Below are 72,089 nucleotides of genomic sequence, written 5' to 3' on the forward strand. Positions count from 1 at the left end.
TCCACATGCGTTTTTTCTGCCAGGGAGATGCAGGAAAAAATCCGGAGCATTTCTGCATCGTGGGCACATAGCCATATAGTCCTGCTGGAAGCCGAGAAATTGGTTGTGTCCAGTGTAGACAATGCTCTGTGAGCGCAGCAGACTACAGACTGATACATTATTGCAAAACCCATAGAGATCTGTCCATCTGCTGCTGATGGATTGTCTGCGCTGGATACAATTGTTTCTTACACTGTAGCAGGATTAGTGATGTATTTGTTTGCTGCCTTTAGATGTAACCAAGGTTCACTGAAAGCAAACACAGATCTTAAAACTACAGATGTATGGAAACTAAATCAAAGTGTTATAAAGTTGCAGCAATGATTAAAGGGATCAACGTTGACAAGTTAGCACTTATCCGCTGGATGACCTGACGCCCATTGGGTGTCCCATCACTGCGACCTGCACCGATCTGCAGAACGTGGAATTGTTTATCCCAGAAAGCGCTCTTTTATCCCTATTAGAGGGTGAAGCGGAAGGTGGGCTCCATTTATCCTTTAAGGAGATCCTGGAAAAAGTTGATTGCAACTCTCAGCAATTCCATAGAGAATGAATGGGCGGTGGTGGAGCAGGTGCACTGCCCCTCCATACAAACGGAGATAAACGTCACCTATTCTGCAGATGGGGTCCAGCTGATAAATAAGTTATCACCTATCCTGCAAACAGGATACTTACTTACATGCATGTATGTATTTTTGCTACTGGGTTTCATTAACAATTACGCACGGTTTGCTTTCTATACTGTATGTGCTGCACTGACTATTAGTGGCTTCAGATTGGGTTAACAGAGAATCTGTCAGAGAGCTCATTCTGAAGGTCTGACAGAAGGGCTTTTAACTCTTTAACTGTCTTTTTCTGAGCTCTTCTCAGCTTTATTACAACCACAGACCACATCGAAGTTGAGGGTACAGGGACAGAAAGAATCTAAACAGCCATACAGTGCAACAATTTTAAAGGATCCTAAATGGAAAAAAAATATTTTTTAGCCCCAAACACATGCATTTAAGTAAAAAAAAAAAATTGGACAACCTCTTTAATCTGTCCTCACTGTGCTCCCCCGTAGTGGTGAATTTATAAAATATCCTTTCTATATCTGCAGGTCATCATGGAATCTTATCCTGCCCCTGATTATCAGATTAGAACTGCACAGAATAAATATTAATGAACAAAAATATAAAACAATGGATTAAGAACCAGGACACCATGTAAACTGAAGGCTGGACGTACACACATGCATCATCTGAGCATTGAGCTTTCTGGATGATTATCATTCATGGCAGGGAAATGTTGCAGGCAGGATTTTCTATTTCTCTCAAATTTATCAGTCTTCCATTTCCCTAGTGTAGAGGTTTAGAGGATGTGTATACTTTTGCAATTAAAAAATGAATCAAATTTACAAATAGTTTAATTTAGAAAATTCTTCCGCTTTGTCTCTATGGTTACAGACTACAAACATTTCTTGTGTAGTCAGATCCTACAGTCATGAACCCCTCCCCTGCTCCTGCCTAATGGCGTAAAGTGATCTGACCCTGCAGTCATCTATTACTTCCTTTCTCTATAACCTACAGAGGAGCGCAGAAGAATAGGCAAGTGAAATGGAGTGATGCCATCCGACTACACAGGGGTCATTGTAGTCTGTAACCATGGAGATCAAAAGGGAGAATTTTCAAAATAATAAACTGCAGGATCAACTACTGTAAAATATAGACACATGGGTGTGCATAGTTGCTGTGTACGTTTTCTTTTACAGCCAACAATGTATCTTTTAAAAGACCGAAAAATCTTTACATGTGCTAATAAAAATTGTAACCTTCTCTGGGAAAACTATAGTTAAATTACATGCAAAGTTTGAAGTTTCTCATTTTTTTGACCAGCACAAGGTCCACAGTTCTGGACTTGGCGTCTACCTGCCCTGGTTATTTGGGGGTCAGCCTCGAGATGGTGATCTGGAGCTGACACTTCACGGCTCAATAGTCACAATTATAACAATAAACGTAAAAAAATAAATAGAATATCTGTTAGTATTCCAGTATTTGGCATTGAAACATCCGCTCAAGATCTGTCAACAGCGAGGTGCACAAATGGTCAGTCACCCTGATGACCGCTCCTCCAGTGACACCACAGCTCCAGGATGGTCATCTCTACATTGTGCCCAAGCTGGAAAGTCCAGAGATGATGGTGGAGCTACCAGGACCGACATCAGGCAGAAGGAATCCACCGGATGCCCCAGGATTGGATGCAACAATCCTCCATCTAATGAGCGGCTCTGCTACTGCTGCAGAGGGGGCAGAGGAGAAGAGCTTTGTCCAGGACATAGGGCCCATCAACGAGCGACTGCTCACAGCCGGCACAGGTAAAATGCTCTGTGTGCCACGACTTGCCATCATACTGCTGAAAATGCTCTGAGAAGATAATCTACAGGAGGAAGAGTACAAAATATACATGAATAACACACAAACATTCTCCTTACTCTGATCCACATTTCTCTATAGAAAGTAATATTATAGTAGTTATATTCTTGTACATAGGGGGCAGTATTATAGTAGTTATATTCTTGTACATAGAGCAGTATTATAGTAGTTATATTCTTGTACATAGAGCAGTATTATAGTAGTTATATTCTTGTACATAGGAACAGTATTAAAGTAGTTATATTCTTGTACATAGGGAGCAGTATTATAGTAGTTATATTCTTGTACATAGGAGCAGTATTATAGTAGTTATATTCTTGTACATAAGGGTCAGTATTATAGTAGTTATATTCCTGTACATAGGGGCAGTATTATAGTAGTTATATTCTTGTACATAGGGGCAGTATTATAGTAGTTATATTCTTGTACATAGGATCAGTATTATAGTAGTTATATTCTTGTACATAGGAGGTAGTATTATAGTAGTTATATTCTTGTACATAGGGGCAGTATTATAGTAGTTATATTCTTGTACATAGGAGCAGTATTATAGTAGTTATATTCTTGTACATAGGGGGCAGTATTATAGTAGTTATATTCTTGTACATAGGAGCAGTATTATAGTAGTTATATTCTTGTACATAGGAGCAGTATTATAGTAGTTATATTCTTGTACATAGGGGGCAGTATTATAGTAGTTATGGTTCTTGTACATAGGAGCAGTATTATAGTAGTTATATTCTTGTACATAGGGGCAGTATTATAGTAGTTATATTCTTGTACATAGGAGCAGTATTATAGTAGTTATATTCTTGTACATAGGGGCAGTATTATAGTAGTTATATTCTTGTACATAGGGGGCAGTATTATAGTAGTTATATTCTTGTACATAGGGGCAGTATTATAGTAGTTATATTCTTGTACATAGGGGGCAGTATTATAGTAGGTATATTCTTGTACATAGGAGTAGTATTATAGTAGGTATATTCTTGTACATAGGAGTAGTATTATAGTAGTTATATTCTTGTACATAGGGGCAGTATTATAGTAGTTATATTCTTGTACATAGGAGTAGTATTATAGTAGTTATATTCTTGTACATAGGGGCAGTATTATAGTAGTTATATTCTTGTACATAGGGAGCAGTATTATAGTAGTCATATTCTTGTATACAGGGGCAGTATTATAGTAGTTATATTCTTGTACATAGGGGCAGTATTATAGTAGATATATTCTTGTACATAGGAGCAGTATTATAGTAGTTATATTCTTGTACATAGGGGGCAGTATTATAGTAGTTATATTCTTGTACACAGGGGCAGTATTATAGTAGTTATAGTCTTGTACATAGGGGGCAGTATTATAGTAGTTATAGTCTTGTACATAGTGGCAGTATTATAGTAGTTATATTCTTGTACATAGGAGCAGTATTATAGTAGTTATATTCTTGTACATAGGGGGCAGTATTATAGTAGTTATATTCTTGTACATAGGGGCAGTATTATAGTAGTTATATTCTTGTACATAGGGGGCAGTATTATAGTAGTTATATTTACTGGTATACATAGTGGGTCACTATTCTCACCTCATCACATCCCGTGCACCGTGGCCGCTCACTTTCACAGTAATGTCTCCCACACCACAGCCGATCGCTTTTCCAGAAATAGATTAGGTTCACCAGGGCTTCTCTGCACTGGCAGCATACAAAGCATGCTGGGTGCCATTGTTTCTTGTACCCTGCCCGGTCGGCATAGATGGCTGGGGCATCAGCGGGCATTAGCTGCTGACAAAACTCGCACAACTGGAGGAGAAAAGCAAAAAATACTTAAATGTTATTTTCTCTTTATTAGCTAAAAATTCTATTTTTTCAATTTTTCGATATGGTCACAACTCTTGGGAGCCAATTTACTAACACATAGAGCAATACAGAAGTGAGAGCTCTTCACTATATGAGAGTATCAGGTGGCGGAGAAGCCGGGTGAGCGCAGTACTCACATAGTCCTTGTCCGCAGGCTCCTCTGCTGCGTTGTCTGTCACCTTTGTAGCACTAGGATCCTTCTCGTCTTGCTTGGCGCTGCATGGTAATGCCACCTCTGCCACCCCCATCACGTTCTCCTTGATTTGCTCTACAAGTGCTTCCATTACTGACTTCTCACCCTCCATCAGACCTTTGCAATATTTTGGGTCATAGTCATGGACTGGCAGCTGCTTTACCAGCTGTAGGCGTCGATAATGTGCCCCTTCTGTGCCAGCCACGGGCTGGAGCTTCTTCGGGATTAATTCCATATAGCGCATGGCCTGGAGAAACACAGATTATAAAGCCATTAGTATATAACTTACGCTCAGTTATAAACTCATCTACTTTTACCAAATAAATCCCCCAACGTGCTAGAAACGGAGAGTGGAGCCTGCAGATTTTGGATTTCTTCCGTTCCCTCTGGTTCCGTGTTTTTTGCCCATTGGTGATATCAGAGCGGAGCTGTGTGCTCTAAACCAATCAGATGCTTTTCTTCTGCCTCTCCCTCCTCCCTCTCACAGCATGAAGTCTCAACAGCAGCTGCATCCCCCTCCTCTCCCTCCTTTAGGGTTAACTTTTCATTTTGCCACAATTTTTGGGTGCGGAACATTTATATAAAGTTGAAGTTGGGGGAAAAAGATGGAGTTACCAAGAAGATCCTGTCTATTACTCCTTGAGTGTGAAACTCTACAGTATACTTAGTTTTGACCACTGCAGCCATGGACATGAAGTATGATGAACATACCAGTTTTTGGTTGAGCCCGGGAGGTGCCCACTCATAGGTGACAGTGAGGAAGGTGGGATCTTTGCGGGAGGTAATGGGGTTGGTGATGATCATACGATTCCTCTTGTAGACTCGCGCCCCCTCGCTGCCTTTCACACGTGCGGTCAGTCCGGAGTACCGGGTATCTGAGAGCAGCTGCCCGATCCGATGATCTTCTTCTACTTCTGTGGGTAGAGAGTGGTCCTCACGGGGGCACTGGCACAGACCACACCATTTCCTGGAACAATGGGATTTTCAGTATGAGATGAGATGACGTGAGGAGAAGAAGAGACTCCTGAAAACAAATCACTTGCAAATATTAATGATACCGCTATCAACAGGTCCCAATGATGTATACAGCTGCCTTGTTATGGGGGGGGGGCTACATCCCTTCCTCTGCCCCACTATCTCATCACAGTGTCAGTCTTCACTGCTACTATAGCATTGTATTCATGAACTAGAAGCTTGTCAAGTGAAAAAAGCTATACACATTTGTTTTTATATATAGTTATTGGAAAATAAAATAATGTAATGTCATAAATACATAACACCGCAAAAAAATCACAAATTATGACGCATAAGCGGGTCTGAAATTGTCACTTTGTGATTAGTCAGAGCGAATCTTGTCAGCAGGCTTTTTCTATATAATGTGAGATCATTAGAATGTAGAGGTAGAGACCCTGATTCCTGTGATGTTTCACTTTCTGGGCTGTGTGTTCTTGTTTCAATGCAATCAGTGTTTTATCAGCAGGAGATTATCACTACAGGACTAGGTGTCTCCTGCCTCCTGGTCCAACCACACCCCTAGCACTGATACAGTGTACACAGGAATCTGCCAATCAGGGGTGTGGGCGGGGTTATACAGGGCTTAGCATTCTGAGCTCTGCAATAACTGCAGAGAAAACAGTGACCCCATCTCTGAGGACACAGCTTTTAATCTTAATTATCTAGACGTCTAAATACAGTACGTCAGGAGAAATACACTATTATTTTTATGAGGACTTTTGAATTTATGTATTTTTCTTTCTTCAGGTGGGACAAGAAACATGGACTTTTGTCATAAGTCTGAATGTTGACTTCTCTTGTATGTGGAGTCGATATTTGTTAATTGATGAATGGCTGTTATTTACATCTTATATCAGCTCCTACAGTTTATTGTACTGTTATCTTAGCACAGGGTCATTGAACAATGCTGTTTGCTAATATGTTAATTACATATTGAACCAGGCCAGCTAGCTTGTTGATTTGCAGAGTAATGGAAGCTAACCTATGCAAATTGATTAAATGCTCAAACAATGAGACATGAGCCCCTGCCCTATGAATGATGAGAAACACCTTTACAAAATGACAGCCGAGAGAGACTCAGAGGCACAGTAACTCTTCAGAACAGCAGCTTGGTAGCATGGCTCCATCCAGAAGGACCACAGATTTGGATTCTACAGGGAACATGGCCCTGGCTGGAAGAATACAGATCTGCTTCATTGACTATCACAGAACCCATGGAAACATTTGGGGAAACCAGGGTGGGACAATGAGGTCACCTGAAACACATGGATATGTTTTGAGCAGCCAGGTTGGGACCCACTGGTCGCCTGGAACCCATATATACGCTTGGAGAAAGCTAGGTTGGGACCCACCGGTCACCTGTAACCCATGTATACACTTGGAGAAAGCCAGGTTGGTACCCACCGGTCACCTGGTTCCATGGATATGTTCGGAGAGGCCAGGGTGGGACTCTCAGGTCACCTGGCCATGTACCTCAATGGACTGTCAGCTTCCTGAGCTTGCCGCTACCACCTCTCTGTGGGTGCCCGCCAAAAAGCGGGGTGCCATTGGTGGGGGTAGTCGGCCCTGGAAGCCTCAAAGTCACAGATGCTTTATCCCCGGCGAGCCAGCGGAGGGGGGAGACTGTGTAATTTGCACCACCTTGGGTATTAGCTGGGACTGTCCTGTGTGTTATTGTCCGTTTGGCGGTCCAATAAAGTATTGTCGCCCTGTGTTGTCTGAGTAGTGTTATGCCCAAGGGAGACCCTGGGTCTCCCCACCATCATAACTGTTGCACCCAGTAAAGTAAGTGATACATCACTGGAATCAGGACTTCAGTTCCTGCATCAAGCTGATGTCAGATTACATGTTAAAAACAATGTGTCAGCAGGTTTTCGCTAAGACTCAAAAGGTCTGAAGGCAGCAAGGCCTCCTGACTTTGTAATCTTTAAACACTTTTGGCTTTGCAGTTCTTAAACAATACATAAAATAATAACGCCATAAAGATGCCTAAAAAATACCAAAGTGTTCAAATAATATCACAATAAGGTGTATAAATAATACCACTATAGAGGACTCAAATAATGCCACCAAACAGAGCAAATATAATACCGCCATATAGTGCATAGATAATACCATTATAGAATGCATAAATAATACTAATATTATTATACCACCAGACAGTGCCTAAATAAAGCCACCACAGACTGCATACAGTAAATAATACCTCTATTAAGGGCTCACGTAAAACTGCTATATAATGCCATCCAGTAATCACACAATGCTATAAATCAGAGCTGAAATAATAACACCATGCCATTATTAAATGATACTGCCATATGGTGCACACATTGTCTTGGGATGGGACATTTACAGCAATAATGCGGTGGTTGGGGGGTCGGCCTCGATCTGCTCTGTGCATGGAAGGTCTGCGATGAATGGACGACACGTTTCCTGGCAGCGATGACTTTTCTAGGCTTCATTATTGTGGCCACATCTCGTCTGCTCTGACACCCACTTATCTTGGGGGGGGGGACACAGAAGCTTTGTGCTCCAGATTCCTGCAGCCCCCCACCACAGAGCAGATACCGGCTCTGACCTTTCCTCTTGTCCAAAAATTCTCGGCTTCAGGCCCAAACACCTATGTTATCCCCCTCACTTTCTGCCAGGGCTGATTAATGCCGGGTTTATGTCCGCTCTGATGTATCAGGAGAGGCGCCTGTGCAGCTTTCCCAATATCCCAGGTAAATCTGCTAAAGCCTATGTAATGGCGGCCTGACGACAGCATGTAGTAATAGGTCTTATATATGTGAGCGCAGCTCTGCACAGCTAAATACAGCAGAACGACTATGTGGTACCCCATATAGCGCTGCTATCTGCCCCAGCAGCCCCATAAATACCCCCGTTATGCTGCACTATTGCCAGTGCTCATCTGCACCAGCCCAAGCCACAAGGATCCCGGGTAAAATACCGTCCATCGACACAAATATCCCATCCTGTTGTCCCTCTTAACAATACTCTACTGCTGGAGTATTGGAAGCACACTCATATTTTTAGGTACTAATAGCACCCCACATTACTAGTGCCCACCTCTGGCCACACACAGCAATAGAGCCTCCTTAATGCAGCATGGAGTAATTGTCCCCTTTATACCACACAGTCTCCGAGTGGCACATAGTAATCGGGCCTCTTAAAATAATACTTAGCCCTATGAAGGATGGACCGCGCTCAGCTGGACACCACTGGCCTCTGCCGTCAGCGTCTGAGCCCTCCGCGGTCTGTGCCCTCCTCCGCGGTCTGAGCCCTCCTCCGCGGTCTGTGCCCTCCTCCGCGGTCTGTGCCCTCCCCCGCGGTCTGTGCCCTCCTCCGCGGTCTGTACCCTCCTCCGCGGTCTGTACCCTCCTCTGCGGTCTGTGCCCTCCTCTGCGGTCTGTGCCCTCCTCTGCGGTCTGTGCCCTCCTCCGTGGTCTGAGCCCTCCTCCGCAGTCTGTGCCCTCCTCCGCGGTCTGCCATAGTGGAACCTCCCGTTGCTACATAGTAAATACACCTGATATAACACGGCTATATCCCCCTCCTGTACAATGACTGATAGCACCTCTCTATACAGCAGCTACACAATATGTGAGGTCACAGCTCACCTCCTCCTCCTCCTGTACAAGGTCTGATAACATCTCTATATATGGCAGCTAACACAGGATCCACCATTCACATTAGGTGATATCACAGGTCACCTCCTCCCCCTCTCTTCACGATGACCTTTACTCATTAGATGCTTGAGTTCAGTAGATAGGGTCACTGGTTGTTTATTGCTGCTATTATACATGTGCATTCCCTGAATAAAAATAAAGTAAAATAAAAGCAAAAAAAAAAAAAAAGTAAAAACACTTTACATTGTTTAAATCAGGTTATTTTCTACTCTACAACTTTCTGATATACTTTGTGTTTTGATTCTTCACCAATTTTCAAGCCCTCTGCTTGCTGTCAGTCAATAAGATCATTTTTGTGATCCCGCACACAGTCGGTTTCGCTCTTGGTACACACAATGCTCTGTGAGCTAAACCCATCAGCAGCTGCACAAATCTCATTGGTAGCTACAATGTATCAGTCTGGCGCTCACAGAGGATTGTCTGCACTGGAGGATACAATTGTATCCGCTCCTCCGATGACAGTCAGACTAGCAGTGTACCAGACTGCAGCTGCACAAGTGTTCTCATTAATGGTGGCAAACAGATCTTTAAAATGGAGGAGAATTGAAATAACAAGTCCGTTAGAAAATTGCAGAAGTATTCATTATGTGGTGATTAATCTTCATTTTCATAAAACGAGAGGACCCCTCCGAGACATTCCAAGACCAAGAGAATTTGTAATGCGTCAACCCCTAGTTACCCAGACGTCGCCCCTTCCATCGTGTTACGGAGCCCGCCGGCTGGTCACAGACCGTCAAACAGGCGCAGACCCAAACCTTCAACAACCTCTCCCGGCCCACACCATATCAAAAGAACGAGAAGCTCGGAGTTAATTGAGGCGTTTCCATGCAGCAATTAGCCGAGTCTGAAGAGCTGGCGGTTTATTTTTCCGACCGCTCGCTCATTAGTTTGTAGTTTTGTGAGTTTATCGCTCGCTTTGCGTCAGTGATCAGCCGAGCGTTCACGAGACCTACAGTACAGACATCTGGCTGAGCACTAAAAGACCAGACAGGATAACAAGTCAATATGTTTCCCTCATTTTCGGAATTACTTATAGCGCCAGATACGCTCCATAAATTGCTTCATTATTGAGCCGCGTGATTGATACAGAATATTCATTTGTCACACCGGTTACTACCCAGAATGTTTCTCTTTGACATGAATAGGAGCTTGTTCTCTCTCCGGCTACAGATGATCATCATTAATAATTCACTAAGAGTCTGCTGAAGTAGCACCCGGATCGCTCGCTTTCATTTGTCATCTCGCCGCGCATTTGTTACAATGTTTGTTTATTTCAGTTTCATTTTGTCTTCGCTTTTATGGCGTCGTCTATCTGTGATTATGTCTCACGCTCGCTGCTTCCACACATCACCGCCTAATGTCGTTTCTTCCCCACGACTTTCCTGACAGCCTTTAAGTAGCCGATAAATATAAAGCTTCATTCTTTACTGCCATTGGGGTTTGCCATGTCCATGCCAGGGCCGAAAAGCTTAGGGGACCCGTGGTGCCTGGTGGTCTGGATAAAACTGTGCTTCATTATGGTGGATGTTGATCGGGGTGATATCTTGTGCCGGTGTCTTTCTCTATATGGTTATACAATGCTGCCGTATAGTGTCTAACTCAGCGTCATACTCTATGGTGCCCAAATAAAAGTGCCATATGGCGGCCAAATAATAATTTGAAACCACTGCCTAAATAGCAATGCAATACTACAACTGTATATATATTTTTGAAGTGTATCAGACAGTAAATAAATACCGCCATACAATGCTCAAATAATACTAACATACAGTCACCAAATAAACAAACTCATGTAAAAAGCTACTCAGTAAGGAGAATGATGTATATAGGCACTAGCTGGCATTTCACTGTGCCCCCATTATACCTTGTGCGATTGCACATATCCCAAAGGCTATCTGCACTTGTCAAGGTGGGGTGGTCCAGGGACCCTGCAGTCACTTGGAGCTCTCAGAGGTAAAAGAGTAAGGGATGTATCACACCGTATCTTGGCAGTGGTGACAAACCTCATGGAAGCTGCCATAGTGAACACGTTGGTTGTCACATGGCTTTACTCGGAAATACATTTTATCATATGACGACAATTTAGGTTTTTGTTTTTTTTCCTTTTACGAAATGCAATGATTACAAATCCAGAAGAAACAGGTCATTAGAAGCCAGACGCGTTTCCTGATTATTTCCGGATCCAATCCATTCTCAGTGTGCAGAAGTTTACTGTCTAATGACTTTACCTCCAGGAGTGCGTCTGGAATCCTGTGCACATCCCCTTACACCTCACACAGGGAGGACCTCTCTCTGCACTCTGCTGTCCCACCGGCATCTGGAAAATAAGAGGACACATCTATAAGATCCATTCAGTTAGCAGGTGTTCACAGTTTTTACAATCAGCCATATGATTGGGCATCATTAGACACATTTAGTTGTAACCACATGGTGCAAGACTTCAAAATTAAGAAAGAAGATGAGAATTTCATATTATTTCAAACTTTTTTAGAGGATCTTGAAAAGTGTCCTTTATCTGCATTTGTTTGCTCCTTTTTACTTTTTTTGATAATGGTTTAATTCCCATGGTAAAAACTACCCTGCACAAGTTGTGGCCTGTCTGCAGACCCCATAGCGGTGCCCTTGAGTTTACCTTCACTTCTTGTATCAAAGACAGTTAATTACAGTGACACCACGTGATCACAGGTGGAATAACAGTGATAGAGGAAGACGGGAATGTTACTCATCTTAAATGTTGCATTCGACCATCACTTTGAGTCTATTTTAAACATGAGAAGATTAAATTGGTGCAAGATAACCAGAAAGGCATGTGCTAATCCACCTCACCTGTCCCCCTTAAGAGCAAGGCACTATTGTCAGACTATATTGTGTTTTGTGGAAGGTATTCGGTCCCTGCAAGAGATCATTCGCATGCAGCCGGCTGGAAGCTCTAGCAGCACGGTCCTGTAGTCCCAGGGGCTTAGGCTGTTTAGCTGAGATATGTCATGTCACATAAATTCATTGCAGCCGTCATCTCTGTCACAGCAGACAGAAATAAGCCTGGCAGCTTCTCCAAGACCTTGCAAGACTTCACCAAACCAGGAAGATAGACACGAATTCCTTTCCCCCCCACCACTTTCAAATTAAAAAAAACCTTCTGCTTGTGCTTAGTGCATTCCTGGCTTATCGCAGAGCTATAACTCGCACTGGAAAATGGACTGAGGGCAGAAGGTGATAACTCTGCGTGCTCAGGTGGCATTTACAAGTGGGAATGTTGCAGATGTAGCAGTGCACTAAGGTACAAGATGCAGGGACCTATAGGGATTAGAGCTTCTTCTTATACAGTGGCTTGTGAAAGTATTCACCCCCTTTGGCTTTTTACCTATTTTGTTACATTACAACCGGTGTTTAAATAGTTTTGTAATCCGATTTGTGTGTGATGCATCAGCACTAAATAGTCTAAGTTGATGAGGTGCGAAAAATATAGGCATAAATTAAATTTATTGAGTCAAATACCTAAAAATTGGCATGTCCATATGTATTCACCCTTTTTGCTATGAAGTGCAAGCAATTCCCTTCATAATTCACATGCTTAGTGACAGGACGTCGTCTGTGTGCAATCTGAGTGTTACATGTCTGTCAGTGTATTCACTTTACCTTTTCTGAAGAGGCTGCAACACCATTAACAAGAGGCACCACTAACCAAACAACACCACGAAGACCAAGGAGATCTCCAAACAACACCACGAAGACCAAGGAGATCTCCAAACAACACCACGAAGACCAAGGAGATCTCCAAACAACACCACGAAGACCAAGGAGATCTCCAAACAACACCACGAAGGCCAAGGAGATCTCCAAAAACACCACGAAGACCAAGGAGATCTCCAAACAACACCACAAAGACCAAGGAGATCTCCAAACAACACCACAAAGACCAAGGAGATCTCCAAACAACACCACAAAGACCAAGGAGATCTCCAAACAACACCACAAAGACCAAGGAGATCTCCAAACAACACCACAAAGACCAAGGAGATCTCCAAACAACACCACAAAGACCAAGGAGATCTCCAAACAACACCACAAAGACCAAGGAGATCTCCAAACAACACCACAAAGACCAAGGAGATCTCCAAACAACACCACGAAGACCAAGGAGATCTCTAAACAACACCACGAAGACCAAGGAGATCTCCAAACAACACCACGAAGACCAAGGAGATCTCCAAACAAGTCAGGGACAAAGTTGTTGAGAAGAACAAGTCAGGGTTGGGTTATAAAAAAATATCCTAATCTCCCGGAGCACCATCAAATACATTATCATCAAATGGAAAGAACATGGTACCACAACAAACCTGCCAAGAGAGGGCCGCCCACCAAAACTCTCAGCCTGGGCAAGGAGGGAATTAATCAGACAGGCAGCACAGAGACCAAAGGTAACCCTGAAGGAGTTGCAGAGTTCCCAAGCAGACTGGATTTTCTGTCCATACGACCACAATAAGCCGTATACTCCATAGAGGTGGCCTTTATGGAAGAGTGGGCAGAAAGAAAGTCTTTACATACATACAAAAATTGTAAGGATCAAAAGACATATGAGAGACTCCCCAAATGTATGGAGGAAGATGCTGTGGTCAGATGAGACCAAAATTGAACTTTTTGGCTATCAAAGTGTCTGCTTCGCCAAACCAACACAGCTCATCACCCCAGGAACACCATCCCCACAGTGAAACATGGTGGTGGCAGCATGATGCTATAGGGATGTCTTTCGGCAGCAGAGACAGGGAAAATGGTCCGAGTCGAGGAAAAGATGGATGGTGCGAAACACAGGGATATTCTTGAGCAAAACCTGTTTCAGACTGTCAGTGATTTGAAAACCAAGTCCAAACAGTCAGCACTCCATTTCCAAGGTGCTGCATGTGGGTAATCAGCCAGACGAAAAGAACAAGCCCTGGTACTCACGTGTTCACTAATGCTTTTTAATGGCAATCCACACGAAACAAGGTGTTTCAGCCTCTCCCAGGCTTTTGTCAATTAACAAAAGCATGGGAGAATAGTTATGTACTATTATAGTTATGGGTGAATAGTTATACACACTGAAGTTTTCAGTTATTTTGTCCTATTTGTTGTTTGCTTCACAAAAAAAAGAAAACCAAATGTTCACAGTTGTCGGCATTTTCTTTACAGGAACTGATGCAAACCCTGAAAAAAAAAAACACCAAGCAAAATTACATACTGGCTGGGAGTATATATCACTCATACATATCCTCCAGTCCCGGCTCAGAAACCGGCGATCCCCCACAGCGCACAGTGCGTGCACTGGGGGAGTCATAAGTCTGCAGTTACACAGAGTGACTGCAGACTTATCGATTTGGACCGGACAACCCCTTTTAAAGGGAGTGTGTCAGCCCAGTCTGTATAAACTTAGCACATAGGTGACAAATTATCAATGTAGCTTTGCAAGAAAACTAGAAGTAAAACACTTTGAAAAGCTACACATTCTTTGCAAAACTTTTGCAACTTTTGGTGTTTTTTACATTAGTTTGAAGCAGCAAAAGTGACAGCTTTTCTTATTCCAGAAATGCTACTCCAATCCCTGACTGGAGTAGCATTTCTGGCGACACATATGGAGACGTATGCCAATGAGAGGATGCACCAAATTCACTAAGTGGAGGCACCATACTCCAGCGAGTCCCACCATTAAAACTGAAGTGCATAGTGCCAGTTTTAATGAATCGGCCCCATAGAAGTGAGGGACACAAGTGAGCACTTTCTGTAAAAAAAAGCTCAGGCAAGTCAGTGCTGTCAGTCACCAGTGAGAGAGGCGGGGACATGCAAAACAACTGGGCGGAACAGTACACTGAGACTCTTGGCTGCACCCAGATTGCACCAAGCACCTAATTATCATATTTGTTAAACTTGAGTCCGACATTACAGGACTATAGGTGGGATTTTTATAGGGGTGATATTCACTACAAGGCTTTGTGCTCAGCCCAGACTGACAGTATAGACTATTGCTTTAAAAAAAGAAAATTCAGGCCACCTACAGCTGCCATTAGGGGGAGCTAATGAGCTTATTGAAGACAGACTTATCATTAACACCATGAGCGACTGCAAAAAGGCCCGTTCATGGTCATCCAGTCTTCGTCCTCTACCGGTGTCCTGTGCCGGGGCTATGGGATCTAATAACCAGGGGAAATTTCTCCTGTTCTCCTATGTGACTTTATCCCCCCACCCCAGCGCGGAGCTGTACTACCAGATCAGTTCAGGCGCTGCTAGAAGTATTTCTAAAAATTGCAGTACCTTTATCACTCTGATGGAACAAATTATTAGAAAATGATCGGGGGCATGCCCCAGCGGCCTCAGAGGACCCCCTAGTTCTGATTGCTGGGTGGGATTACAGAACGCGCCTCCATTGCATCTTTATATTTAATCTCTTCAGAAATTCCTACTTAGAAAATTGGGCAAAATTACAGCATGCGACCCCTGAGAAATGGAGGAGGCTGTAAGGAAATGCCGCGTTCCAGCTCCGCTATGCGAGTGCGGCTGCAATTCCACCGTTATAATAGGATTATCTCCGGCTATAATTTATTTTTTCCCGTTTGATAGGCGTTAAATAGCAGCTGGTATTGTGCTCGGTCATGCTTGAGTATTCTAGGAAATTATATGCCCCCCCACCCCAGCCTAGGCTTGAAGAATTCTTAGATTTCCCTTTCATTGACCTAATGCATATATCAAGTTCAGGATTGTGCCCCCGGCAGTACAACGCCGAACAACAGACCTAGAGTGACAGAGGATATGGCGGCGGATCTAATCATATGAGCTCGCAATTCAAAAATGTTGTCAAAATGATTTCAGAAGCTTCGGGATGTCTGGGAATAGACAAACATGGCTACATTCTCCCGCAAAGAGCACCACAGGGGTCTCCATGGGTGTTTACTAGGGGCAGACTTGCAGTACCACACATAGCCTAGGACAAGAGGGGCGCTGTTTTCTAAGGTGCCTTACAGAGCGCGAGTTCAGGGGTGGGGGGGGTGACAAATATATTTGAAAAATAAACTTCCCAACATTGCATAAAAAATAGTTTTGCAACTTTCTAAGGGCTCCTGGAGACGTCAGCGGATCTCCATTTGGTCTCGGACCGCAATGCACGGACCGGCAGCAGGTTTCCGACAGCTTCATATATTCCTACGAGGCCCGTGGACAACCCAGAGGCAGAAGACAATAAGTTCAAGGTCCTTTAAAAATAAACAATAGATTCAGAGGTCAAAGCCAAGTCTGAGCCATGGCAGCCCCCCCACCCACTAGGAGTTAGGGATCCTGCGGAGCTCAGTGACAGCTGTGATTCTACAATAATGGTATTGGAAGGTTGATTTGTTACAATGTATCAGTGCAGATAAGAGGGGGGGGGGTCAGATTTGTGCTGCTGATGTTTAGTCATAACCTGGACTGGACACATTGTAACAAACTGTCGTCAATATGTAACACTTTATAGCACAATGCATGTGGACGGGATTACAAAATATTTCTGGAATTCTGGTCACTCTCAGATGAAGCAGAACAATTCTGTTGCAGAAATGTGAGTTTCACCCTGTAGTCTACATTCCCACAATATGGATTGATGCACTTTTTCTACTGCGTATTTTTGCGCACAAAAAAAACCTCAACATATTTGCATGAACTGTATGGAAATCTCACGCTTTTTTTGGGGGGAAATTGACCTGCGGTGCACTTTTCAAATCTGTAATATGTCAATTACTTTTGCAGAAAATAGGTTTTATTTGCGTATTTTCCCCATAGACTTGAATGAGACGCTTAGACTCCACAGACAATCAATCAACACATATGAATTTTGGCAGCAGAAACACGGTAAAATTAGACATAGTCCGCACATGACTTTATTGATAAAGTTTCTACAAAGTGAAGTGACAGGAAGTTTCCAAAACAAAGTGGTTTTATTTAAAAGAAAGGTAAAATCCGGTGCCACATGCGATAAATCCTTTTATTCCAAAATTAAAAGTCACAACATGTCCCTAGGAGGGGGAACAACTGGACGCGTTTTGAGGACACAGCCCCTTATTCGTCAGTATACAAATGAATTAAAAAAACAACACATTTATAATAAAAACTGTGACCACCCCTAAACATGTGTGATAGATTAGTATACAAATTAGGATATTAACTCCTACTTAGACAAGATTTGCGTGTAACGAATTCTCATAGAATATTCACATATAAACTTAGGAGAAAAAAAACCAAAAAAACAAAACTCTAAAAAATTACCTCTAAACTTTACCACAAGCCCTTCAGCGGTAATTCTCTCTTGAGAGCTGAAAGTAGTCACCCAAAACATGTTATAAAAAAAATTTACCAGTAGGTGAGTTCATTAGAGCTAGACGCAATTGTAGTGAGCAAGAGGGTTTTGAGGAGGAAACTAAAACCATGTCAGCGAGACTAAAATCTAGGGGATATGAAAAATGGATGATCGATAGGGCTGTATCTATAGCTACATCTAAAGATAGAGAAGGTCTGTTGACACAATCCGAAAAACATAGTTCCAATAAGGTGAAATAGTCATTAACTTTCTCTACGCCATATAGTGATCATTTTTACATTAAACCAATTTTTGTCAAGAATTTACCCATATTATATCAGGATGACAAATTGTCTAATATATTGGAAGCAGGCTGCAGGGTGGTTTCAAGGAGAGGTCCGGATCTCCGCAATATGTTGTCACCCAGCGTATTTTTGGACAATAAATTACAAAGTCCCACCTGGCGGAAATATGTCGGTATGTATAAATGTGGTGAAAATAGATGCTGTATGTGCAAATATGTCGCTATGGGTTCAAGTTTCTCTGATCTACACACGGGTAGGAAATATGACATAGAGTCTTATATAAATTGTAACACCTCCCATGTTGTCTATATGGCAACTTGTGCCAGCTGTTCAGAATATTATATAGGCCGCACTACCAGAGCCCTTAAAGCAAGAATATCAGAACATATTACAGGAGCAAATCCTGCCCCAAAATCCATCAGGTTATCAGGTCTCTCCAAACATTTCAGAGAGGTACATGCGGGCAATATAAGTACATTAAATATTAGAGGCATAGAGAGAGTATCACGTCCCCATCGTGGCGGTAATTGGGAAAAAATGCTCCATAACAAAGAAAAATTATGGATATTGAAATTAAATGCACGGATACCGCAAGGTATGAATTATAGATCAGATCTAATGTTTTTTTTTTAATTAAATTATACATATATGCTTGCATTTATAATATTATATGCATGTTCTGTTCTGTGCATTTATATGGCAAATTTTAATACATATAATTTTATTTTTTTTTTCTCCTAAGTTTATATGTGAATATTCTCTGAGAATTCGTTGCACGCAAATCTTGTCTAAGTAGAAGTTAATATCCTAATTTGTATACTAATCTATCACACATGTTTAGGGGTGGTCACAGTTTTTATTATAAATGTGTTGTTTTTTTTTAATTCATTTGTATACTGACGAATAAGGGGCTGTGTCCTCGAAATGCGTCCAGTTGTTCCCCCTCCTAGGGACACGTCGTGACTTTTAATTTTGGAATAAAAGGATTTAATCGCATGTGGCACCGGATTTTACCTTTCTTATATATCCTTGCAAGTGTATGCTGGACACTAATCCGTGAGCCTGGGATTCCTGTGAGTATTAGGTGATGTGAGCTAATTATCTTTTTTTCAGTTTTATTTAAAAACACGGCCAATCAAAAAGGAGACAAAAACTGCAGCCGAAAAAACATGATAAAAAAAAACAAAGTAGCCAAAATAGGCTGATTGGCGCAGAACTACAGCACAAAAAACTGCACCAAATACTCATTGTGGGAATTCAGCCTTATGCTGCACAGGGTTAAAGCTGCAGCAAATTTGTGGATAATCTCTACTACCTCTGATCTATGCATTAGGGTCATTTACTGACACCCAGGTCACCCCAACAATCTACCAGGGGGACATGACGGGCTTTGATCTCCTTCCTAGGTAATTTGGGAAAATCTGAGAAAATATTATTTGCATAATAATTTGGAACACAGTGTACATCTGAGCCACACTCTTTATACAGCACATCAATAAGCCCCCCCCCCCCTTCATGTGTATGCAGCCGGGGGTCTCCCCTGTAGACCTCAGTACTGTGCAGACCCCTGAATCCCGGCTCTGCAGCCTTATACAATGGGACCTGTGTGCAGGGCAGAGAGGGGGAATAAACCATCTGCATCTGGAATCACTTTCTCATTAATAATGAGGCGGAGAGGATAAACCTCCTCTAACCCTTCCTGGCAGAGGCTCCAACGCCGCATCCGGAAACAAGTACCTGGATCTGCTGCAGATTCCTCCATAATTGAGACATTTCTCTGGAGCTTCCCAGTCTGAGGATCATCAGTGATCACCGGTCTGGGGTGTTTTATACGATTGTCATATATCACAGATACATGAGGAAACGCAGGAGCAGCCGCATTACCCCCCAATAAGCCTGCGCACTTATAATATCTGAGCTTGTCATGATACATGTAGAGCTGGGGTATCTAATCTATGTGTAATAATATATATATAGAGCTGGTGTATCTAAGCCTATCATGAGTGATACTCTCCTGTGTATCAAATCCGATCAGGTGTGACACCGTCTGTTGCCCCAGTGTATCTAATCCCATCCTGTGTGATACCATCTGAGAGAAAGCAGTAACACTCGGTGTTTATTTCCAGCACCATCTGTTTTTGCCGTCCTGGCACCGAGGACACGTTGCCCGATCTTGTTCTGCGGTGTCTGACATGAGTTTTCATGTTCTTTTCTTGCCTGAGGTTTCAGCTCCAGAATCGTCTACATTCAGCTTCACGGCGCAGAGTTATTTTTATAGGGTTCATTTACAGACTGGGTGCGGTTACCTGTCCGGCAGCATCTCGCCCCGCACCACCTTGTCTACATATTTAGCAGCCCGGCACCAAAACACATTGGAGGAAGCCGAACCTAGAAGAGCAGGATGGTTAATAATAATAATAACAACCCATCCACCGGAACTGGCGAGATCAACCGGAGGTCTGAAAGTGTCCAGCAATGAGGACCAGAGACCGAGCAATAACCTGACCGAGCACTGCCAGAAACAACGAGACATAATCATAGAAAAAAATAAGAGTATCTGACCAATAAATCATCAGCAAATGTGAAAACATACCATTATACGCCAGAGCTGCGCTCACTATTCTGCTAGTGCAGTCACTGTGTACATACATTACATTACTGATCCTGAGTTACATCCTGTATTATACTCCAGAGCTGCACTCACTATTCTGCTGATGTAGTCACTGTGTACATACATTACATTACTGATCCTGAGTTACATCCTGTATTATACTCCAGAGCTGCACTCACTATTCTGCTGGTGCAGTCACTGGGTACATACATTACATTACTGATCCTGAGTTACATCCTGTATTATACTCCAGAGCTGAACTCACTATTCTGCTGGTGCAGTCACTGTGTACATACATTACATTACTGATCCTGAGTTACATCCTGTATTATACTCCAGAGCTGCACTCACTATCCTGCTGGTGCAGTCACTATGTACATACATTACATTACTCATCCTGAGTTACATCCTGTATTATACTCCAGAGCTGCACTCACTATTCTGCTGGTGCAGTCACTGTGTACATACATTACATTACTGATCCTGAGTTACATCCTGTATTATACTCCAGAGCTGAACTCACTATTCTGCTGGTGCAGTCACTGTGTACATACATTACATTACTGATCCTGAGTTACATCCTGTATTATACTCCAGAGCTGCACTCACTATTCTGCTGGTGCAGTCACTGTGTACATACATTACATTACTGATCCTGAGTTACATCCTGTATTATACTCCAGAGCTGCACTCACTATTCTGCTGGTGCAGTCACTGTGTACATACATTACATTACTGATCCTGAGTTACATCCTGTATTATACCCCAGAGCTGCACTCACTATTCTGCTGGTGCAGTCACTGTGTACATACATTACATTACTGATCCTGAGTTACATCCTGTATTATACCCCAGAGCTGCACTCACTATTCTGCTGGTGCAGTCACTGTGTACATACATTACATTACTGATCCTGAGTTACATCCTGTATTATACTCCAGAGCTGCACTCACTATTCTGCTGGTGCAGTCACTGTGTACATACATTACATTACTGATCCTGAGTTACATTCTGTATTATACTCCAGAGCTGCACTCACTATTCTGCTGGTGCAGTCACTTTGTACATACATTACATTACTGACCCTGTACTGATCCTGAGTTACATCCTGTATTATACTCCAGAGCTGCACTCACTATTCTGCTGGTGCGGTCACTGTGTACATTCATTACATTACTGATCCGGAGTTACATCCTGTATTATACTCCAGAGCTGCACTCACTATTCTGCTGGTGCAGTCACTGTGTACATACATTACATTACTGATCCTGAGTTACATCCTGTATTATACTCCAGAGCTGCACTCACTATTCTGCTGATGTAGTCACTGTGTACATACATTACATTACTGATCCTGAGTTACATCCTGTATTATACTCCAGAGCTGCACTCACTATTCTGCTGGTGCAGTCACTGGGTACATACATTACTGATCCTGAGTTACATCCTGTATTATACTCCAGAGCTGAACTCACTATTCTGCTGGTGCAGTCACTGTGTACATACAATACATTACTGATCCTGAGTTACATCCTGTATTATACTCCAGAGCTGCACTCACTATCCTGCTGGTGCAGTCACTATGTACATACATTACATTACTCATCCTGAGTTACATCCTGTATTATACTCCAGAGCTGCACTCACTATTCTGCTGGTGCAGTCACTGTGTACATACATTACATTACTGATCCTGAGTTACATCCTGTATTATACTCCAGAGCTGAACTCACTATTCTGCTGGTGCAGTCACTGTGTACATACATTACATTACTGATCCTGAGTTACATCCTGTATTATACTCCAGAGCTGCACTCACTATCCTGCTGGTGCAGTCACTATGTACATACATTACATTACTCATCCTGAGTTACATCCTGTATTATACTCCAGAGCTGCACTCACTATTCTGCTGGTGCAGTCACTGTGTACATACATTACATTACTGATCCTGAGTTACATCCTGTATTATACTCCAGAGCTGCACTCACTATTCTGCTGGTGCAGTCACTGTGTACATACATTACATTACTGATCCTGAGTTACATCCTGTATTATACCCCAGAGCTGCACTCACTATTCTGCTGGTGCAGTCACTGTGTACATACATTACATTACTGATCCTGAGTTACATCCTGTATTATACCCCAGAGCTGCACTCACTATTCTGCTGGTGCAGTCACTGTGTACATACATTACATTACTGATCCTGAGTTACATTCTGTATTATACTCCAGAGCTGCACTCACTATTCTGCTGGTGCAGTCACTTTGTACATACATTACATTACTGACCCTGTACTGATCCTGAGTTACATCCTGTATTATACTCCAGAGCTGCACTCACTATTCTGCTGGTGCGGTCACTGTGTACATTCATTACATTACTGATCCGGAGTTACATCCTGTATTATACTCCAGAGCTGCACTCACTATTCTGCTGGTGCAGTCACTGTGTACATACATTACATTACTGACCCTGTACTGATCCTGAGTTACATCCTGTATTATACTCCAGAGCTGCACTCACTATTCTGCTGGTGCGGTCACTGTGTACATACATTACATTACTGATCCGGAGTTACATCCTGTATTATACTCCAGAGCTGCACTCACTATTCTGCTGGTGCAGTCACTGTGTACATACATTACATTACTGATCCTGAGTTACATCCTGTATTATACTCCAGAGCTGCACTCACTATTCTGCTGGTGCAGTCACTGTGTACATACATTACATTACTGATCCTGAGTTACATCCTGTATTATACTCCAGAACTGCACTCACTATTCTGCTGGTGCAGTCACTGTGCACATACATTACATTACTGATCCTGAGTTACATCCTGTATTATACCCCAGAGCTGCACTCACTATTCTGCTGGTGCAGTCACTGTGTACATACATTACATTACTGATCCTGAGTTACATCCTGTATTATACTCCAGAGCTGCAGTCACTATTCTGCTGGTGCAGTCACTGTGCACATACATTACATTACTGATCCTGAGTTACATCCTGTATTATACCCCAGAGCTGCACTCACTATTCTGCTGGTGCAGTCACTGTGTACATACATTACATTACTGATCCTGAGTTACATCCTGTATTATACTCCAGAGCTGCACTCACTATTCTGCTCGTGCAGTCACTGTGTACATACATTACATTACTGATCCTGAGTTACATTCTGTATTATACCCCAGAGCTGCACTCACTATTCTGCTGGTGCAGTCACTGTGTACATACATTACATTACTGATCCTGAGTTACATCCTGTATTATACTCCAGAGCTGCAGTCACTATTCTGCTGGTGCAGTCACTGTGCACATACATTACATTACTGATCCTGAGTTACATCCTGTATTATACCCCAGAGCTGCACTCACTATTCTGCTGGTGCAGTCACTGTGTACATACATTACATTACTGATCCTGAGTTACATCCTGTATTATACCCCAGAGCTGCACTCACTATTCTGCTGGTGCAGTCACTGTGTACATACATTACATTACTGATCCTGAGTTACATCCTGTATTATACCCCAGAGCTGCACTCACTATTCTGCTGGTGCTGTCACTGTGTACATACATTACATTACTGATCCTGAGTTACATCCTGTATTATACCCCAGAGCTGTACTCACTATTCTGCTGGTGCAGTCACTGTGTAAATACATTACATTACTGATCCTGAGTTACCTCCTGTATTATACTCCAGAGCTGCACTCACTATTCTGCTGGTGCAGTCACTGTACATACATTACATTACTGATCCTGAGTTACATCCTGTATTATACTCCAGAGCTGCACTCAATGTATACATATAATGCATGGTTGATAGTAGAGATGAGCAGGTGAATTCTCAGGACTCCGGTCCAGTAGTCAGGTCAGTGTTCTCAGGCCCTACACCTGCCTCCTACCTGCCAGCATACCTCTGCTATGACATCTTTTGTGCATCATGCTGCAACAATGATGTTGCATCAGGCTGATTAATCAATAGAGTCGGGATGCCGGCAGGTAGGAGTCGGGATGATGGCATGTAGGAGTCGGGATGCCGGCAGGTAGGAGTCGGGATGCCGGCAGGTAGGAGTCGGGATGCCGGCAGGTAGGAGTCGGGATGCCGGCAGGTAGGAGTCGGGATGCCGGCAGGTAGGAGTCGGGATGCCGGCAGGTAGGAGTCGGGATGCCGGCAGGTAGGAGTCGGGATGCCGGCAGCTAGGAGTCGGGATGCCGGCAGCTAGGAGTCGGGATGCCGGCAGCTAGGAGTCGGGATGACGGCAGCTAGGAGTCGGGTGCGGAGCCTGAGAACACGGACCTGACTGCTGGAGCGGAGACTTATTTGCTCTTCTCCAGTTATTACCAGTCCAGGTGTGTGGTGCCCGGAGGTCTGAAGCTGCTGCAGACACTTCTCCCTTTCTGCAGAGCGGTGATTTTCTCTTGCAGTATTATTTATACTTCGGCTGAGAACCTCTTGTGTTGCTGAAGTGTTTGCCTGACACAGAGCAGGCTGCCACCATTCATTTTGATGACACAAGGAGAGAGCACATAAGTAGGGAGCACATAGGAGGGAGCACAGGGGGGTCTGCGCCGCTCATTACTCACCTGTTATTACTGTGGACTTTGGATGAATTGTTTCCCTGTGAATCTTCTGCTGCCTTCATTCTATATTAGCAGCCCCCTGTATACAGAGTCCGTGCTGATCTTACAGGGGGAACATACTAAAAGAGCCCCCCCATAATAAATATCCCCAGGAAATGTAAATTGTTACGTTGTTTCTCTTTTCAGATTGTAAATATTTCTCTTCAGCAGTTACATTGTTATATCTGTTTCTGGGAAAGCTGGCGGCTACTTAAGGGGCAACGTCCCACCTTGTGAGTGGGTGGTCACCCAGCTTTCTGAGGCTCCTGAACGGCAGACCTGTTCTACGTTCATACATGAGCATGACATGTATCATTAGACCTGATACTGGGGCATCTGAGAAAGCCCTGTTTACGCTGGGAGTTGTAGTCCTACAGCAGATAGGAGACGTCGGCTGCTTAGGTTACACTAGAACATTTTGGACTACTCGAATAGCCTGTGAATAGCATCTGGTATGTTCTGCTGGGACTTGTAGTGCTTCTATCTGTGATGCATCATTTCACAATGACTGGGGAGGTGATGTATTCAATTGTGGAATCAGCATGAGACTTGTAGTTCCTCAGCTGGGACCTCACAGTTAGAACCTAGAAGTAAATCTGTGCCGTGTTCTGCTGGTACTTGTAATTCACCAGCACAGGTAGCAGCATTACCATTATCATATGTTGAGTTCTTCTGAGAGTTGTAGTTTCACAAGAGCTGGAAGTATCTGCACTCACCTTCTGGGTCCCAGCGCTGAGCGCCATCTCCTGGGTTGTCAGGGTTGTCAGTCTTCCACCTTCCCCTCCAAGCTCCCAGCACAGACTGATTCACACAACTTCAGCCCGGAGCTAAAACTTCTAGTAAAACTCCGCCGGCCAATCCCAGCCCAGAATCCGCCCCAGAATCCGCCTCGCACCAATGGGGCTCTGGGTTCGGGCTCAGCACTGGGAGTCTTTCCCTTTTTCCCTATGTTTAACCAGAGAACACCCAGACGGTGCGAGTGAGATCCGCCAGACGGTGCGAGTGAGATCCGCCAGACGGTGCGAGTGAGATCCGCCAGCCGGGGCCCGGGGCCAGGAATCCCTGAATCACACCGTCTACGCCGTCCGCCGACCCACAGCGTCCTGCGACATCCGCCGACCCACAGCGTCCTGCGACATCCGCCAACCCACAGCGTCCTGCGACATCCGCCGACCCACAGCGTCCTGCGACATCCGCCGACCCACAGCGTCCTGCGACATCCGCCGACCCACAGCGTCCTGCGACATCCGCCGACCCACAGCGTCCTGCGACATCCGCCGACCCACAGCGTCCTGCGACATCCGCCGACCCACAGAGTCCTGCGACATCCGCCGACCCACAGCGTCCTGCGACATCCGCCGACCCACAGCGTCCTGCGACATCCGCCGACCCACAGCGTCCTGCGACATCCGCCGACCCACAGCGTCCTGCGACATCCGCCGACCCACAGCGTCCTGCGACATCTACACTAAAGCCTAAAGGAATTATAATCTGTGATCAATTGGGAATAACGAAGTACATAACGGGGTGTATCACACAGGATAGGATTAGATACGGGCAGACAGTATCACACAGGATGGGATTAGATACGGGCAGACAGTATCACACAGGATGGGATTACATACGGGCAGACAGTATCACACAGGATGGGATTAGATACGGCGCAGACAGTATCACACAGGAGAGGATTAGATACACGGCTCAGCAGACAGTATCACACAGGATAGGATTAGATACACAGCTCAGCAGACAGTATCACACAAGATAGGATTAGATACACAGCTCAGCAGACAGTATCACACAGGACAGGATTCGATACACGGCTCAGCAGACAGTATCACACAGGAGAGGATTAGATACACGGCTCAGCAGACAGTATCACACTGTATAGGATTAGATACACAGCTCAGCAGACAGTATCACACAGGATAGGAATAGATAAGGGCAGACAGTATCACACGTGATAGGATTAGATACACAGCTCAGGAGACAGTATCACACAGGATAGAATTAGATACGGGCAGACAGTATCACACGTGATAGGATTAGATACACGGCTCAGCAGATAGTATCACACAGGATAGGATTAGATACACAGCTCAGCAGACAGTATCACACAGGATAGGATTAGATACACAGCTCAGCAGACAGTATCACACAGGATAGGATTAGATACACAGCTCAGCAGACAGTATCACACAGCATAGGATTAGATACACGGCTCAGCAGACAGTATCACACAGGGTAGGATTAGATATACAGCTCAGCAGTATCACACAGCAAAGGATTAGATACACGGCTCAGCAGACAGTATCACACAGGATGGGATTAGATACACAGCTCAGCAGACAGTATCACACAGGATAGGATTAGATACACAGCTCAGCAGACAGTATCACACAGGATAGGATTAGATACACAGCTCAGCAGACAGTATCACACAGGATAGGATTAGATACACGGCTCAGCAGACAGTATCACACAGGGTAGGATTAGATATACAGCTCAGCAGTATCACACAGCAAAGGATTAGATACACGGCTCAGCAGACAGTATCACACAGGATGGGATTAGATACACAGCTCAGCAGACAGTATCACACAGGATAGGATTAGATACACAGCTCAGCAGTATCACACAGGATAGGATTAGATACACAGCTCAGCAGACAGTATCACACAGGGTAGTATTAGATACACGGCTCAGCAGACAGTATCACACAGGATAGGATTAGATACACGGCTCAGCAGACAGTATCACACAGGATAGGATTAGATGCACAGCTCAGCAGACAGTATCACACAGGATAGGATTAGATACACAGCTCAGCAGTAAGTATCACACAGGATAGGATTAGATACACAGCTCAGGAGACAGTATCACACAGGATAGAATTAGATACGGGCAGACAGTATCACACGTGATAGGATTAGATACACGGCTCAGCAGATAGTATCACACAGGATAGGATTAGATACACAGCTCAGCAGACAGTATCACACAGGATAGGATTAGATACACAGCTCAGCAGACAGTATCACACATGATAGGATTAGATACACAGCTCAGCAGTAAGTATCACACAGGATAGGATTAGATACACAGCTCAGCAGACAGTATCACACAGGATAGGATTAGATACACGGCTCAGCAGATAGTATCACACAGGATAGGATTAGATACACGGCTCAGCAGTAAGTATCACACAGGATAGGATTAGATACACGGCTCAGCAGACAGTATCACACAGGATAGGATTAGATACACGGCTCAGCAGATAGTATCACACAGGATAGGATTAGATACACGGCTCAGCAGATAGTATCACACAGGATAGGATTAGATACACAGCTCAGCAGACAGTATCACACAGGATGGGATTAGATACACGGCTCAGCAGACAGTATCACACAGGATAGGATTAGATACACAGCTCAGCAGACAGTATCACACAGGATAGGATTAGATACACAGCTCAGCAGACAGTATCACACAGGATAGGATTAGATACACAGCTCAGCAGATAGTATCACACAGGATAGGATTAGATACACGGCTCAGCAGATAGTATCACACAGGATAGGATTAGATACACAGCTCAGCAGACAGTATCACACAGGCTAGGATTAGGTACAACATCTCAACTCTCCACTTAGGCCATGGCCCCACTATCAGTATTTGGTCAGTATTCGGTCAGTATTTGGTCAGTATTCGGTCAGTATTTTTTCTCAGGAGTGGGAGTCAAAACCAGGTGAGGAACAATCAGAGAAAATGTATAATAGAAACAAGTCACCAATTCTGCATTTATCACCCACTCCTGATTTTGTCTCCCACTCCTGAGAAAAAATACTGACCGAATACTGACCAAATACTGATAGTGGGGCCGTTGCCTATTGCATATTGTGTTCTCTTTGTCTTTAGTCGTATGTTTCTGGGAAAGCTGGGTATTCGGGAATATGGCGCCATCACATCCCGACCTCTCAAACCTTGAATGAAACATCTCTCAGCACTTGCAGTGATGAGGAAGAGGAGGATGGATCACTAGTTAGATGTGACGTTCAGGACTGTAGGAAAGCTGGGTGGTGGTGTGCTGGGTCTATACCTGTTGGCATATGTTGGAGTGATCTCTTTGCTGTAGAGGAGATGCCAATCACACGGGAGGTCCAGAGTGTGAGATCTGGGTTGTATTCACACTGGAGGCTTCATCTTTGGCTCCTGTAGACATTGTAGAGTGATACATTGTATCGATTTTCACACCTTTAACTGGAATTTTGTAGTTTATCATCATCCACTCCACTAGTGCCAGGTGCACCAGGAGGGGTCTACAAGGGGCCGAGGCTCTAGGACCTTTACCCCCTAAGGGGTTAATCCACACGCTGGAGCCTTTATCCAGAACTTTGCAGACTGCTCCCAGAATCTTTCCTCCATTACTTTCCACCTCTCGTCTCCAGTTACAACCACAAGGGCGAGATGCAGCGCTGCCAAATCCGAGAGCAAAGTCCAAGACCGAAAACAAGCGAGCAGTGATCGCCCGGCGGCGTGTCACGGGTCGCTGTGTTAGTGTCTGGTGCCCATAGCCGTGCCCAGGAATACAAAGACACGTGCAAAGGGCAGAACAGTCAATGGAGCCATTCCTGGCAAAGCTCAAATAGGGGCTGTGGTTCTGCGTATCTGTGTGATTGGCACCAAGTATTATTTACGTGCTGTACGGCACTATTATGTGGTCACTGTATGGCAGTAATATATGGCCGCTGTATGGCAGTAATATATGGGCACTGTATGGCAGTAATATTTGGGCATTGTATGGCAGTAATATATGGGCACTGTATGGCAGTAATATATGGGCATTGTATGGCAGTAATATATGGGCACTGTATGGCAGTAATATATGGGCACTGTATGGCAGTAATATATGGGCAGCCTTAATTTATACATTGCAGACATTATCCTGTAGGACTCTGTATGAGAACACACCTTGCCCCAAAGCCTACTGCATTATGTAAGCACAATATGGTGCTATTATGTGGGTCTGATATGATATTGCAACATGTGCAGGGGAAGGCGGTATTATTTGAGCATTGCATGGTAATGTTATACATATATGACACTAATAAGCAGGCAATGTAACATGTGTACTATATGGTGCTGGTATTTGGCACTATATGATACTATAATGTAGACACTAAGTGGGGCAGTTATGTGAGTATTGTATGGCAGGATTATATGGGGTACTCGGTGCCGGACCGGTCGTTGCTAGGGGAGATGTCACAGTGACGGTGACCCGGTCCGTGACTCAGGGCTGTTAATCCAAAGGAAAATATTATTTACAGGGGATTTATAGTTTTTATATACAGTTCGTGACGCCACCTGTGGTATGCGGCTATATGGAGCCGCCGCTGCGGAGCAGATCCTCTGGAGCTGGTGTGAATGCTGCAGAGTTGGTTCAGCTCTCCACAGGTAGAGCTTAGCTCCAGGACAGTGTAGATGTTGCGGATGTTGTAGATAATGCTGGGCAGTATGGCGCAGATAATGATCACAGAGACAGTAAGGTGCAGTCCTCAGGGTTTACTCACGGTTTCTTAGACTTCCAGTTACCAGTACTAGAGTAACTTCCCACGGCGTCCTGTGCTTACTCAGGGAGGGGTTCAGCAAACTCCCAGGTCTCTCCGGAGTACGTAACAGGACCCCCTTCTGTGTGTTCCCTCTGGCCGTCTCCCTGCACCTCACACCTACTGTCCCAATTCAATGCCCACGGGCCTTGCCGGGCGACGTCTTCTATGTCCCCTGGGTCCTCTATGGCTACCTTCTTGGTGAGACAGATGTGGCTTGTGGCTGCAGTACCTGAAATACTGCAGCCTCCGGTTTCCTAGTTCAGGCTTAAGAACTCTGCTAGTTTAGGGACCGGTCCCCTATGTGCGACCTGACCCCTTAACCTCCTGGTAGATTCGGGCGTACGGGTGGCCTCCAGCAGTACCCGTACCTCTGGGGTCCCTTCCACGTTCCTGGAGCCTTTCTCCTGCTCCTCTCTCTCTCTTCAGTCTTGGGCCTCTCTGGATAGGCCCTCCTCCTGAGCAGAGCTCCTACAGAGCTCCTGCTCCCTCTACTTCTCCTCTCAGACTCTCTATACTCCCAAGATGGCTTCTCTCTTTATACGATCCTTAACAAGTGCTCCCCTGAACTTCTTCCTCTACCCACACCCACTACATGGTTCCCCCTACTTTGGTTCCCCCCACTCCAACCAGGGACAGGGCTCAGCAGGAAGCGACGCATCTTGCCCCTCCTGCTGGTTTGGAGTAGTGTAGTGTTGGATGCAGGTGTTAGGGTCCCGGGCTGTATTCCTTCCTTACCTGAGAGTGAGATACCACACCTCTGGGTGAGATGCAGTACCTCTGTGGCGACTGAACCCTCAGGGGCGCCACACTCCCCCCTGGTAAAACACAGCACGTCCGCGGGCTGGAACAGAGTAAAAGCACATTTTAGACATGCAAAATTTTTAGAATGCATTCACATATAAGATAATAACCAAAATTTTTTTTCCCTTTATGGGAGGCACACTTCCTTAAACGTTACTGGTTTCTATTAGCATATCAAACATTATAAAAGCATTTTCAATAACATTCTTCTTCACATATAAAACATTTTTATCACTCTTCAAGTAAGTTCAGCAAACTGCAGTGAGATCTGTAACCAGGTGTCCATTTCACTGGATAAGGTGCAACGTGAACAACATGAGGGACCCGTCCGAAAACCCTCAACGTAGGCCCTGGGCGTGGCTGCAGGGCATAGCTGATCCAGGTGTTGGACCACGTCTTCGGCCACGCCAAACGGGTTTTTGTTCTGAGGTCAGACTTGTTGCATAAAACCAATAAGGGGCACATTAAGAAGTGCAACTATTTACAGTTTTAAAAGTTTTTGGCTGCTCACAGTCCTCAGCCTGTCAGTCTTTGGTACCCTTACCGGGTAATTAAGTAAACACATAGAACTTTTTAAACTTGCAGTGTCTCCGCTATACCCTTCCGGGTAACTATATACAGTCTTTAAACTTTTTATTTCAATTAAACAGTTCAACAGTGGTGCTCCCTCGGGGGGAACTCCAGGTTTCTGCAGGCTGACCCAGCCGGGTCATCAGCTTCGTACTGCAGGGGGCATGTCCCTCCTCTCTTTCACCACTCTGTATACCTGGAGGGCATACCAACCGTGCTCTCCCTTGTGGCAGGTAAAGGTGACACGGTCACCGGGGTAAAGGTCTCGGCCGGGATGCCCCTGTTGGAGATGGGGCTCGACGTCCTGGCGATTGACAAAGACGTCCCGATCAGTCTGCGGCTCTCTGATGAAGCCCCACCCGGCGTCCAGGTCGAACTTTACCACTATCCCCTCCAGACGGGGACTGGGTGTGGTTGATCTTGCCTTGCGGGCACGGGTTTTGGCCGCCATGTTCCGTGTCTCCATATGCTCCCACCGCACCTGCCGGTCGTGACGCTCCTTCTCCAGCTGCAGGAGCTCCCGTCTGCAGTACTCCTCCCTCCTGAGGGCCTGGGTCTCCCACGGGAACCCCATGAGGTCCCCCTCCTGGTTGTCCCACCGAAACTCCTCTCCTCCTTGGCAGGTAAGCGGGGGTTTAGGCGTGGACGTCAGGGGGAGTCCCTGCTGGTCTTCAAATTTGGCGGACCAGTCGTAGACGGGGCTTCCGTACACCCACTCGGGTGCGGGGGCAGGTGGCTCCGGTAGGGGGCCCAGGAGCAGGTCGGCGGAGCAGGCGCCTGGGATCGGAGGTTCCGCCAGGGGACCCAGGAGCAGGTCAGCACTCTCAGCGCCCGGGACAGGGAGTCTCCTCTTACCTGCTCCCGTGGCTGCGCTTGTGCCGTTCTCTGCCTCCTGGCTCTGTTCAGGCTCCTCCGGGGCTGGGGCGCTGCTGGTGGAACGCAGCGCTGGCTGCTGCTGGATCACGATCTTCCCCAGCAGCTCCTCCTTCCAGCTGGCGAAGGCATCCTGCTGAGCCCTCTCCATCCTCCGGCCTAGCTCCTGGATCTCCGCATGGAGGAACTCGGTATCCTCCAGGGACAACTTCGCCATTGCCTCCTCCAGGGTGAGAGGCGCTTCTGGTTGCATCAGGCCATGGACGGGAGCTTGCTCCGGACTCTCCTCCATGTTGCCTGCCGGGTGCGGTCTGTCTAGACTGCTGGAGACTCCGCCCTGTCTCCCAAGTTTCTTCTCTCCTCTCCCCTTTTGGGGGCGGTTCCATGGCAGCTCGCTGTCGGCCACACCTAGGGGCGGCACCCCCAGCTTGATGGACACATCTACATACATGGTCACTGCTACTCGGGGCGGGCCCCGCTTTTGGCGCCATTCTGGAACCCGGCCCACGATGGGAGGTGGTTTCTTGTTGTCTTTTGCCTCGCACATAATGGCGCCCGTTCTTCTGGGGCGGGTGCCACATTCAGTATAGAACACAGTCTCTAGATGCACAATACCTGGTGATAACGGGTGGGTTCATAACTTGTTCGTGACGCCAAACATGATGCGCCCCCCTGGGCCGTGGGGTACTCGGTGCCGGGCCGGTTGTTGCTAGGGGAGATGTCAGTGGTGGTGACCCGGTCCGTGACCCAGGGCTGTCAATCCAAAGGGAAATATTATTTACAGGGTATTTATAGTTTTTATGTACAGCACGTGACGCCACCTGTGGTATGCGGCTAAAGGGAGCCGTCGCTGCGGAGCAGGTCCTGTGGAGCTGGTGTGACTGCAGCAGTTGGTTTAGCTCTCCACAGGTAGAGCTTAGCTCCAGGGTAGTGTAGATGTTGCTGTTATGGTGTAGTACAGAGGATGGCGCAGATAATGATCACAGAGACAGTAAGGTGCAGTCCTCAGAGTTTACTCACGGTTACTAGTACTAGAGTAACTTCCCACGGCGTCCTGTGCTTACTCAGGGAGGGGTTCAGCAAACTCCCAGGTCTCTCCGGAGTACGTAACAGGACCCCCTTCTGTGTGTTCCCTCTGACCATCTCCCTGCACCTCACACCTACTGTCCCAATCCAGTGACCGCGGACCTTGTCGGGCGACGTCTTCTCTGTCCCCTGGGTCCTCTATGGCTACCTTCTTGGTGAGACAGATGTGGCTTGTGGCTGCAGTACCTGAAATACTGCAGCCTCCGGTTTCCTAGTTGAGGCTTAAGAACTCTGCTAGTTTAGGGTCCGGTCCCCTCTGTGCGACCTGACCCCTCCACCGCCTGGTAGATCGAGGCGTACGGGTGGCCTCCAGCACTGCCCGCACCCCTGGGGTCCCTTCCACGTTCCTGGAGCCTTTACTGCTCCTCTCTCTCTTCAGTCTTGGGCCTCTCTGACTAGGCCCTCCTCCTGAGCAGAGCTCCTACAGAGCTCTTGCTCCCTCTACTTTTCCTCTCAGACTGCACACAGCTCCCAAGATGGCTTCTCTCTATATACTATCCCTAACATGTGCTCCCCTGAACTTCTTCCTCCACCCACACCCACTACATGGTTCCCCCTACTTTGGTTCCCCCCACTCCAGCCAGGGACAGGGCTCAGTAGGGAAGCGACGCATCTTGCCCCTCCTGCTTGTCTGGAGTAGTATAGTGTTGGATGCAGGTGTTACAGGGTCCCGGCTGTACTCCTTCCTTACCTGAGAGTGAGATACCACACCTGTGGGTGAGATGCAATACCTCTGTGGCGACTGTACCCTCAGGGGCGCCACAATAGGATAGTACGGTAATGTTGGTACGGCATGATACTAATAAGCAGGTAATGTATTATGGCCACTGTAGGGTCCAGGTAATGTCTATAATGTAGACACAAGTGCTGCACTTATGTGAGTACAGTATGGTGGTATTATGTGGACACTAAATAGCAGTGGTATATGAGCACTGTATATTACTGATCCTATTACTGTACGGCACTTTTATGTTACTCTATGGTACTAATATGTGGGTACTGTTATATTAGTAATGTGTGAACTGTTATGTGGTCACTGAGTGGTACGATTACATTACACTGCGTAGCAGTATTAATTGGACACAGTGTGGCGGTATTATGTGGGCTGCATTATTTCAGTATTTATTTATCGAGGGTTTGTCGTGGACAGGGGCAGCAGACAGCAGCTTGTATTCGGAGTGGGATGAGTGTGTAAGCGGCACTTTTGGGAATTGCCCTTTGTGCATTTGTCTATTACCAGGGTTTCCTGCTCCTGTGCAGTTTTCCTCATGTTTGGTTTGTGGATCTCGTGTTGTTTAATCTTGTTTAGGGCGATAGTATTTCACATCTGACGGGGTATAAACAGGCGTGCGTGCGTGCGTGTGCGGCGAGCGCGTACCGTCAGCTCCAGCAAGATTCAACAGCTCCCACATGTTTACACACAGCCGCGTTTCATCTCCCCGGATTGTCTCGTTCCGCCACTTCTGCAAATCAAGGCGATCCGGTCCTGGAGCGACATCACGCGAGCCGGAGCTGCGGCTGATTAAAGGAAAAATCAGAAATGGATTCAATTCATCAATTGTTACACAACGCCCTGTCCGTCATAGAGAAATGTCTGACGTGGTTGTCACTCACTTTTTTCAGACTCCTGAATGACAAATCATCACTGGTCACAAAAGAATAAAAATGTAAAAGACGTCGCCAGATAGTGATGATCTGTGCAACAAAAATATAAATCGGTCACAAAAGCAAAACTGGGTGACAAAATGCAATTCCGAGTCACAAAATGATATTACGTCAGACAACGGAGATCACAAGAATATAAGAACAAAATGTCATTGTGATAAAATGTCAGAATTCTATGTCACAAAATAAATGCAATTGGCCGCAAACTATTTTGTGACAAAATACATTTCTGTGTCACAAACGACGCTATAGTGTGACAATAGAGTGTCACAAAATATTATTGTTAAGTCTCAAAATAGCAACAAAAAAAGATACAACTGGTCACAAAATGCAAAGCTGTGTAACAAACATGAACCTGTGCTTCAAAAAATAAATTGGTCGTGACTAGAGATGAGTGAACCCGAACTTTAATGTCCGATGCTGAACTCCGAGCAGAGACGTCTCCCGGATGTCCGGGGAGAGAGAGAGATTTTCCAGCTCCAAAGTTCTGGTCTCTGTTGATTTCTATGGGGTTTTGGTTCAGGTTCAAGTTCGGATACAGTTCGTCGAACCCTACGAGACAGAACTTCTACGGGTCCGCTCATCCCTAGTCGTGACAAAATGCTATTCTGTGTCACAAAATGTTTTTTTTTTGCATCAAAATTTGGAAGAATGACAGAGATGTGAGATGGTAAGTGCCTGTCCCTCACACATTGACTGGTGCTGCCACTTACTCTGGTGCATTTGTTACCTAAACCGTGCCCCCCCATGTCCATGGCGATTAGCTGATGCCAGCGGTCACCTGGATTCTCCATCACTAATTGCTTCTCACCAGTTCACATTAATTTGCTCTTAATGGAGGGAATTCATCACCGATTCCGAGTGCAGCGGCTCCAGGGCTGCGGTGACTCCACTTTTCCACCTGCCCCTTCCCCAGAGGTACAAGGAGGGGGGCGATGAATGATTTATAAATAGGGCGAGACAGAGCCGGCAGTATTGAGGGCTGAGAGACGGGCGGCCATTAATCAGTCCCACCTGGATGACTGTACCATGCCCCTTATGTGTCTGCGGCCTGATGTAATGCTCTGCACGGCTGTGGAAAATGTACTGGTGTTCATTGCTGTGGTGAGGGTGCAATGCTCTGCAGAGTAAACTGTGTAGAAGATCAACTGCAAATACTACCCAAAGTTCAAATATTATACAATCAGCAAGGATAATAAATGAGTGGGGAGGGAAGGGGTTAAAGAAAAAGTAGTCAGGGGATATAAGATGAACATAGCATTAAATGAGGAATGAAAGGGAAAGCATACCAAGATAGTGGGGCACCAGGAACCACCCCTGACGCGCCTCAGAGGAAGCTGATGCAAAACGCGCGTCAGGGGTAGTTCCTGGTGCCCCACTATCTTGGTATGCTTTCCCTTTCATTCCTCATTTAATGCTATGTTAATCTTATATCCCCTGACTACCTGATATGCACTAATATATATTTGTGTGACCTGACCCCATTAGTTTATAGCGTGTTAAGTCTCTTTGTTTACATTATTAATTAATTTGTAATGACTTGATTTAACACACGGGATCAGTGAATTATTGTATAGATCCACTTCTTCGGTCCTTAGTCCATGCTATGTACACATGTGCTGTATTTATATGTTGCATTATCTTTTGCGACAGGCTGTCATCCACATAGGTTTGCAGGGGGAATATACTATATATCCTTGATTTATTTATGGGAGTTATGAGGTAGCTATTGATCCTATATATTTTTCACCTCTGGCTGTCAATGTGCGAGTGCACCTTTCTGCTTGTATACTCACCTTTTATCCTGTTTTTAATATTTTTATGTGTATGTTTATCTGATGACATAAAGTATTCCTTTTTTCGTTATTATGGCTGATTACTCCATATTTTTTGTAGGATTTGTATGTTATTTTGGAGTGCCTTCTATTTTTTTCCCCCTTGATCGGTTGTTTTTAAAAACTTGCTTGATTTTTTTTTTTGCGCTAATATTCTCCATTTCTCCCACCTCCTTGGAAGGATTTTTTTTCGTCCGCCTGAAATTTTAGACACTAATTTTGCAACATTTTAGTAGAACATGCGACTTTTATGGTTACAAAAAAAAAAAAAATGTCAAAAGAAGTTGAAGTCAAAAATGAAAAGCATTTCTTTTTTTTGGTGCAAAATTCAAGAATCACGTTCACGTGCGATAGTTTGAAGAATTGGGGGCAAAATGAATACTGCCAGGCAAACAAAAAAAAAAACAACTGCAAATGATGAATTGAGCTCAATGAGGGGATTTTATTTTTTTACTTATTTTAACCCTTTCTCAGATCTCAAAAGAATCCAGCCAAATGGTGACCAGGGAATTCTAAACGATGGGATTTATGAATCACTTTGCTTTTCTCTACATGGATACATTTTATTTTTCCAGGGTTCTTCGCCCAGGATATGGCGGGCAGACATGAGAGCGGGGAGGAACCTGCTGGATATTTTGCTAAGTCCCTCTATTATTGGGTTGAAGTGAATGAAAGTGAATGAACATTTTTTGGGACAGGACTGGGAGCAGAGACATAACTAACATCAGACACAGAAACTTCCAGCAGCTCCTCAGGGACCGATCACTACCTGGCATCTCGCCATAGACGCTGCCAGTCGGGAGAAACGCCCTGTGCTGGTTCTGGTCCGTATTTCTCCAGCAGATGCACAATATGTGCTCTGGTCCTTCCACCCATCGCTCCACACATTGCTACACCCAGACTGTGACATTGCTGCCTCCTCCGGGCAGTGACGCTGGGTTCTGGTTGGCAGCAGTGCTGCCTAATTATACTAACATTCCTCCAAGCCTCGGAATTTGGGAATTTAGCTGAAAGTCCAAAATAAATGTTTTTCCTGCAGAGACGGCGCAGAAACTATTTCTCCAAATTGAAGCCATAGACAACACTTGTGAAGACCCCGCAGGGGCGCCATGCGGGCACAGCTCATACCATGCTCTTATATGGGGCAGTGTCCATGAGGATCGCACACCAGTGGTGGCCGAGAGCCTGATGCAGGGTGCAGGCAGGAACGGCACAAGTTTCCAAGAATTTTATCTTTGAATCTGGTAAAAATTCTTGAAGATTTCTAATTTTTCCGGATTTTCCTAAATAATTCTTCACAGATGTGCGGCCGGAGGTCAGACGGGAATATTATCATATAAGGTGTGAAGGCTTCAAATATTTATCATTTCATCAACGGGAAGTAAGAACAGCAGTGACTCAGATCACATCCAAAGGCTGACCGGGGGGCCGCGTGCAAACCGGGGGCCGCGTGCTAGAAAGCTCTACAGCGAAACGCAGCTGACAATCATCCTGTAAAGACCGACAGTTCTAATGTTTGAGTGCAGCTCTGGAGAATAATACAGGAGGTAATTCAGAATCAGTAATGTAATGTATGTACACAGTGACTGCACCAGCAGAATAGTGAGTGCAGCTCTGGAGTATAATACCGGAGGTCACTCAGGATCAGTAATGTAATGTATGTACACAGTGACTGCACCAGTAGAATAGTGAGTGCAGCTCTGGAGTATAATACAAGATGTAACTCAGGATCAGTAATGTAATGTATGTACACAGTGACTGCACCAGCAGAATAGTGAGTGCAGCTCTGGAGTATAATACAGGATGTAACTCAGGATCAGTAATGTAATGTATGTAGACAGTGACTGCACCAGCAGAATAGTGAGTGCAGTTCTGGAGTATAATACAGGATGTAACTCAGGATCAGTAATGTATGTACACAGTGACTGCACCAGTAGAGTAGTGAGTGCAGCTCTGGAGAAAAATACAGGAGGTAACTCAGAATCAGTAATGTAATGTATGTACACAGTGACTGCACCAACAGAATAGTGAGTGCAGATCTGGAGTATAATACAGGATATAACTCAGGATCTGTAATGTAATGTATGTACACAGTGACTGCACCAGCAGAATAGTGAGTGCAGCTCTGGAGTATAATACAGGATGTGACTCAGGATCAGTAATGTAATGTATATACACAGTGACTGCACCAGCAGAATAGTGAGTGCAGCTCTGGAGTATAATACAGGATATTATACTCCAGAGCTGGCTACGTCGATGGTGCCGTCAACTGGCTACGTCGATGGTGCCGTCAACAAGGATTTGGATTTCTGGATCACGGAATGAATTACCTATACGATGGACTACTTGCTAGAGATGGGGTGCACCTTACAAAGACTGGAAAACATGTATTTGGAAGTCGCCTTGCTACACTCATCAGGAGAGCTTTAAACTAGAACAATGTGGGAAGGGAAGCAAAAGGCCAGAAAAAGCCATACAGCTGACAAATACTATTGAGATCTCTGCTACTGGAAGTGGAAAGGAAGAACAAAGACAAAACAATTTAAATAATAAAAATATGGGAGGAAGAGAAACCAATCACAAACTAAAATGTTTTTATACAAATGCACAAAGCATGGGCAACAAACAAGGAGAATTGGAACTACTAATGCAGGAAAAGAAATATGATGTCATTGGAATCACTGAAACTTGGTGGGACGATACACATGATTGGAATAAAAGGCTAAAAGGATACAACTTATTTGCAAGAAACAGATTTGATAAACGAGGAGGAGGTGTCGCATTGTATGTTAGAAAAGCGTATATCTGCACAGAGATTGAAGCTTCAGAGACTGGGAGTTCTGTGGAAACTGTTTGGGTAAGAATACAAGGAGAGAACAACGGAAAGGACACCATTGTAGGCATTTACTACAGGCCACCTGGGCAAGCTGAAGATATGGATGAACTCTTTATGTATCAAATGGCCAAGTTCTCCAAAAAATATGACGTAGTGGTCATGGGAGATTTCAACTATCCAGACATTTGTTGGGAATCACTCTCAAGTAAAACTAACAGGTCAAGCAAATTCTTATCCTCTCTTGCTGACAACTTTATCTTCCAAAAGGTAGGGGAGAAAACAAGGGGATCTGCTACTTTGGATCTAATCCTTATAAACAGGGATGAAATGGTTGAGGAGGTAAAGGTGGCTGGGACCCTAGGAGGCAGCGATCATGCTATTATAGAATTTTCGATAACTAGAGGAGGAAGACATGTGAAGACTCAGACTTCAAGGTTAGATTTTAGAAAGGCAGATTTTAAGAGACTCAGAAAGAGAATAGGAGGGATCCAATGGCTGGATGTCCTTAAGGACAAAAATGTCCAGGAAGGATGGGAAATTTTTAAAACTGAGATTCTCAAAGCACAATCGTTAACAATCCCGAAAAGTAGGAAGAATGGGAAGCATTTAAGGAAACCAGGATGGATGAACACAGAACTTAAACACATGCTAAAAAGAAAGAAAGAAATGTTTATTAAATGGAAAGAGGGAGGCATATCTAAAGAAGATTATAATGCAGTCTGCAGATCCTGTAGGGCACGTATCAGGTTAGCTAAAGCTGACAATGAATTAAGGCTTGCAAGAGATGTCAAAAGCAACAAAAAAGGATTTTGGGGGTATGTCAAAAGTAAAAGAAAAGTCAAAGATGCTATAGGATTTTTACAGGATGAAAATGGAGAAATGGTAAGAGAGGATGTTGAGAAGGCCGAACTTTTTAATTCCTATTTTGCATCTGTTTTCTCTCAGAAAGAAAATGTATCATCAACTGATCTTCACTGTCGTTTTAAAGGAATAGAAGAATCCAAGTTATCTGTAAACAGAAAGATTGTGAGGGAATATTTAGCTAACATAAATGAGTTCAACTCTCCAGGTCCAGATGAATTACACCCCAGAGTACTGAAGGAGATCGTAGAAGAAATTTTAGAACCACTCTCCATAATCTTTGAAAATTCTTGGAGAACAGGAGAAGTCCCAGAAGACTGGAGAAGAGCAAATGTTGTTCCTATCTTCAAAAAGGGGAAGAAGGTGGACCCAGGGAACTATAGGCCGGTGAGTCTGACTTCTATACCAGGAAAGATCTTTGAACAAATTATTAAACAACATGTAGGTAAGTACATGGATAAGAATGAAGTGATTAACCAGAGTCAGCATGGGTTTGTAACTAACAAGTCATGTCAGACTAACTTAATTTCCTTCTATGACAGAATCACTGACTGAGTGGATCAGGGAAATGCTGTAGATATAGTATATCTTGACTTCAGCAAAGCATTTGACAAAGTATCTCACACCATCCTTATTGAAAAAATGACCAAGTATGCAATGGACCAGGCAACTGTTAGGTGGATTCATAACTGGCTTAGTGATCGGACTCAAAGGGTGGTTGTAAATGGCTTCACATCCAGCTGGATGAATGTCTCAAGTGGGGTACCACAGGGCTCCGTCCTGGGACCTGTATTGTTCAACATCTTTATCAATGATTTAGATGAAGGAATTGAGGGTAAACTGATTAAATTTGCTGATGACACAAAGCTATGAGGGATAGCTAATACTAGGGAAGAGAGAGAGAGGATTCAAAAAGACCTAAATAAACTGGAGCAGTGGGCAGCAACCAACAGAATGGTTTTTAACAGGGAAAAATGCAAAGTACTACATCTGGGCAATAAAAATGAAAAAAGCATATACAGAATGGGAGGAATAGAGCTAAGCAACAGTACATGTGAAAAAGACTTAGGTATACTAATAGATCATAGACTGAACATGAGTCAACAGTGTGATGCAGCAGCAAAAAAGGCAAATACAATTCTGGGATGTATTAACAGAAGCATACAGTCTAGATCACGTGAAGTCATTATCGGTCTTTACTCCTCTTTGGTCAGACCTCATCTGGAATACTGTGTACAGTTTTGGGCACCACATTTTAAAAAAGACATAGACAAACTGGAGCAAGTTCAGAGAAGAGCGACCAGAATGGTGACTGGTCTGCAAACCATGTCCTATGAGGAACGGTTGCAGGATTTGGGAATGTTTAGCTTGCAAAAAAGAAGACTGAGAGGAGACTTAATAGCTGTCTACAAATATGTCAAGGGCTGTCACATTGTAGAAGGATCATCTTTATTCCCATTTGCACAAGGAAAGACTAGAAGCAACGGGATGAAACTAAATGGGAGGAGACACAGATTAGATATTAGAAAAAACTTTTTGACAGTGAGGGTGATCAATGAGTGGAACAGGCGGCCACGAGAGGTGGTGAGTTCCCCTTCAATGGACGTCTTCAAACAGAGGCTGGACAGACATCTGTCTGAGATGATTTAGTGAATCCTGCTTTGAGCAGGGGGTTGGACCAGATGACCCAGGAGGTCCCTTCCAACTCTACATTCTATGATTCTATGATTCTATGATTTTATATAACTCAGGATCAGTAATGTAATGTATGTACACAGTGACTGCACCAGCAGAATAGTGAGTGCAGCTCTGGAGTATAATAAAAGATGTAACTCAGGATCAGTAATGTAATGTATGTACACAGTGACTGCACCAGCAGAATAGTGAGTGCAGCTCTGGAGTATAATACAAGATGTAACTCAGGATCAGTAATGTAATGTATGTACACAGTGACTGCACCAGCAGAATAGTGAGTGCAGCTCTGGAGTATAATATAGGATGTAACTCAGGATCAGTAATGTAATGTATGTACACAGTGACTGCATCAGCAGAATAGTGAGTGCAGCTCTGGAGTATAATACAGGATGTAACTCAGGATCAGTAATGTAATGTATGTACACAGTGACTTCACCAGCAGAATAGTGAGTGTAGCTCTGGAGTATAATACAGGATGTAACTCAGGATCAGTAATGTAATGTATGTACACAGTGACTGCACCAGCAGAATAGTGAGTGCAGCTCTGGAGTATAATACAGGAGGTAACTCAGGATCAGTAATGTAATGTATGTACACAGTGACTGCACCAGCAGAATAGTGAGCGCAGCTCTGGAGTATAATACAGGATGTAACTCAGGATCAGTAATGTAATGTATGTACACAGTGACTGCACCGGCAGAATAGTGAGTGCAGCTCTGGAGTATAATACAGGATGTAATTCAGGATCAGTAATGTAATGTATGTACACAGTGACTGCACCAGCAGAATAGTGAGTGCAGCTCTGGAGTATAATACAGGATGTAACTCAGGATCAGTAATGTAATGTATGTACACATTGACTGCACCAGCAGAATAGTGAGTGCAGCTCTGGGGTATAATACAGGAGGTAACTCAGGATCAGTAATGTAATGTATGTACACAGTGACTGCACCAGCAGAATAGTGAGTGCAGCTCTGGAGTATAATACAGGAGGTAACTCAGGATCAGTACAGGATCAGCAATGTAATGTGTGTACACAGTGACTGCAGCAGCAGAATAGTGAGTGCAGCTCTGGAGTATAATACAGGATGTAACTCAGGATCAGTAATGTAATGTATGTACACAGTGACTCCACCAGCAGAATAGTGAGTTCAGCTCTGGAGAATAATACAGGAGGTAACTCAGGATCAGTAATGTAATGTATGTACACAGAGACTGCACCAGCAGAATAGTGAGTGCAGCTCTGGAGGATAATACAGGATGTAACTCAGGATCAGTAATGTAATGTATGTACATAGTGACTGCACCAGCAGAATAGTGAGTGCAGCTCTGGAGTATAATACAGGATGTAACTCAGGATCAGTAATGTAATGTATGTACACAGTGACTACACCAGCAGAATAGTGAGTGCAGCTCTGGAGAATAATACAGGATGTAACTCAGGATCAGTACAGGATAAGTAATGTATGTACACAGTGACTACACCAGCAGAATAGTGAGTGCAGCTCTGGAGTATAATACAGGAAGTAACTCAGAATCAGTACAGGATCAGTAATGTAATGCATGTACACAGTAACTGCACCAGCAGAATAGTGAGTGCAGCTCTGGAGTATAATACAGGATGTAACTCAGGATCAGTACAGGATAAGTAATGTATGTACACAGTGACTACACCAGCAGAATAGTGAGTGCAGCTCTGGAGTATAATACAGGAAGTAACTCAGGATCAGTACAGGATAAGTAATGTAATGTATGTACACAGTGACTGCACCAGCAGAATAGTGAGTGCAGCTCTGGAGGATAATACAGGATGTAATCCAGGATCAGTACAGGATCAGTAATGTAATGTATGTACACTGTGACTGCACCAGCAGAATAGTGAGTGCAGCTCTGGAGTATAATACAGGATGTAACTCAGGATCAGTAATGTAATGTATGTACACTGTGACTGCACCAGCAGAATAGTGAGTGCAGCTCTGGAGTATAATACAGGATGTAACTCAGGATCAGTACAGGATAAGTAATGTAATGTATGTACACAGTGACTGCACCAGCAGAATAGTGAGTGCAGCTCTGGTGTATAATACAGGATGTAACTCAGGATCAATACATGATCAGTAATGTAATGTATGTACACAGTGACTGCACCAGCAGAATAGTGAGTGCAGCTCTGGAGTATAATTCAGGATGTAACTCAGGATCAGTAATGTATGTACACAGTGACTCCACCAGCAGAATAGTGAGTGCAGCTGTGGAGTATAATACAGGATGTAACTCAGGATCAGTAATGTAATGTATGTACACAGTGACTGCACCAGCAGAATAGTGAGTGCAGCTCTGGAGTATAATACAGGATACAACTCAGGATCAGTAATGTAATGTTTGTACACAGTGACTCCACCAGCAGAATAGTGAGTGCAGCTGTGGAGTATAATACAGGATGTAACTCAGGATCAGTAATGTAATGTATGTACACAGTGACTGCACCAGCAGAATAGTGAGTGCCGCTCTGGAGTATAATACAGGATGTAACTCAGGATCAGTAATGTAATGTTTGTACACAGTGACTCCACCAGCAGAATAGTGAGTGCAGCTCTGGAGTATAATTCAGGATGTAACTCAGGATCAGTAATGTATGTACACAGTGACTCCACCAGCAGAATAGTGAGTGCAGCTCTGGAGTATAATACAGGATGTAACTCAGGATCAGTAATGTAATGTATGTACACAGTGACTGCACCAGCAGAATAGTGAGTGCCGCTCTGGAGTATAATACAGGATACAACTCAGGATCAGTACAGAATCAGTAATGTAATGTATGTACACAGTGACTGCACCAGCAGAATAGTGAGTGCAGCTGTGGAGTATAATACAGGATGTAACTCAGGATCAGTAATGTAATGTATGTACACAGTGACTGCAACAGCAGAATAGTGAGTGCAGCTCTGGAGTATAATACAGGATGTAACTCAGGATCAGTAATGTAATGTATGTACACAGCGACAGCAACAGCAGAATAGTGAGTGCAGCTCTGGAGTATAATACTAGATGTAACTAAGGATCAGTGATGTAATGTATGGACACAAGGACTGCACCAGCAGAATAGTGAGCGCAGCTCTGGAGTATAATACAGGAGTTAACTCAGGATCAGTAATGTAATGTATGTACACAGTGACTGCACCAGCAGAATAGTGAGTGCAGCTCTGGAGTATAATACAGGATGTAACTCAGGATGAGTACAGGATCAGTAATGTAATGTATGAACACAGCTACAGCACCAGCAGAATAGTGAGTGCAGCTCTGGAGTATAATACTGGATGTAACTAACGATCAGCAATGTAATGTGTGTACACAGTGACTGCACCAGCAGAATAGTGAGTGCAGCTCTGGAGTATAATACAGGATGTAACTCAGGATCAGTAATGTAATGTATGTACACAGTGACTGCACCAGCAGAATTTTGAGTGCAGCTCTGGAGTATAATACAGGATGTAACTCAGGATCAGTACAGGATCAGTAATGTAATGTATGTACACAGTGACTGCACCAGCAGAATAGTGAGTGCAGCTCTGGAGTATAATACAGGATGTAACTCAGGATCAGTAATGTATGTACACAGTGACTCCACCAGCAGAATAGTGAGTTCAGCTCTGGAGAATAATACAGCAGGTAACTCAGGATCAGTAATGTAATGTATGTACACAGAGACTGCACCAGCAGAATAGTGAGTGCAGCTCTGGAGGATAATACAGGATGTAACTCAGGATCAGTAATGTAATGTATGTACATAGTGACTGCACCAGCAGAATAGTGAGTGCAGCTCTGGAGTATAATACAGGATGTAACTCAGGATCAGTAATGTAATGTATGTACACAGTGACTGCACCAGCAGAATAGTGAGCGCAGCTCTGGAGTATAATACAGGATATAACTCAGGATCAGTACAGAATCAGTAATGTAATGTATGTACACAGTGACTGCACCAGCAGAATAGTGAGTGCAGCTCTGGGGTATAATATAGGATTTAACTCAGGATCAGTAATGTAATGTATGTACACAGTGACTGCACCAGCAGAATAGTGAGTGCAGCTCTGGGGTATAATACAGGATGTAACTCAGGATTAGTACAGGATCAGAAATGTAATGTATGTACACAGTGACTGCACCAGCAGAATAGTGAGTGCAGCTCTGGAGTATAATACAGGATGTAACTCAGGATCAGTACAGGATCAGTAATGTAATGTATGTACACAGTGACTGCACCAGCAGAATAGTGAGTGCAGCTCTGGAGTGTAATACAGGATGTAACTCAGGATCAGTAATGTAATGTATGTACACAGTGACTACACCAGCAGAATAGTGAGTGCAGCTCTGGAGTAAAATACAGGATGTAACTCAGGATCAGTACTGCATAAGTAATGTAATGTATGTACACAGTGACTGCACCAGCAGAATAGTGAGTGCAGCTCTGGAGGATAATACAGGATGTAATCCAGGATCAGTACAGGATCAGTAATGTAATGTATGTACACTGTGACTGCACCAGCAGAATAGTGAGTGCAGCTCTGGAGTATAATACAGGATGTAACTCAGGATCAGTAATGCAATGTATGTACACATTGACTGCACCAGCAGAATAGTGAGTGCAGCTCTGGGGTATAATACAGGAGGTAACTCAGGATCAGTAATGTAATGTATGTACACAGTGACTGCACCAGCAGAATAGTGAGTGCAGCTCTGGAGTATAATACAGGAGGTAACTCAGGATCAGTACAGGATCAGCAATGTAATGTGTGTACACAGTGACTGCAGCAGCAGAATAGTGAGTGCAGCTCTGGAGTATAATACAGGATGTAACTCAGGATCAGTAATGTAATGTATGTACACAGTGACTCCACCAGCAGAATAGTGAGTTCAGCTCTGGAGAATAATACAGGAGGTAACTCAGGATCAGTAATGTAATGTATGTACACAGAGACTGCACCAGCAGAATAGTGAGTGCAGCTCTGGAGGATAATACAGGATGTAACTCCGGATCAGTAATGTAATGTATGTACATAGTGACTGCACCAGCAGAATAGTGAGTGCAGCTCTGGAGTATAATACAGGATGTAACTCAGGATCAGTAATGTAATGTATGTACACAGTGACTACACCAGCAGAATAGTGAGTGCAGCTCTGGAGAATAATACAGGATGTAACTCAGGATCAGTACAGGATAAGTAATGTATGTACACAGTGACTACACCAGCAGAATAGTGAGTGCAGCTCTGGAGTATAATACAGGAAGTAACTCAGAATCAGTACAGGATCAGTAATGTAATGCATGTACACAGTAACTGCACCAGCAGAATAGTGAGTGCAGCTCTGGAGTATAATACAGGATGTAACTCAGGATCAGTACAGGATAAGTAATGTATGTACACAGTGACTACACCAGCAGAATAGTGAGTGCAGCTCTGGAGTATAATACAGGAAGTAACTCAGGATCAGTACAGGATAAGTAATGTAATGTATGTACACAGTGACTGCACCAGCAGAATAGTGAGTGCAGCTCTGGAGGATAATACAGGATGTAATCCAGGATCAGTACAGGATCAGTAATGTAATGTATGTACACTGTGACTGCACCAGCAGAATAGTGAGTGCAGCTCTGGAGTATAATACAGGATGTAATTCAGGATCAGTAATGTAATGTATGTACACTGTGACTGCACCAGCAGAATAGTGAGTGCAGCTCTGGAGTATAATACAGGATGTAACTCAGGATCAGTACAGGATAAGTAATGTAATGTATGTACACAGTGACTGCACCAGCAGAATAGTGAGTGCAGCTCTGGTGTATAATACAGGATGTAACTCAGGATCAATACATGATCAGTAATGTAATGTATGTACACAGTGACTGCACCAGCAGAATAGTGAGTGCAGCTCTGGAGTATAATTCAGGATGTAACTCAGGATCAGTAATGTATGTGCACAGTGACTCCACCAGCAGAATAGTGAGTGCAGCTGTGGAGTATAATACAGGATGTAACTCAGGATCAGTAATGTAATGTATGTACACAGTGACTCCACCAGCAGAATAGTGAGTGCAGCTCTGGAGTATAATACAGGATGTAACTCAGGATCAGTAATGTAATGTATGTACACAGTGACTGCACCAGCAGAATAGTGAGTGCCGCTCTGGAGTATAATACAGGATACAACTCAGGATCAGTACAGAATCAGTAATGTAATGTATATACACAGTGACTGCACCAGCAGAATAGTGAGTGCAGCTGTGGAGTATAATACAGGATGTAACTCAGGATCAGTAATGTAATGTATGTACACAGTGACTGCAACAGCAGAATAGTGAGTGCAGCTCTGGAGTATAATACAGGATGTAACTCAGGATCAGTAATGTAATGTATGTACACAGCGACAGCAACAGCAGAATAGTGAGTGCAGCTCTGGAGTATAATACTAGATGTAACTAAGGATCAGTGATGTAATGTATGGACACAAGGACTGCACCAGCAGAATAGTGAGAGCAGCTCTGGAGTATAATACAGGAGTTAACTCAGGATCAGTAATGTAATGTATGTACACAGTGACTGCACCAGCAGAATAGTGAGTGCAGCTCTGGAGTATAATACAGGATGTAACTCAGGATGAGTACAGGATCAGTAATGTAATGTATGAACACAGCTACAGCACCAGCAGAATAGTGAGTGCAGCTCTGGAGTATAATACTGGATGTAACTAACGATCAGCAATGTAATGTGTGTACACAGTGACTGCACCAGCAGAATAGTGAGTGCAGCTCTGGAGTATAATACAGGATGTAACTCAGGATCAGTAATGTAATGTATGTACACAGTGACTGCACCAGCAGAATTTTGAGTGCAGCTCTGGAGTATAATACAGGATGTAACTCAGGATCAGTACAGGATCAGTAATGTAATGTATGTACACAGTGACTGCACCAGCAGAATAGTGAGTGCAGCTCTGGAGTATAATACAGGATGTAACTCAGGATCAGTAATGTATGTACACAGTGACTCCACCAGCAGAATAGTGAGTTCAGCTCTGGAGAATAATACAGCAGGTAACTCAGGATCAGTAATGTAATGTATGTACACAGAGACTGCACCAGCAGAATAGTGAGTGCAGCTCTGGAGGATAATACAGGATGTAACTCAGGATCAGTAATGTAATGTATGTACATAGTGACTGCACCAGCAGAATAGTGAGTGCAGCTCTGGAGTATAATACAGGATGTAACTCAGGATCAGTAATGTAATGTATGTACACAGTGACTGCACCAGCAGAATAGTGAGCGCAGCTCTGGAGTATAATACAGGATATAACTCAGGATCAGTACAGAATCAGTAATGTAATGTATGTACACAGTGACTGCACCAGCAGAATAGTGAGTGCAGCTCTGGGGTATAATATAGGATTTAACTCAGGATCAGTAATGTAATGTATGTACACAGTGACTGCACCAGCAGAATAGTGAGTGCAGCTCTGGGGTATAATACAGGATGTAACTCAGGATTAGTACAGGATCAGAAATGTAATGTATGTACACAGTGACTGCACCAGCAGAATAGTGAGTGCAGCTCTGGAGTATAATACAGGATGTAACTCAGGATCAGTACAGGATCAGTAATGTAATGTATGTACACAGTGACTGCACCAGCAGAATAGTGAGTGCAGCTCTGGAGTGTAATACTAGATGTAACTAAGGATCAGTGATGTAATGTATGGACACAAGGACTGCACCAGCAGAATAGTGAGAGCAGCTCTGGAGTATAATACAGGAGTTAACTCAGGATCAGTAATGTAATGTATGTACACAGTGACTGCACCAGCAGAATAGTGAGTGCAGCTCTGGAGTATAATACAGGATGTAACTCAGGATGAGTACAGGATCAGTAATGTAATGTATGAACACAGCTACAGCACCAGCAGAATAGTGAGTGCAGCTCTGGAGTATAATACTGGATGTAACTAACGATCAGCAATGTAATGTGTGTACACAGTGACTGCACCAGCAGAATAGTGAGTGCAGCTCTGGAGTATAATACAGGATGTAACTCAGGATCAGTAATGTAATGTATGTACACAGTGACTGCACCAGCAGAATTTTGAGTGCAGCTCTGGAGTATAATACAGGATGTAACTCAGGATCAGTACAGGATCAGTAATGTAATGTATGTACACAGTGACTGCACCAGCAGAATAGTGAGTGCAGCTCTGGAGTATAATACAGGATGTAACTCAGGATCAGTAATGTATGTACACAGTGACTCCACCAGCAGAATAGTGAGTTCAGCTCTGGAGAATAATACAGCAGGTAACTCAGGATCAGTAATGTAATGTATGTACACAGAGACTGCACCAGCAGAATAGTGAGTGCAGCTCTGGAGGATAATACAGGATGTAACTCAGGATCAGTAATGTAATGTATGTACATAGTGACTGCACCAGCAGAATAGTGAGTGCAGCTCTGGAGTATAATACAGGATGTAACTCAGGATCAGTAATGTAATGTATGTACACAGTGACTGCACCAGCAGAATAGTGAGCGCAGCTCTGGAGTATAATACAGGATATAACTCAGGATCAGTACAGAATCAGTAATGTAATGTATGTACACAGTGACTGCACCAGCAGAATAGTGAGTGCAGCTCTGGGGTATAATATAGGATTTAACTCAGGATCAGTAATGTAATGTATGTACACAGTGACTGCACCAGCAGAATAGTGAGTGCAGCTCTGGGGTATAATACAGGATGTAACTCAGGATTAGTACAGGATCAGAAATGTAATGTATGTACACAGTGACTGCACCAGCAGAATAGTGAGTGCAGCTCTGGAGTATAATACAGGATGTAACTCAGGATCAGTACAGGATCAGTAATGTAATGTATGTACACAGTGACTGCACCAGCAGAATAGTGAGTGCAGCTCTGGAGTGTAATACAGGATGTAACTCAGGATCAGTAATGTAATGTATGTACACAGTGACTACACCAGCAGAATAGTGAGTGCAGCTCTGGAGTAAAATACAGGATGTAACTCAGGATCAGTACTGCATAAGTAATGTAATGTATGTACACAGTGACTGCACCAGCAGAATAGTGAGTGCAGCTCTGGAGGATAATACAGGATGTAATCCAGGATCAGTACAGGATCAGTAATGTAATGTATGTACACTGTGACTGCACCAGCAGAATAGTGAGTGCAGCTCTGGAGTATAATACAGGATGTAACTCAGGATCAGTAATGTAATGTATGTACACAGTGACTGCACCGGCAGAATAGTGAGTGCAGCTCTGGAGTATAATACAGGATGTAACTCAGGATCAGTAATGTAATGTATGTACACTGTGACTGCACCAGCAGAATAGTGAGTGCAGCTCTGGTGTATAATACAGGAGGTAACTCAGGATCAGTAATGTAATGTATGTACACAGTGACTGCACCAGCAGAATAGTGAGTGCAGCTCTGGAGTATAATACAGGATGTAACTCAGGATCAGTAATGTAATGTATGTACACAGTGACTGCACCAGCAGAATAGTGAATGCAGCTCTGGAGTATAATACAGGATGTAACTCAGGATCAGTAATGTATGTACACAGTGACTCCACCAGCAGAATAGTGAGTGCAGCTGTGGAGTATAATACAGGATGTAACTCAGGATCAGTAATGTAATGTATGTACACAGTGACTGCACCAGCAGAATAGTGAGTGCAGCTCTGGAGTATAATACAGGATACAACTCAGGATCAGTAATGTAATGTATGTACACAGTGACTGCACCAGCAGAATAGTGAGTGCAGCTCTGGAGTATAATACTAGATGTAACTCAGGATCAGTAATGTAATGTATGTACACAGTCACTGCACCAGCAGAATAGTGAGTGCAGCTCTGGAGTATAATACAGGATACAACTCAGGATCAGTACAGAATCAGTAATGTAATGTATGTACACAGTGACTGCACCAGCAGAATAGTGAGTGCAGCTGTGGAGTATAATACAGGATGTAACTCGGGATCAGTAATGTAATGTATGTACACAGTGACTGCACCAGCAGAATAGTGAGTGCAGCTCTGGAGTATAATACAGGATGTAACTCAGGATCAGTAATGTAATGTATGTACACAGTGACTGCACCAGCAGAATAGTGAGCGCAGCTCTGGAGTATAATACAGGATGTAACTCAGGATCAGTAATGTAATGTATGTACACAGTGACTGCAACAGCAGAATAGTGAGTGCAGCTCTGGAGTATAATACAGGATGTAACTCAGGATCAATAATGTAATGTATGTACACAGTGTCTGCACCAGCAGAATAGTGAGTGCAGCTCTGGGGTATAATACAGGATGTAACTCAGGATTAGTACAGGATCAGAAATGTAATGTATGTACACAGTGACTGCACCAGCAGAATAGTGAGTGCAGCTCTGGAGTATAATACAGGATGTAACTCAGGATCAGTACAGGATCAGTAATGTAATGTATGTACACAGTGACTGCACCAGCAGAATAGTGAGTGCAGCTCTGGAGCGTAATACAGGATGTAACTCAGGATCAGTACAGGATAAGTAATGTATGTACACAGTGACTACACCAGCAGAATAGTGAGTGCAGCTCTGGAGTAAAATACAGGATGTAACTCAGGATCAGTACTGCATAAGTAATGTAATGTATGTACACAGTGACTGCACCAGCAGAATAGTGAGTGCAGCTCTGGAGGATAATACAGGATGTAATCCAGGATCAGTACAGGATCAGTAATGTAATGTATGTACACTGTGACTGCACCAGCAGAATAGTGAGTGCAGCTCTGGAGTATAATACAGGATGTAACTCAGGATCAGTAATGTAATGTATGTACACAGTGACTGCACCGGCAGAATAGTGAGTGCAGCTCTGGAGTATAATACAGGATGTAACTCAGGATCAGTAATGTAATGTATGTTCACTGTGACTGCACTAGCAGAATAGTGAGTGCAGCTCTGGAGTATAATACAGGATGTAACTCAGGATCAGTACAGGATAAGTAATGTAATGTATGTACACAGTGACTGCACCAGCAGAATAGTGAGTGCAGCTCTGGTGTATAATACAGGAGGTAACTCAGGATCAGTAATGTAATGTATGTACACAGTGACTGCACCAGCAGAATAGTGAGCGCAGCTCTGGAGTATAATACAGGATGTAACTCAGGATCAGTAATGTAATGTATGTACACAGTGACTGCAACAGCAGAATAGTGAGTGCAGCTCTGGAGTATAATACAGGATGTAACTCAGGATCAATAATGTAATGTATGTACACAGTGACTGCACCAGCAGAATAGTGAGTGCAGCTCTGGGGTATAATACAGGATGTAACTCAGGATTAGTACAGGATCAGAAATGTAATGTATGTACACAGTGACTGCACCAGCAGAATAGTGAGTGCAGCTCTGGAGTATAATACAGGATGTAACTCAGGATCAGTAATGTAATGTATGTACACTGTGACTGCACCAGCAGAATAGTGAGTACAGCTCTGGAGTGTAATACAGGATGTAACTCAGGATCAGAACAGGATCAGTAATGTAATGTATGTACACAGTGACTGCACCAGCAGAATAGTGAGTGCAGCTCTGGAGGATAACACAGGATGTAATCCAGGATCAGTACAGGATCAGTAATGTAATGTATGTACACTGTGACTGCACCAGCAGAATAGTGAGTGCAGCTCTGGAGTATAATACAGGATGTAACTCAGGATCAGTAATGTAATGTATGTACACAGTGACTGCACCGGCAGAATAGTGAGTGCAGCTCTGGAGTATAATACAGGATGTAACTCAGGATCAGTAATGTAATGTATGTACACTGTGACTGCACCAGCAGAATAGTGAGTGCAGCTCTGGAGGATAATACAGGATGTAACTCAGGATCAGTAATGTACTGTATGTACACAGTGACTGCACCAGCAGAATAGTGAGTGCAGCTCTGGAGTATAATACAGGATGTAACTCAGGATCAGTACAGGATAAGTAATGTAATGTATGTACACAGTGACTGCACCAGCAGAATAGTGAGTGCAGCTCTGGTGTATAATACAGGAGGTAACTCAGGATCAGTAATGTAATGTATGTACACAGTGACTGCACCAGCAGAATAGTGAGTGCAGCTCTGGAGTATAAGGCCAAGGCCTCACTATCAGTGTTTTTTCTCAGGAGCCAAAACCAGATGAGGAACATTCAGAGAAAAGGTAGAATAGAAACAAGTCACCAATTCTGCATTGATCACCCACTCCGGGTTTTGGCTCCCACTCCTGAGAAAAAATACTGACTGAATACTGATAGTGGGGCGGTGGCCAAATACAGAGTTTCTTTCTGCTCTCGGTTACATGAGGAGCAGACTTGTTGCTGTCAGCTCTTTCTTAGTTTTGTGCTTTAGATGTGAAATATGAATCAATGATCCAAGAACTGCACAGACAGAATCCTGCCTCCTCCTCCGCCCTCTGGTGCTGTGAGTTATCTGAGTATATTGGAATCTTCCTTCATCATGAACGTGTGAACTCTCAAACCTGAACATTTTCCAGATCAAATGTATGTGAATTTCCATGTGTTATTTATTAACTCATTTACATGGACTTGAAATACGAGACAATTAAAGGTACAGAGGAGAAGATTACTCATGTCTTTCCTTGTAGGGTAATCTGCACCAAAAACACAACCTACAGCTCGCCCAGTGGGGGAACTACAATCATAAGCATAACCTCCAAGCTTCTGCCCTGGATTATAGTACCACTGATTTTTGCAGCAGAGGCACTACAAGTCCCAGCACTCAATTACCTGCATCTATCTTCCTGGGAAGGAAAGTTTTGTAGGAGTGCAAGTAATGCAGAGAATTAAGGGGTTAATAATAAAAACATGAGGGCAATGCAACAGGACAGAATTTAAGAATGAGGTCTGTGCTCATTTGTGTCTGTCTGCCCCCTAGAGGCCCAGATGTAAACTGCACACAGACACCCCCTGGTCTCTTTGCCTCTGTCCTTTCACAGGTGGAAGGGTATAAAGGGCAATTTCCTATTGAACCGGAAATCAAGGAGAAGGATTTGTACCAAGAACTTTTTGTAACGTCCTTATAGTTTTCTATAAACTCAGATAAGGTCTTATGTAGGATCTGACAGAAAATGAATATTCTATGTGAGCTGAGCACATCAACAGCACAAATCTCTGTTCTGTTCTGTCCTGGAGACTTTGTTACAATGTATCAGTGCAGGTAAAATGTATCAATGTGTTTAGCTGACAGAGGATGGTCTAGGCTGGATACATTAGTAGCAGATAGATATGAGAACAGGAGAGGTTTCATCCTCTGAATAAATTGTAATATATTACATGTTTTATGTTTTCCTGACAGCAAGCAGAGTTATCGAAAACGATGAGGAATTTAAACGTATGATGGAAAGTTGCAGAACATTTCCCTCCCTTCCGCCTGCTGCAGTCAGGGCTGTACGCTGGTGTTTGGGGGGCCTCACGGCACATTGGTCCTGGTGGGCTGCGGACGGTACGGGGGTCCAGGTGGTGATGACACCTGCACCCTCAGCCCGTTTTGTGACAGTATGGATGGTAATAATGTGTGCATAGTGAGTGTCGACAGCGCTCTTACCGTGTAATTATTCAGCGACACTTCGTGTGATTGATATATAAAAGCTTATTTTTAGCTGCGTGTTCCACATTCTGTTCCTCCTCCTTTTATCACACATCTGAATCCGAATGTCGACACATTTTCTGCATTCTCATTGTGTTCCTTCTTCTAGAGAGATAATCTCAGGGAGAGATTTGTACAGAACGGACAAGTGTCTGCGGGTGGTCCTATCAATGGGGTTTATGATACCTACCAGGCTTCTTGGGGGTCTAATAAAAATATGGATGTAAGCTGTGACCACACAGCATTTAATCTTAGTTATCCAGATGTAAATTCAATAGGCCAGGAGAAATACGCTATTATCTTTATGCTGACTTTTGAATTTATGTATCTTTCTTTGGTTGGTCAAGAAGCACAGAATATTATTTGTATCAGCCTGAATGTTGGCACTTGAGTTAATATTTACTGCAACTTATTGTCTCTTATCTCTGGAGGACAGGGACTCAGGGTCATGGAACAATGATGTTTGCTAATATGCTGATTACATATTATACTAGGCCAGCTAGTTTGTTGACCTGCAGAGCAATGGAGGACAAACTATGCAAATTGATTAAAAGCTCAAACAATGAGAGTTAAACTCATCTCACTTCACACTGACCTGTAGATTATGTCTCAAAGGACAGTCGTGAACTATATAAGGGGGATATGCCTCTGTATCAAGGAATCCTTTAGAAAGCCACAGCCAGGAACACTCTAAGTGACAGCTCTACAGGACCCCATGGCTCCATCAAGAGGGACACAGATTTGGATTCTACAGGATGCCAGCTTAAGGGACCATGGCCCTGGCTGGTGGAATACAGATCTGATCCATTGACTATCACAGAACTCATTGAGATGTTTGGGGAAACCAGTGTGAGACCCTCTGGTCAACTGGTCCCATGGAGATGTTGGGGTAGCCAGGTTGGGACCTTCCAGTCACCTGGCCACGTACCTCAATGGACTGTCAGTTTCCTAAGATTGTCGTTATCTCCTCTCTGTGGGCGCCCGCCAAAAGCGGGGTGCTACTGGTGGGGGTAGTCGACCCTGGAAGCCCCTTTAGAGTCACAGCTGCTCTAATCCTGGCAACTGAGCGGAAGGGTGAGACTCTCTAATTTTTCACCATCTTGAGTATTTGCAGGGACTGTTCTTTATTTTTATTGTCTGTTGGTGGTTCAATAAAGTATTGCCACACTGTTTTACTCTCACCCTGTGTTGTCTGAGTAGTATTATGCCCACGGGAGACCCCCGTGTCTCCAGATAAGCCTTACTTTTCCTTTTCATCCCCCATCACTCCAACGATGCCGTTCCAGTGGTCTACGCCAATGACAAAAGTGATGATGTCCTGTCCATCAGTCACCGGACTGCTGCAGTCAATCACCAGGCTGCTGCAGACAACCACTGGCCTCAGTAGTGATATTTATATGCATGTCACATGACCACTCAGGTCAATGATTGACTGTAGCAGTCCGGTGACTGATTGACAAGTCATCATCACTTCTGGTATCAGGTGGTTGAATGTTTCCTCTATTGAGCAGCAAAGTAATAACAACGTTTCAAAAAATCCCCCAAAAGATTTTCAAAGCCAGAGTTGTGATCTCACAATTGTACAGCAAAATTAAGTGATACAGTGTAGCAGAATCAGCGTACCCCTAAAGTTACTCCTGTAACTTACATCTGCACTAAGACAATGTCTAAAACAGTTCCATAAATTAGAAACCTACACACTGATTATTTTTACAAATGAAATTTTGCTAAACAAAAAAAAAAAAAGTTATTTAGATGAGATATAAATTGTCTTAAATGATAATAAAAGCAAGCTATGAAATATTAACCATAACAGTGAATAGATCTTTCTGCCTCCTGGGGTCAGTATCAGCAATTACACTGATATTGTGCAGAGGATGATGAAGAACGTGGAATGTTGAATCAGCGATACTATGTTACATTATTGGCTCTTGGAATAATATCGCCGAAAGCTGATCAGCCCTATCAGATCAGCCCTATCAGATCAGCCCTATCAGATCACCCCTATCAGATCACTCCTATCAGATGACTCCTATAAGGCTCTTGCTTTTCAGTTATTGCAAAAGTACAACTCCCATCATTGTAGTGCGATTTATTTCAGGTGTGGTTCTGCTGCTCGACCACATTTATTACATGGATCACCATGGCCAGTCTGTCCCCGGCTCCCCCAATCCCCAGCTTACAGCTCATATACAGGGTTGTACACTCTGGTCGGGAGATATGTGGTCAGTCCGGGCATTGCCAGTTATGAACTGTGAAATTCCTCCATCTGAACCCAGCCTAGGAAAAAAATGTTTAGGATGGACCCGACATTTTATTTTCTTTTTCATTCTGGTCCTTTTAACAAAAAGGGGTAAATTTATGATCTGGAGAGGGACTGATTGGGGGGGGATGTCAGGAGATGGTCAGCGTTCCGCTCTAAAAGTGAAGGAAGGAGCGGCTCAGGCAGTGAGGGGTTAAACACGTCTTCTTTGTGCTCGTGCTCTGATCTCTCGCCCTGTGGCGATGGCTTGGCCTCTGCTAATGGACTCCATTTATGATCTCCCGCTATAAGAGATTCCTCCTGGTACCAGGAGCCTTTTACAGACTGAGAGTCGGAGCATTATTGCTCCAATGTTATGACAGGCACGATGGGCGTCCGGGGGCAGCCACTGTGCCATCTTCACTCTGATCTTGGCTCCATATGGATACTGGATATAGTGGCTTTTATTGATCTGTCACAGCAGAGTCACCAACAGGGACAGCGCTGCTACATCATTAAAGGGTCAGCTACGTGTAATTGAGCATGGAATTAAAATACCACAGGGAGAATGGTTTCCTATCACAACTCTGCCATCATTTTTAGACTTTTTACTTTAGTTGATTTATTTCTACTTTTGACTCCTGAATCAGTTTTCTTTTCCATCCTGACAATGGATTCATGCATTTTACCTTCGTGTATACAATGTAACAAACCCTCAGCACAGGAGAGATTTGTGCAGCTGCTTCATACCAATAACCAATAATAGGGGTTCTCATGACTGTAGGCATGCTACTATGTTTAACTCACATAGGATTGTCTATACTGGCCTGTTACACTGTAACAAACCCCCAAATAATTAATAAAAATATATTTTATTACATCAAGAATATAAAAACAGCTTCTTGGCCGAATAAAAAGTACATATAAAACAGGGGAAGAAAGACAGGAAAAAATCCCAGGGAAACGTATCCAAACTGGGTATCTTTTGTTGGTATAAATTTTGCAATAATATAACAGCAAGGTGGATCAACCATAAAATACATACAAAAACATATAGGTCATGTGGCCCTAAATAGTGATGAGCGAGCACTAAAATGCTTTGTTGCTCGTTGCTCGGGTCGAGCACATTGGAATACTCGGGTGCGCGATCCGAGCAACGAGCTCAATGCAAGCTGGTACTCAACAGCTGCCCTGTGGTGCTCACAAATCCTTTCCATCATCTGCAGGTTTGAGTTCCAACGCGTGGGGACATCGCACACCAGTCGGTGAGCTGGAAGCTGCAAACGCTGCTGAAGCACGGCAAGGGCAGCGGAAGCTGTAGCTGACTTTCTAAAATGGGCACACACGTGGCGTACTTTGACAAGCATATCAGGCAGATCCAGGTAGATTTTGAGAAACAGCTGAACCACTAGGCTGAGCATATGTGCCAGGCACGGTACATGTGTGAGCTCGCCTCACTTCAGAGCCGCCACCAGGTTCCGGCCATTCTGACACACAACCATGCCTGGCTGTGGGGTCAGCGGTGTCAGCCACAGATCTGCCTGCTCTTTCAGAGCTTCCACAACTCTTCAGTGGTGTGCGGTTTGCCACCTAAGCATATTAGCTTCACCACAGCCTGTTGCTGCTTGGGTAAGGCAGTGCTGCAATGCTTCCAGCTTACAATTAATGTGGTCATTTCAGACATGGAGGATGAAGAGGAAGAGGAGGAGGTGCAGGAGCTGTTGTTACACCAGGTGTGAGTGTAACACACAGGGGAAAGGGAAAGGTAGCCCAGACACTAGGGAAAGGGGTGACCTCCTAATCTGGACTAGCATCACCCTGTCTCCCCCTAACATCCCTATATTGCCTCCGCAGCTTTCGCCGATCACGTGCTTCACCCTACTATCCCTGGTGTAAGGCTATAGCTGGGGAAGGAAAGAGATGAGCACTAGTCAACCTCCCCTAGAACTCTAAAGAGAAAAGTGGAAGACAACACAGGGGAATTACAACTTAGCTTTAGAAGAAACTCCAACAGGGCACACGGCCTCAAGACTCCAAAGAGGACGTGATGCTACTTCAGCCAAGTTCCAAGTAGGAATGAATATAACCAGCGACGCCCACCTGGAGAGACCAGGTGTATATACACCCAGGCCAGAGGGAAGTAGTTGTTGGGTCCTAAAGACAGCCTCCTATCTAGGAAGCTGTCTGCAATGCCAAACATGGAGACCTCCTACAAGCCACTGCAGGGCAACTGTCTGTCACCTCCAACACACCCGTGACAGCTGTAGAATGTGGGGGCAACCTTGATGGACCCAGGGCCCGCAATCCTCGGCGACGGGAAGACGTGTTCCATCCCAAGGTCTGACTGGGTCCAGGTTCCGTCTCTACGAGCCTAAAAGGCAACATTTCGAGCGCGAAATGTGTGAATTTTAGTAGTGTGGCCTGTGTGGCGTTGGCTGCGTGTTTGCGCTTGTGTTCCAAGGACTGGGGTATGGACAACTGAATGCTGCGCTGGGACAAGGACGTGGACATGCTTCCTGATGCTCCTACTTGAGAGTGTTCAACGACAGGTGCAGGGCAGGAGGCATCTTCGCATGCAGCATGGACAGGGGATTGGCGTGCACACACAACAGCGGAAGAAGCAATGGTGCCACCCTCAGACACAGTTTCTGGACCCTGGGGATTGGTCCTCTTAGTCGAGTGCTTGCTGCCATGGTGGTGGTGGTCAGGCTGGTTGTTTTGTCACCCCTGCTGATGCTGGCCTGGCAGGTGGTGCAAATGGCCTTTTTGGGGTTATCTGCAGAGTCTTTAAAAAACCACCAGACTCGGGGAAACCTAACAGTTGTACTGGTAACTTCCATCGTGTTGGTGTACCGGGGATGCTCTGGGGCATTGGGGCAGAGAGATTTGGTATTATAATTTTCATTTACTCACACTTTCCATTGTGGTACACTTTGTAGTAATTAGCCCATAGATACATATCAATAGATTTTCTAAGGGCACTATATTATTTAGGGCCACATGACCTATATGTTTTTGTATGTATTTTATGGTTGATCCACTTTGCTGTTATATTATTGTAAAATTGATACCAACAAAAGATACCCACTTTGGATACGTTTCCCTGTGATTTTTTTCCTGTCTTTGTCCCCCGTTTTATATACACTTTTTATTCGGCCAAGAGACTGTTTTTATAGTCTTGATGTAATAAAATATATTATTATTAGTTATTTGGGTGTTCTTGCTATGCTTTGTTGTTATTTATTGTTGTTGGGAATAACGCCCATCTCCATGGATATAGTTTGCTTTGGTGACCTTGATCTTCTTTAGTGTTGCTTGATACTGTAACAAACCCTCAGCACAGGAGAGATTTGTGCAGCTGCTTGGTTAGACTGAGCTGTTACACTGTAACAGTTCTTCAGCTGTGTGAGCAGGACTAGGCTAGGACAGTTTTTGAGCCTGTAAATGCAAATATTCCATTAAGTGACGTTATGTTCTTTACTTACTTGCAGCAAATAAAGGGAATATTTTCAGAGTCAATTCCACATATAGCCACTAGGTGGCAGCTCAGTAACAGGATTTGGCTGGTGCTCTCCTACCAGGGCTTTCTATCACCCAGGACAGGCTCCTGCTCTGCTCCAATGTTCCAGCCACATCCAGATATTTGTTACTTTGCTCACATTAAATCACTGCTGGCTGGATGATGGCGCAGCGGAGCCGGTGATGTGTTCTCTGTGCATGTTCAATTCATAAGCTGCATCTGAAATGACTGCAATATGGCCTAATACAGAGGATTCATGGGATCATGTCTGCAATAAGGAGAGCGCGGTGTTTACTCTGCACAAAGATGCGCTGTAACAGCCCTGTAATAATGATGTGTGCGGGACGAGCCGATACCAGCGCGATGCAGCAGAGCTGAGCGAGTTCTTTGGTATAAGACAATGTATGATGGAGTGCGATAAGTGTATCACTAATAAAGATCTGCCCCAGAAATCATTATCCTGCACCCCGAGTGTCAGCGTTATTATCCTCTACCCAGAGTGTCAGTGTCATTATCCTGTACCCCGAGTGTCAGCGTTATTATCCTCTACCCAGAGTGTCAGTGTCATTATCCTGTACCCCGAGTGTCAGCGTCATTATCCTGTACCCCGAGTGTCAGTGTCATTATCCTGTACCCCGAGTGTCAGTGTCATTATCCTGTACCCCGAGTGTCAGCGTCAGTATCCTGTACCCCGAGTGTCAGTGTCATTATCCTGTACCCCGAGTGTCAGCGTCAGTATCCTGTACCCCGAGTGTCAGTGTCATTATCCTGTACCCCAAGTGTCATTGTCATTATCCTGTACCCCGAGTGTCAGTGTCATTATCCTGTACCCCGAGTGTCAGCGTCATTATCCTGTACTCTGAATGTCAGTGTCATTATTCTGTACCCCGAGTGCCAGCGTCATTATCCTGTACCCCGAGTGTCAGTGTCATTATCGTGTACCCCGAGTGTCAGCGTCATTATCCTGTACCCCCAGTGTCAGTGTCATTATTCTGTACCCCCAGTGTCAGTGTCATTATCCTGTACCCGAGTGTCAGTATCATTATCCTGTACCCCGAGTATCAGTATCATTATCCTGTACCCCGAGTGTCAGTGTCATTATCCTGTACCCCGAGTGCCAGCATCATTATCCTGTACCCTGAGTGTCAGCGTCATTATCCTGTACCCCGAGTGTCAGTGTCATTATCCTGTACCCCGAGTGTCAGCGTCATTATCCTGCACCCCGAGTGTCATTATCCTGTACCCCGAGTATCAGCGTCATTATCCTGCACCCCGAGTGTCATTATCCTGTACCCCGAGTATCAGTGTCATTATCCTGTACCCTGAGTGTCATTATCCTGTACCCCCAGTGTCATCCTCATTATCCTGTACCCTGAGTGTCATTATCCCGTACCCCGAGTGTCAGCGTTATTATCCTGTACCCCGAGTGTCAGCGTCATTATCATGTACCCCGAGTGTCAGCGTCATTATCCTGTACCTAGAGTGTCAGTGTCATTATCCTGCACCCCGAGTGTCATTATCCTGTACCCCGAGTGTCAGTGTCATTATCCTGTACCCTGAGTGTCATTATCCTGTACCCCGAGTGTCAGTGTCATTATCCTGTACCCTGAGTGTCATTATCCTGTACCCCGAGTGTCGGTGTCATTATCCTGTACCCAGAGTGTCATTATCCTGTACCCCGAGTGTCAGTGTCATTATCCTGTACCCTGAGTGTCATTATCCTGTACCCTGAGTGTCATTATCCTGTACCCCGAGTGTCAGTGTCATTATCCTGTACCCTGAGTGTCATTATCCTGTACCCCGAGTGTCGGTGTCATTATCCTGTACCCAGAGTGTCATTATCCTGTACCCCGAGTGTCAGTGTCATTATCCTGTACCCTGAGTGTCATTATCCTGTACCCCGAGTGTCGGTGTCATTATCCTGTACCCAGAGTGTCAGTATCATTATCCTGTACCCCGAGTGTCGGTGTCATTATCGTGTACCCCGAGTGTCAGTGTCATTATCCTGTACCCGAGTGTCAGTGTCATTATCCTGTACCCCGAGTGTCATTATCCTGTACCCCGAGTGTCAGTGTCATTATCCTGTACCCTGAGTGTCATTATCCTGTACCCCGAGTGTCGGTGTCATTATCCTGTACCCAGAGTGTCAGTATCATTATCCTGTACCCAGAGTGTCAGTATCATTATCCTGTACCCCGAGTGTCGGTGTCATTATCCTGTACCCCGAGTGTCAGTGTCATTATCCTGTACCCGAGTGTCAGTGTCATTATCCTGTACCCCGAGTGTCAGTGTCATTATCCTGTACCCGAGTGTCAGTGTCATTATCCTGCACCCTGAGTGTCATTATCCTGTACCCTGAGTGTCAGTGTCATTATCCTGTACCCCGAGTGCCAGAGTCATTATCCTGCACCCCTAGTGTCAGTGTCATTATCCTGCACCCCGAGTGTCAGCGTTATTATCCTGCACCACGAGTGTCATTATCCTGTACCCCGAGTGTCAGTGTCATTATCCTTCACCCTGAGTGTCATTATACTGTACCCCTAGTGTCAGTGTCATTATCCTGCACCCCGAATGTCAGCGTCATTGTCTTGTACCCCAAGTGTCAGTGTTATTATCCTGTACCCCGAGTGTCAGCGTCATTGTCCTGTACCCCAAGTGTCAGTGTTATTATCCTGTACCCCGAGTGTCAGCGTCATTGTCCTGTACCCCAAGTTTCAGCATCATTATCCTGTACCTCGAGTGTCAGTGTCATTACCTGTACCCCGACTGTCATTGTCATTATCATGTACCCCGAATGTCAGCGTCATTATTCTGTACCCCGAGTGTCAGCGTCATTGTCTTGTACCCCGAGTGTCAGTGTCATTATCCTGTACCCCGAGTGTCAGTGTCATTATCATGTACCCCGAGTGTCAGTGTCATTATTCTGGACCCCTAGGGTCAGTATTCTGTACCCCGAGTGTCGGTGTCATTATCCTGTACCCCGAGTGTCAGTGTCATTATTCTGCACCCCGAGTGCCAGTGTCACTATCCTACACCCCGATTGTCAGTGTCATTATCCTGCACCCCGAGTGTCAGTGTCATTATCCTGTACCCCGAGTGTCAGTGTCATTATCCTGTACCCCGAGTGTCAGCGTCTTTATCCAGCACCCCGAGTGTCAGCATCTTTATTCAGCACCCCGAGTGTCAGCGTCATTATTCTGGACACCTAATGTCAGTGTCATTATCCTGTACCCCGAGTGTCAGCGTCATTATCCTGCACCCCTAGTGTCAGTGTCATTATCCTGCACCCCGAGTGTCAGTGTCATTATCCTGTACCCCGAGTGTCAGTGTCATTATCCTGTACCCCGAGAGTCAACGTCATTATCCTGTACCCCGAGTGCCAGTGTCATTATCCTGCACCCCGAGTGTCAGCGTCATTATCCTGTACCCCGAGTGTCAGTGTCATTATCCTGCACCCCGAGTGTCAGCGTCATTATCCTGTACCCCTAGTCTCAGCGTCATTATCCTGCACCACAAGTGTCATTATCCTGTACCCCGAGTATCAGTGTCTTTATCCTGCACCCTGAGTGTCATTATACTGTACCCCTAGTGTCAGTGTCATTATCCTGTACCCAGAGTGTCAGTGTCATTATCCTGTACCCAGAGTGTCAGCGTCATTACCTGTACCCCGAGTGTCAATGTTATTATCCTGTACCCCGAGTGTCAGCGTCATTACCTGTACCCCGAGTGTCAGTGACATTATCCTGTACCCCGAGTGTCAGAGTCATTATCCTGCACCCCGAGTGTCATTGTCATTATCATGTACCCCGAGTGTCAGCGTCATTATTCTGTACCCCGAGTGTCAGCGTCATTGTCTTGTACCCCGAGTGTCAGTGTCATTATCCTGTACCCCGAGTGTCAGCATCATTATTCTGCACCCCGAGTGCCAGTGTCACTATCCTACACCCCGATTGTCAGTGTCATTATCCTGCACCCAGAGTGTCAGTGTCATTATCCTGTACCCCGAGTGTCAGTGTCATTATCCTGTACCCCGAGTGTCAGCGTCATTACCTGTACCCCGAGTGTCAGTGACATTATCCTGTACGCCGAGTGTCATTGTCATTATCATGTACACTGAGTGTCAGCGTCATTATCCTGTACGTCGAGTGTCAGTGACATTATCCTGTACCCCGAGTGTCAGAGTCATTATCCTGCACCCCGAGTGTAATTGTCATTATCATGTACCCCGAGTGTCAGCGTCATTATTCTGTACCCAGAGTGTCAGCGTCATTGTCTTGTACCCCGAGTGTCAGTGTCATTATCCTGTACCCCGAGTGTCAGCATCATTATTCTGCACCCCGAGTGCCAGTGTCACTATCCTACACCCCGATTGTCAGTGTCGTTATCCTGCACCCCGAGTGTCAGTGTCATTATCCTGTACCCTGAGTGTCAGTGTCATTATCCTGTACCCCGAGTGTCAGCGTCTTTATCCAGCACCCCGAGTGTCAGCATCTTTATTCAGCACCCCGAGTGTCAGCGTCATTATCCTGTACCCCGAGTATCAGTGTCATTATCCTGCACCCCGAGTGCCAGTGTTATTATCCTACACACCAAGTGCCAGTGTAACTATCCTGCACCCCGAGTGTCAGTGTCATTATCCTGCACCCCGAGTGTCAGTGTCATTATCCTGTACCCAGAATGTCAACGTCATTATCCTGAACCCCGAGTGTCAGCATCATTGTCCTGTACCCCGAGTGTCAGCGTCATTATCCTGTACCCCGAGTGTCAGCGTCATTATCCTGTACCCAGAGTGTCATTATCCTGTACCCAGAGTGTCATTATCCTGTACCCCGAGTGTCAGCGTCATTATCCTGTACCCCGAGTATCAGTGTCATTATCCTGCACGCTGAGTGTCATTATCCTGTACCCAGAGTGTCAGTGTCATTATCCTGTACCCCCGAGTGTCAGTGTCATTATCCTGTACCCCGAGTGTCAACGTCATTATCCTGCACCCCGAGTGCCAGCGTCATTATCCTGCACCCCTAGTGTCAGTGTCATTATCCTGCACCCCGAGTGTCAGTGTCATTATCCTGTACCCCGAGTGTCAACGTCATTATCCTGTACCCCGAGTGCCAGTGTCGTTATCCTGCACCCCGAGTGTCAGCGTCCTTATCCTGTACCCCGAATGTCAGTGTCATTATTCTATACCCCTAGTGTCAGCGTCATTATCCTGCACCCCGAGTGTCATTATCCTGTACCCCGAGTGTCATTATCCTGTACCCCGAGTGTCAGCGTCATTATCCTGCACCACGAGTGTCAGTGTCATTATACTGTACCCCTAGTGTCAGTGTCATTATCCTGCACCCTGAGTGTCATTATCCTGTACCCCGAGTGTAAGTGTCATTATCCTGTACCCCTAGTGTCAGTGTCATTATCCTGCACCCTGAGTGTCATTATACTGTGCCCCTAGTGTCAGTGTCATTATCCTGTACCCAGAGTGTCAGCGTTATTATCCTGTACCCCGAATGTCAGCGTCATTGTCCTGTACCCCAAGTGTCAGCATCATTATCCTGTACCCCGACTGTCATTGTCATTATCATGTACCCCGAGTGTCAGCGTCATTATTCTGTACCCCGAGTGTCAGCGTCATTGTCTTGTACCCCGAGTGTCAGTGTCATTATCCTGTACCCCGAGTGTCAGTGTCATTATTCTGGACCCCTAGGGTCAGTATTCTGTACCCGGAGTGTCAGCATCATTATTCTGCACCCCGAGTGCCAGTGTCACTATCCTACACCCCGATTGTCAGTGTCATTATCCTGCACCCCGAGTGTCAGTGTCATTATCCTGCACCCCGAGTGTCAGCGTCTTTATCCAGCACCCCGAGTGTCAGCATCTTTATTCAGCACCCCGAGTGTCAGCGTCATTATTCTGGACCCCTAATGTCAGCGTCATTATCCTGCACCCCTAGTGTCAATGTCATTATCCTGCACCCCAAGTGTCAGTGTCATTATCCTGTACCCCGAGTGCCAGTGTCATTATCCTGTACCCCGAGTGTCAGTGTCATTATCCTGCACCCCGAGTGTCAGCGTCATTATCCTGTACAGCGAGTGTCAGCGTCATTATCCTGCACCCCGAGTGTCATTATCCTGTACCCCGAGTGTCAGCGTCATTATCCTGCACCACAAGTGTCATTATCCTGTACCCCGAGTATCAGTGTCATTATCCTGCACCCTGAGTGTCATTATACTGTACCCCTAGTGTCAGTGTCATTATCCTGTACCCAGAGTGTCAGCGTTATTATCCTGTACCCCGAATGTCAGCGTCATTGTCTTGTACCCCAAGTGTCAGTGTTATTATCCTGTACCCCGAGTGTCAGCGTCATTACCTGTACCCGACTGTCATTGTCATTATCATGTACCCTGAGTGTCAGCGTCATTATCCTGCACCCCGAGTGTCAGCGTCATTATCCTGTACCCCTAGTGTCAGCGTCATTATCCTGCACCCCGAGTGTCATTATCCTGTACCCCGAGTATCAGTGTCATTATCCTGCACCCTGAGTGTCATTATCCTGTACCCAGAGTGTCATTATACTGTACCCCGAGTGTCAGCGTTATTATCCTGTACCCGGAGTGTCAGCGTCATTATCCTGTACCCCGAGTGTCAGTGACATTATCCTGTACCCCGAGTGTCAGAGTCATTATCCTGCACCCCGAGTGTCATTGTCATTATCATGTACCCCGAGTGTCAGCGTCATTATTCTGTACCCCGAGTGTCAGCGTCATTGTCTTGTACCCCGAGTGTCAGTGTCATTATCCTGTACCCCGAGTGTCAGTGTCATTATTCTGTACCCGGAGTGTCAGCGTCATTATCCTGCACCCCGAGTGTCAGTGTCATTATCCAGCACCCCGAGTGTCAGCATCTTTATTCAGCACCCCGAGTGTCAGTGTCATTCTTCTGGACCCCTAATGTCAGTGTCATTATCCTGCACCCCGAGTGTCAGTGTCATTATCCTGTACCCCGAGTATCAGTGTCATTATCCTGCACCCCGAGTGCCAGTGTTATTATCCTACACCCCAAGTGCCAGTGTAACTATCCTGAACCCCGAGTGTCAGTGTCATTATCCTGCACCCCGAGTGTCAGTGTCATTATCCTGTACCCAGAATGTCAACGTAATTATCCTGAACCCCGAGTGTCAGCATCATTGTCCTGTACCCTGAGTGTCAGCGTAATTATCCTGTACCCAGAGTGTCATTATCCTGTACCCCGAGTGTCAGCGTCATTATCCTGTACCCCGAGTATCAGTGTCATTATCCTGCACCCTGAGTGTCATTATCCTGTACCCAGAGTGTCAGTGTCATTATCCTGTACCCCGAGTGTCAACGTCATTATCCTGCACCCCATGTCTCAGTGTCATTATCCTGTACCCCGAGTGCCAGCGTCATTATCCTGCACCTCTAGTGTCAGTGTCATTATCCTGCACCCCGAGTGTCAGTGTCATTATCCTGCACCCCGAGTGTCAACGTCATTATCCTGTACCCCGAGTGCCAGTGTCGTTATCCTGCACCCCGAGTGTCAGCGTCATTATCCTGTACCCAGAGTGTCAGCGTTATTATCCTGTACCCCGAATGTCAGTGTCATTATCCTGCACCCCGAGTGTCAGCGTCATTATTCTGTACCCCGAGTGTCAGTGTCATTATCCTGTACCCAGAGTGTCAGCGTTATTATCCTGTACCCCGAATGTCAGCGTCATTGTCTTGTACCCCAAGTGTCAGTGTTATTATCCTGTACCCCGAGTGTCAGCATCATTGTCCTGTACCCCAAGTGTCAGCATCATTATCCTGTACCTCGAGTGTCAGCGTCATTACCTGTACCCCGACTGTCATTATCATGTACCCCGAGTGTCAGCGTCATTATTCTGTACCCCGAGTGTCAGTGTCATTGTCTTGTACCCCGAGTGTCATCATCATTATTCTGCACCCCGAGTGCCAGTGTCACTATCCTACACCCCGATTGTCAGTGTCATTATCCTGCACCCCGAGTGTCAGTGTCATTATCCTGTACCCCGAGTGTCAGTGTCATTATCCTGTACCCCGAGTGTCAGCGTCTTTATCCAGCACCCCGAGTGTCAGCATCTTTATTCAGCACCCCGAGTGTCAGCGTCATTCTTCTGGACCCCTAATGTCAGTGTCATTATTCTGTACCCCGAGTATCAGTGTCATTATCCTGCACCCCGAGTGCCATTGTTATTATCCTACACCCCAAGTGCCAGTGTAACTATCCTGTACCGCGAGTTTCAGTGTCATTATCCTGCACCCCGAGTGTCAGTGTCATTATCCTGTACCCCGAGTGTCAGCATCATTGTCCTGTACCCTGAGTGTCAGCGTCATTGTCCTGTACCCTGAGTGTCAGCGTCATTATCCTGTACCCCGAGTGTCAGCGTCATTATCCTGCACCCCGAGTGTCAGTGTCATTATCCTGTACCCCGAGTGTCAGCATCATTGTCCTGTACCCTGAGTGTCAGCGTCATTGTCCTGTACCCTGAGTGTCAGCGTCATTATCCTGTACCCCGAGTGTCAGTGTCATTATCCTGTACCCCGAGTGTCAGTGTCATTATCTTGTACCCCGAGGGTCAGCACCATTATCCTGCACGCCTAGTGTCAGTGACATTATTCTGGACCCCTAGTGTCAGTGTCATTATTCTGTACCCCGAGTGTCAGCGTCGTTATCCTGCACCCCGAGTGTCAGTGCCACTAATCTGCACCCCAATTGTCAGTGTCACTATCCTGCACCCTGAGTGTCAGCGTCATTATCCTGTACCCCGAGTGTCAGTGCCTTTATTTTGTACCCCGAGTGTCAGTGTCACTATCCTGCACCCCAAGTGCCAGTGTCACTATCCTGCACCCCGAGTGTCAGTGTCATTATCCTGCTCCCCGAGTGTCAGTGTCATTATCCTGCTCCCCGAGTGTCTGTGACATTATCCTGTACCCCCAGAATCAGTGTCATTATCCTGTACCCCGAGTGTCAGTGTCATTATCCAGAACCCCGAGTGTCAGTGTCATTATCGTGTACCCCGAGTGTCAGCGTCATTATCCTGTACCCCGAGTGTCAGTATCATTATCCTGCACCCTGAGTGTCAGTGTCATTATTCTGTACCCCGAGTGTCAGTGTCATTATGCTGTACCCAGAATGTCAACGTCATTATCCTGTACCCCGAGTGTCAGCATCATTGTCCTGTACCCCGAGTGTCAGCGTCATTGTCCTGTACCCCGAGTGTCAGCGTCATTGTCCTGTACCCCGAGTGTCACTGTCATTATCCTGTGCCCCGAGTGTCAGTGTCATTATCTTGTACCACGAGTGTCAGCATCATTATCCTGCACCCCTAGTGTCAGTGTCATTATCCTGCACCCCTAGTGTCAGTGTCATTATCCTGCACCCTGAGTGTCAGTGCCACTAATCTGCACCCCAATTGTCAGTGTCACTATCCTGCACCCTGAGTGTCAGTGTCATTATCCTGTGCCCCGAGTGTCAGTGTCATTATTCTGTACCCCAAGTGTCAGTGTCTTTATCCTGCACCCCAATTGTCAGTGGCACTATCCTGCACCCTGAGTGTCAGTGTCATTATCCTGTACCCCGAGTGTCAGTGTCATTATTCTGTACCCCGAGTGTCAGTGTCTTTATCCTGCACCCCGAGTGTCAGCGTCATTATCCTGCACCCCGAGTGCCAGTGTCACTATCCTGCACCCTTTA

At 44.9% G+C, this 72,089-nt stretch overlaps 1 protein-coding gene across 1 annotated transcript; it reads right to left on the bottom strand.

Moving 5' to 3' along the window:
- Positions 1 to 2,042: 2,042 nt before the first annotated feature.
- Positions 2,043 to 26,063, bottom strand: LMCD1 (LIM and cysteine rich domains 1). Its single transcript, XM_073645025.1, has 6 exons — positions 25,768 to 26,063; positions 11,430 to 11,518; positions 5,213 to 5,468; positions 4,446 to 4,748; positions 4,036 to 4,251; positions 2,043 to 2,454 (listed from the first exon to the last, which is right to left on the bottom strand). Exons 1-6 carry the CDS (start codon positions 25,792 to 25,794, stop codon positions 2,293 to 2,295), a joined length of 1,053 nt encoding a protein of 350 aa, XP_073501126.1. The 5' UTR covers positions 25,795 to 26,063; the 3' UTR covers positions 2,043 to 2,292.
- Positions 26,064 to 72,089: the final 46,026 nt, after the last annotated feature.

Source organism: Phyllobates terribilis, unplaced genomic scaffold (assembly GCF_046119375.1).
Source record: "Phyllobates terribilis strain yellow unplaced genomic scaffold, ASM4611937v1 Scaffold_8__6_contigs__length_399053987, whole genome shotgun sequence".
Classification (NCBI taxonomy): domain Eukaryota; kingdom Metazoa; phylum Chordata; class Amphibia; order Anura; family Dendrobatidae; genus Phyllobates; species Phyllobates terribilis.

Coding starts and splice junctions, on each gene's coding strand:
- LMCD1 (XM_073645025.1), bottom strand. CDS start 25,794: ATGGCGCTCAGCGCTGGGACCCAGAAG. Junction 11,519..25,767: donor TCAGCGCTGGGACCCAGAAG/GTGAGTGCAGAT, acceptor CTTATTTTCCAG/ATGCCGGTGGGACAGCAGAG. Junction 5,469..11,429: donor TTCCAGACGCACTCCTGGAG/GTAAAGTCATTA, acceptor CCATTGTTCCAG/GAAATGGTGTGGTCTGTGCC.